This window comes from Meriones unguiculatus, chromosome 3, assembly GCF_030254825.1.
Source record: "Meriones unguiculatus strain TT.TT164.6M chromosome 3, Bangor_MerUng_6.1, whole genome shotgun sequence".
In the NCBI taxonomy this organism is placed as follows: Eukaryota; Metazoa; Chordata; class Mammalia; order Rodentia; family Muridae; genus Meriones; species Meriones unguiculatus.
In genome coordinates, this window is record NC_083351.1 from 66,470,549 (window position 1) to 66,536,182 (window position 65,634).

At 41.4% G+C, this 65,634-nt stretch overlaps 1 protein-coding gene across 3 annotated transcripts; it reads left to right on the forward strand.

The window, feature by feature from the left end:
• Positions 1–11,879: 11,879 nt before the first annotated feature.
• Tcaf1 (TRPM8 channel associated factor 1) lies at positions 11,880–55,930 on the forward strand. 3 transcript variants are annotated; one of them, XM_060380104.1, is made up of 9 exons: positions 11,880–12,042; positions 32,369–33,002; positions 39,521–40,515; positions 40,757–40,854; positions 41,365–41,578; positions 41,870–42,109; positions 43,107–43,444; positions 45,772–46,048; positions 55,139–55,930. In XM_060380104.1, the coding sequence occupies exons 2-8, from the start codon at positions 32,383–32,385 to the stop codon at positions 46,024–46,026; spliced, it is 2,760 nt and encodes a 919-aa protein (XP_060236087.1). In that variant the 5' UTR covers positions 11,880–12,042; positions 32,369–32,382; the 3' UTR covers positions 46,027–46,048; positions 55,139–55,930. The 3 variants fall into 3 exon arrangements, with proteins under 3 accessions (XP_060236087.1, XP_021508966.1, XP_021508967.1); XM_021653291.2 differs by lacking the exon at positions 55,139–55,930 and having other exon boundaries at positions 45,772–51,386; XM_021653292.2 differs by lacking the exons at positions 11,880–12,042; positions 55,139–55,930 and adding an exon at positions 26,698–26,884 and having other exon boundaries at positions 45,772–51,386.
• Positions 55,931–65,634: the final 9,704 nt, after the last annotated feature.

The window sequence follows — 65,634 nt, forward strand, 5'->3', positions numbered from 1 at the left end:
CCCACACACAACACAGTAGCTGTGTGAAGACTTACAGTTACTGTTCACAAGTTTATCTAGGCAGTTAATTTACAAGAGGTTATTTTTTCAATGTCTTGACTCCATCTCTGCTAAGAGGTTTCCTTAATAAAGTTTCTTCACCTCTCTATGCCTTAGGCATTTCTGTAACACTGGGTTTAGTAGAAATGCCTTTCCCATGGGGTAATGATGAATACCAGAGTTAACACGTGAGTAGTGTTTCCGGCCATGCCTTGTCAAACCATAGCTTGACGAGTTTTGTTCAAAAACTAAGAAATTATCTAATCCATAGTAAGTTCACAAATCTTACCAAAGAATGTGTTCCCCTGGTGGAATGATCTGTTGCATAATTAGTGTGATACCCACAGAAAACAAAGTTTCTGAGTTGCTTCCTTGTGCAAGCACTGACTGTCAGGTGGAGGTGATTTTGACTCCAAGGCAACATTTGGCAGGAGCTGAAGACATTCCCAGTGTCTGATGGGTAGAGACCAACACTAAACACCTTGCATGGCAGCTCCCACAGCAAAGTATTGGCTCCAAAGGCTAATAGAGCTCAAAATGAGAAAAAACATTCTGTGGCCACAAGAACAGTTACATCCATGTTCTACAAGAAAAATTTGGGGATAGAATTTTTCAGCTATACGTATTATCAACCCATTTTAACATAAGTAGTCTACCAACATCCTTCATTTACCTTGATGTGTGAGAGAAAACTGAGTCATTCAGGATAGTTTTCTGAGGCTTTAAAATTGTACATATTGGGTATTGCTAACCACGGTGATGAAATGTCACAAAGACTTATGCAAATTAAAATAAAAATTCCAGAGCCCTTAAAAGGATTTTAATATGCACAACCTTCAAGGATGCCGTTATGGTTATTAGTTGTTTAATTAGGTTTTTATTCTTGATTTCTGTCAGTGCCCAACTTTGGAAAACACTTTTAGAATTTCAGCATATGTTGCCTTTCTCAAGGCAGTTTTGCTCTTACGGGCCCATACTATTTTTCACAGGCAGTTACTCATGGTCACCTACTGTAGTCTCACGGTAGCACACAAGAATTTGGTTTAGTGGAACTAGCAAAGAAAATGTTGTCCTCGGTGGTGGTGGTGGTGGGGCAAATGATAAAGCAAATGAAGTACATGATTTCAGCTTCTATGAACTCAGTTCAGTGCCCACTCTGATATTTCTACTTCCTTGGAATGACGATTTGGTTAATTTAAATGAAGAATCCAACTGCACTGAGGAGCTAGGTCCTAGAGAAGGGGCATGGGATGACATAAGAATGAGGCTCACATGACCAGGACAATTAGAATGAAGAGTGAAGATATATTTGTTCTTCCTTGGTGAGTCATATGTACATTTGCACTTTTATTAATTTTTTCTTTTGCTTCTTGCCCTTACTAGTTTGTTTGGCTCTGTCTGTCCATCATGGTGCATTTTTAGGATTAGTCCACAAGTTATTGAACATTCATAAGGAGTATGATATCTACTTAAGAGATCCAGTCTCAGAGAAGTGATGGGTGAGTCTTCGATACCTATGCAAGGACAGCGACTGCTTCCCAGTGGTGCTTTGTTTTAGGTGAGAGCTGCTTCCCAGTGGTGCTTTGCTTTAGGTGAGAGCTGCTTCCCAGTGGTGCTTTGCTTTAGGTGAGAGCTGCTTCCCAGTGGTGCTTTGCTTTAGGTGAGAGCTGCTTCCCAGTGGTGCTTTGCTTTAGGTGAGAGCTGCTTCTCCGTGGTGCTTTGCTTTAGGTGAGAGCTGCTTCCCAGTGGTGCTTTGCTTTAGGTGAGAGCTGCTTCCCAGTGGTGCTTTGCTTTAGGTGAGAGCTGCTTCCCAGTGGTGCTTTGCTTTAGGTGAGAGCTGCTTCCCAGTGGTGCTTTGCTTTAGGTGAGAGCTGCTTCCCAGTGGTGCTTTGCTTTAGGTGAGAGCTGCTTCCCAGTGGTGCTTTGCTTTAGGTGAGAGCTGCTTCCCAGTGGTGCTTTGCTTTAGGTGAGAGCTGCTTCTCAGTAGTGCTTTGCTTTGGTAAAAGTAAGAAGTTGGAGTGAACATACTAGACATGCCTTTAATCCTAGCTCTTCAGACACAGAGAGAAAGGACCTGAGTTCAAGGCCAGCCTGTTCTACATAGTGAGTACCAGGCTAACGAGGGCTATGTACTGACACTTTGTCTCGAAAAAGAAAGATAGATTAATTTGAGGGATATAGGGATGGTTCATCAATATCTGCTCTTTCAGAGAACGTGTATTCTGTTCTAAGCACCCATGTGGTGGTTCACCTGTAACTCCAGTTCCAGATCTGATGTCCTCTTCCAGCCTTTGTATGCATGCATGCATGAGCATGTGCACACACATACCAATAAATAAATAAATAAATGGATAGATAAATAAATAAATAAATATATGTTAACAAGGAGGAAGTAAATATATTGTTTGATCCATGCTGTGGTGGTGCACGCCTTTAAGCCCAGCACTCTGGAGGCAGAAGCAGGTGAATCTTTGAGTTCAAGGCTATAATGTTCTCCAGAGTAAGTTCCAGGACAGTCGGGGCTACATGGAGAAACCCTGTCTCAAAAAACAAACAAAAATAAAAAAATGAAGCTGTTTGATAGGGTCAACAATGTGCACTGTGGAGGTGTCCATCATGACCCCGTTTTCTTCCCAGCATCTCCCTGTCCCTTTACATTTGGAGGTTAATTCTTCGGAAAAGCTGAAATGTTTTCAGCATCCCTGGTAGAGGTGCACAGGTCCATCAAGTCTCTATCACTCAAGTACTTTTATATCAGAATTTGGCACAATGCCTCGGAGACACTCCGGAGTAAATGCTCAAACTGATATTTCTGAGGTTGGTTCCAGAGGCAGCATACAGCTACATTTCCAGATTTGGTAAGGATGCTAGGTTTGGGAGTAGCCAGGCTAGCAACCCATTACATTGTGATGTTCAGACCCCGAGTACCACAGTGATGTCTCCACAGAATCTGTGCTACCAAATCAGTTTTGTACATTTTCCCAGCATTGATCAACTCAGAAATTCTCAGAAACTATATAGAATTTTAGTACCTCTTAGGAATGTATTTTCTGCTCAGATTAGCCTGTGTTTGCTTCTGTGGCTTGTCACCAGAAAAAGTGGAGGACAATGATGAGTGATGGAAATGTGGAGTGTGAACAAGTGAGAAATTTCCTATTAAATATTTTAAACTAAACTATCATAACAGAAGTTTAAAACCAGAACTTTTATTCTGTTTGTTTTTCATCTGTTCATCTGAATTTTACTTGAAAATGTGGCATAAGATATAACCACAAGGAGAAGACCTTCAAACGACAATTGCAAAACTGAGCCCTTGAACTTTTTCCCAACTGAGCTGTTTTCCACTGCAGCTGCTGGTTCCCATCAGCCTTGCCCTAGAGATGATGACTCAGCCCAGATAAGCTGCACAAGGCCTCCCACGCTGTCAGCAACAGCCTCTCTGGACAGTGTTCCAAGTCAGTCTTCTATCCCTTATCTAAGCACTTAGCACCAACTTACAGAGATACATTCAGATTTCTTTTATGGCTGTCTGTATTCTCTGGAAAATCTTCAGTCCTACCCTCTTTTTCTCAGTTTTCTCAATCTTTTCCTTCTGCTTCCATAAGAAAGTTTCTTAATTTTGTAAAATTATATAATTCCTTAGAAAACATACCCAGTTCTTTACCAACCCAAAATGTCTGTGTGTGTTTTCTTCCCATTTTTTTCTTTGTTTGTAATCACAAATGCATAGGCCTTGACAAAAGAGGATGGAAGAGGGATTTTTAGAAGACCATCTAAGACTGGTTGGAGCTGAAATAGCCACTGGAGAAACTAGAGCTAACTCTGTTGGCTGTTTTAGAAACAATACTTTCTTGATTATTATAACTTACATATGCGTAAAGTAAAATTTTTCAAATTTGTCGTTCGTTTTCAAGTGAGTTTTAGGTATCGTAAGCCATTGCAAAGCATAAGAATGTAATACAGCCCTGTGAGAGACTGCTTTCTTAGCAGTCTCATGATCCGGGATTCAATCTCTTGCGCCTATGAAAAGCAAAAACAAAATAAACAAAAACAACAACAAACCACACTCAAACGAAAATTAATCTTTGTTATCTGTCAACTTTAGCTATCTACTGGGAACCAGCTTCCAGACTAGATCAGTCCACATGAACAGGACAGCACAGCATTCACATGTAATTCATGTGTGTCCTCTGTGTCACTTCCACAGTCCTTACAAGGTGCAGTGCCAATGGCAAGTCACTGCTACACGACCTTGGCTCGGGGAGCAACAGCAAGGAAGAAAGCCTCCAAATGTTGGATGGGTACACTTTTCCCCCAGTATTTTCAAGACTCCTGGGTTGAGATCTCTGGTTGTAGAAGCTTGCAAATGCAGAAAGGTGGCTTCACAGCAAAGAGCCAGAAGACAACTCTTGAGCCACTGTACAGAGTGGCTCATTTTTCTTGGGTAGTATTGAATATTCAGGCTAATAACAAAGCAGAATAAATCCTGTGGTGGCCCCACCTAATAAACCTAAATTGAAAGATCTAAAAGGATGAAAGTAATTCTTAGAAACTTAACTGCAACCCAGAGCAAAGCTCACAGCAATGTAATGGATGTCAAAAAATACTCAGCTCTAAAAGAAATGAAAACCAAAGGGACCCAGTCACTGTATATACAAAGGGGCAGGATGATGTGATCAATTTTATGGGGGGAGAATAAAAGAGACTAATAAATGTCTTAGAACTTACAAAATAGCACTACAATCTCTGCCATAAACCTGCAAGACGGGAATTGCTTTTTAAAGCATTACCTTGCTTAGCTTGTGTTCTGGAGAGTCACTACAAATTACGGTACAGAAATTAAAAGTAATATTTAAAAAGGGCTGGTAATAGAATGGACATAGAATATTTTTGCTGTAATGTTTACAAAATTCAAACTGACACACACACATATAGCCTTTATAGCCTCGACCTTTATAGCCCTTAACCATTTAGTCACTACAAACATTTAGTCATAGCCGGGCACGGTGACACACACCTGTAATCCCAGCACTTGGGGAGGCAGAGGCTGGCGGATCTCTGTGAGTTCCAGGCCATCCTGGTCTACAAAGAGAGTCCAGACCAGCCAAGGCTGCCCAGAGAAACCCTCTCTTGAAAAACAAAATGAAATGAAAAACCACCTTTATCCATGTAAAATGTTGACACTAGTATCTGCCTCATCTGACTGTACAAGAAAAAGCAACAGCTGAACTCATGCTCAATTCTTCACAATCATTGTAAAAACTTATTTCTTCACCTAGTGCTCACACTTTAACATATACTAGTCACATTTTAGATTATTTATTTTCTATCTACTGAGATAGGGGATGTCATCACTGATATAGTCCTGGTGCCCAGAACAGTGTCTAGCCTACAATGTACAAAAATTATATCTTTAGGGATGTGTTTGACTATAAAGAAGTATACAAGGGAGTCTTGTGATGGACCAGATCTAGGTTTTGGTGGATGTTTACACAAACCTACTCACACAAATAAATGACATAAAATGACACAGTTATATGTACAAAGGACCACATTTAGTCAGCTCTGCAAAACATACTAGGTCTGATTCCTGCTTGTAATAAGTGAAGTTACATTTATCATTGTTCTTTCTGCAACTTCCTCGGAATTGTTATTTCAAAATTAAAATTTTGCAATGTTTCTATATTACATTTTATTTATGGTGTGTGTGTGTGTGCGCACATGTGCCACAGTGTCCATTCGGAGGTCAGAGGTCAACCTGTGATTGAGTCCTCTCCTTCTACCATGTCCATCCCTGGGATCGTATCAGATTGTCAGATTGGAGGCAAATGGCTTCACCCAATGGGCCATCTGCCAGCTCTAAAAATCTTGAAAAGTTTAAATTAACCAATAAGACACAGCTTAGAGCTATTTTTCTTTTAATTAGAAATTTTTTAAAGCATAGATAAATATTTAACAATGTTGAATAGTTTTCTTTTACAATGAAGGAGATTTATCTTTCTGGTTAAACTCTTAATGGAAAAACTGTAAGAGACTCTGACTTCTATTTGTTCTTTGGTTTTCCTTTAACTATTCAACCTATCCTCTTCATAGAAAGAACACTGAGCTAATCCTTGACATTTAAAAGCATCTGCTCTCTCCAGCTCCAGCTTCTAAGGCCAACCTCTTTAGTTGCACTGCAGTCAGAGAGAGGCTGTGTAGCATACCTCATTGGTTATTAGGGAAGCAGCTTTGGAGTTTTCTGATGTAAATATCCTATCTAGAAAACACCGCTCATCTTCCTTCTGCCGTTGCCATAATCTATCTGTCCAACATGTAAAGCTCACTGGACAATTAGATTTGATTATTTTTGGCTACTTTGCTAAAAGGAAATATTTCTCCTTGCCTCACCCATCTGAAGCTGAAGAAAATGATCTGTATCACTGGATCCTAATGTCCTTGCAAGATCAAGGCTCAGCATTCAGGGAAAGCAGCTCAGCTTTTATCATTGTGTTTAGTTAGTTTAGTGTACAACCGCCTGCCTTTCTTTTTGTGTATGCTTCTTTTTCAAATAGCCACTTGCTGATCATTTTCAACAGCCTGTCTAAAGTAGAAACTTCTAAGGATGTGTTAAAAACAGCTTCATAGAGGAGTCTTTGTCAGATTCAATACCTCAGACAGAACTTAATATCTTGAAAAAGTATAATTTAAGAAAGCCAATAGAATTCTAAGTACTTTCATTTCAAATAACAAAACAGTCAATCAAACACCAGCTCAGCTGTGTTTCCTACACAGAGAGCTGCTGTACACCTTCACCCCATGATGCCAGTCCCTCCCACCTCCCATCATGACTCTGAAAATGCATCTCATATAACTCCTGTTCTGACAATGAAAAGGAAGCCTTACTTTTAGGCTAAAAAGTAATAATCCTTCACTGAGGATATGTAGAATCTTCGAAAGTGCCAACGCTACCAGAGCCAACGAAGACTGAAGAGATAAGAGAGTCAAATGCCACATGCAGCTCTACACCTTGCCATCATAAATGCCATTTTGGGGACAACTGACCAACCTCAAATTGGACCCAAAAATTAGATGTTAGTAATGGAATGATTATGAGCATTTTGTTGGTGATTTTTTTGTGTTTCTTAGGAAAAGAAGGACTCCCTTGATACTCACAGGGGAGTGGAACTTGGTCTTAACAAATTGATCTCAAACGTTTGGGTATAAGTATTCTCTGTTCTTTAAGCTTTGCTACAAATTTGGTGATTTTTTAACAGCAGTGATGGCTTCTACCTGGGTGGTTTCACATATTCCTTTTTCCTCCATCTCTAATAAAATGGTAGTTGATTTTCTCCACATTCAAAAGCATCTGTTACTGCACTATACCTCATAATCAGTGTGTAAAGAAGCAACTTCAGGCCATTGATTCTGTGTCTCCCTGAAACACTGTCCTCTAGGAACAGCACAGTGTATTATCATAGAAGGGTCACTGTTCCCGCCCTTAATGTGAATTTAGGGGGAAAGGCTGGCCTTTATTGTCTGTCTTTCTAAGTGAATTTTTCACAAAGACAATAATATGGATAGTTTATTTTGAATCCAATTTTGAAGCTTAATTGTCCCTAAAATTCCTAGAGATGTTATTCTTAAAGCTGATTTTAAATAACAGTTTCAGTTGAAATATTTATGCAATTTCAAAATTAATACAAATTGAAAAAAACGTGATAACTATGATTCCCAAAAAAAAAAAAAAAAAAAAAGCCTAGGGTAAGGAAGGAGGCGTTGTCTTTCAGATTCTCAGAGAAAAATAGAAATAGTCTCAGGTGTACTCATGTGGTGTGTATTTGTGTGTGCACTCACAAATAGATAGAAATAGTCATGAAGACACTGATTATATGAAATCTGCTCTTACAATTATGGAGGCTAGAAAATCTCAAGGTCATCACAGTTTGTTGAGCCAATGGCTTGGTTCAGTTACTGTCCACGGGCCTGGGAATCGGGGGAGCGGAAGGCCGACAGGTCCCACTCAGGAAAGCTTTTGTTTCTAGCCCCACCCAAAGTCAAGATAAAACTAATGTCTCAGGCTGAGGATGGTAGTGCACAGGGAGGCAGAGGCAACTACCTCTCTGTGAGTCTGAAGCCAACCCAGTCTACATAGTGAGAGTCTGTCTTAAAACAGAGAAAAAAAGAAAGAAAGAAAGAAACTAAAAGCCAATGTTCCAGTTAGAAAGCAGTCGGGTAGGAAGAATCTCTTAGTTGTGGAGGTTCAGCCTTTTTCTTTCATTCAGGCCATCTCTAGGAAGGATATTCTGCTTTCATTACCTCATAGAAATATGCAGAATGGTGCCCATCCAAACATCCAGGTAGTACATGCCCCAGCCAAATTCATCTGTAACCTCATCCATCATAGGGATGAAACTGCAGAAAGGATCAAGCTATTAATAGCACATAGCACAACGGCTGTACATCAATCGCCACCAAGCTTCATTGCCACAAATAGCTCTAAATGCAAAATGCTTGTGCCTTGGGACACATCTAACTCACACCTGCTCCCTGGTCCTGGGGTGAAGTATTTGTCTAGTGACGGTCACTTGATCCCCACTGGGACTGGGATCCAAATGAACAACTGTGTCTCTTACTCTAAGAATTGCGGACTGTGGCATGGCCCCTGCTACCTACTACTTCTAGTGTGAATAGCACAAAGAGTCGTCACAAGACTCCTCATCCTTAGCTTTTCTTTTGGAGACGTTCCAAGTGTTGTGCAATTCTGCTTCCCTTTCTCAACTCAAGTTGCCACATTGCTGGGATTGCCCTTTACCCACTGAAGGGGACATCATGCAGAGAACCATTAGAGATATGATTACCAACTCAAATGCATTCAAAGGTCAGACACTGGTTTTTATGGTCACCATGATGAGAGCTGCAGGGGTCTGGTGTGTCTGTGGAGCAGAATTGAGTGTATGAAGGGAGTTGTGGAGATAGGTGGAGTTTGGCGATTACCAACTGTTTCCAGCAGAGCAGGGCTCCTTGCAGCGGAACTGGTGCTCCGCCAAGACAGCTGCATTATTCTCTTGCCATAAGCCTCCTCTCAAAGCAAACAGCCAGCAGGATGCATGCCTGCAGACCTCTCCTCACATACACCAGGAATAAGAAACCAGTTGTAGCTTGTGTTGTTCCTCTCTAAAGAAAGGAACTCCAAAATACTGGCAGCAGAAAGGATTTGTACAGATAGAAAGAGTATGACAATCGAACGTAGGTGCTAGTGTGCATGTTGTGTGTGTGCATGCGTGCCTGTGTGTGTAGATGTGTGGGTACAGGGGGAGGCCAGAGGGAACCCTTGGGTATACTTTTTCAGGAGCCATCCATCTTAGCTTTGGGGTTTTATTGTTGCTGCTGTTGTTTGTTTAGGTTTTGCTTCATCTTCTTTTGAGACAGTGCCTCTCATTGGCCCAAAGGTTACCAAGAAGACTGAGCTGGCTGTCCATTAACCCACAGGGATTCACCTGTGCCTGCCTCCTCAGCAATGGGCTTATAAATTGTAATTGTAAATTATAAATACCCAGCTTTTTACTTGGTTTTGGGGTTCAAACTCAGTCCTCCACACTTTTGTGGCAAGCAGATTGAACATGTCCTCCTCTCTCCAGCCTACAGATCACTGGGCAGGCACCACTCCCTCCCTCCATTTCTTTCTCCACCTGTTCTCAGCATGCTGGGAAGGGTGCACAAGCCATTGCTAGTGCATGGACACCCCCCCCCACACACACACACATACTCAATAAGGAGGAAAATAGAGAAAAAAATAGGCTTGTCCTCTAGCCCTAAGGCCCTTGCTATGGCCCATCCTCTCCCAGCTCTAGGGCTTCTGCTGTTCCTCTGAGTGTTACATGTTCTTTTGTTAAAAAGTGCTGGACCCTGGAAGAAAAGAGGGAAGAGGGGGCCAGCACTAGGCTCTGTTCTGACAGCCACTGGCAATTTTGGAAGACTTTTCTCACACAATATCACAGTGAGTTCCAATTCTGAAAAGTAGCAGAATTTTAAGTGATAAAGTAGTGCTAAGAGAACAGGGCGAGTGTTGTGTTGATAGGATCTACCCACTACACTTTCTGCCTATAGAACCGAACTATCTCGGGGAGGAAGCGGAACAATCCAGGGGAGAAAAGAGGAGTGAATGGCATGAGAGGCATGACCTCAAAAAGAAGGTTTAGGAAGGGAGGCCAGCTAGAATTGGGGTGGAACAGGACCAGGCTACAATCACTCAGGTTACAATTTTAGCACACTGTGACAATGTGGGAAAAGTCTCCTCCAAATCACAGTGGCTGTCAGAAATATCCTGGGAGCCTGGTGCTGGCTCTGCTCTTACTGCTTGTTCTCCAGGGCCCGTACTACTAGGCAAAGAACATGAAATTAACATTCAGTCAGAGGAAGAATGGACACACCAGGGGCTGGGTGCAGATGGATTTGCTGTTGAGTCAGGTGCCCGCAAGCTGAGGGTCACTGTTGAAGGAACCCATATTGCATGGGGGATATCCTACTTACAGTAGAGTAAGGTCAATGTGACAGTAGGATGCAATCACCCATGATAGAATTACCAATCCCCTTTAAGGTTAGAGCAGACATGTGGATGCTCTTTGTCACATGTACTAATAAAGTCCTGTTTTAACCCTGATAGAGACAAGTAACACACAACAGGACAAAAAGAAGCAAACATACCTTTTGTGAAACACATATGACCTCATAGAAACCAAGTATCATTCTAGAGCCTGTGAAGGATGTAATGTTACAGGACCAAGAAGTAATGGTGCAGATGGAATTAGGCCTGCTAGTTATCTGACCTGGAGTGAGAGGTCATTTGGATAGAAACAGTGAATGGATACCAAGGTCCTCTAAGGACCTGAGGGCAGCAGGAAGCTGGGGAGATGCAATAGCAGAAGTAAAGGATGGAGTGATGAGCCCACTGTCTCTGTAGATAGGTAAGAGTCCCAAGCAGGGAAATTCAGATAATTTCAGGCATTCTCTGGAAACTGGAGAAGGGATAAAAATGAAGTCTCCTTTTGATTTTTTTTTTCCAGAAAGAATGTCAACTTTGCCCAGTGGGACCTGGTCCAGGCTTTGGAAGTATAGAACTATAAGATGTGAAAACTGTGTTGTTTAATTCACCTTCTCGTGGGGCAATTTGTTGTAGCAGCCATTATAACCCATACACTTTCTAGTTTATGAAACCGAAGATGAAACAGTTTCAAAGTCCAGATATTTGGGACAGTGAGACAGCTCAGCGGTAGAGGCTCTTTCTCCATGTCTGACAACCAGCGTGTGATCTCCAGGAAAGAACTGATTGGTGCAGGCTGTCCTTTGGCCTCCATACACGTGCTGTGGCAAGGTGCACTCCCACCTTAAGCACACGCTCACGTGAAACCCAGCCTTTTCATTGGTTGATCTAACTTGTAACACCACACAGGTACTGTTTTATGGTAATTCAGTGGCTGTGAACGAATGAATGAGGAATGTCTTCACACTTAGACTTCCTCTTATGTGAGACATAACAGAGCTTGACTTTTTAATGAAATTTAATGTAGGACCCAGAGATTTAGCTCTTCTTTTAATACAGCTATGTATTATTTCCGATAAAGATCTATTGTTTTATCAATGTCCTAGTTGTTCATAGTGTTAAGGATTATTTATTTATTTTACAAATTGCCCAGATGCATGTCCAAGGAGTTGGAACTTCATCTCCATCCCAAATACAGGGTCGCATCTTTGAGCAGAAATTGACACAAAGGAGGGCCTCTGAGATCTGGGGGCAGGGAGCCGAGCACCGCCCACATCCCCGTGTGGCCAATCAGTTCCCGCGGCCGGCCCACCGCATGCTCCCCTTCTCTGCCAGTGACTTTCCGCGTCCCCCAGCCTCTGGTCCGCCGCCCATTCTCTTCTAGGCCCGAAGCTTCTTCCCGTTGAGGAGCACTGGTGCCCCCTTCGTAGCTGCTTCCTCGTGCCTCCTAACCTGCACTGCTGGGAACAGCGAGGCAAAGAGTGAGTCGGGGTCAGCGACCGGGTCCACTCCAGGAGAGGCCTGCGTTCACCAAGGCCACTGCCAGAAGGGTGGGGTGCCCCGCAGAAAGGGGGCAGGAGGTGGCGAGTGATCCGGGACTGCGTGGGGGGCTGGTGTGGGCACCGTGGGCGTGCCGAGGTGGCTGATGTATTCCACAGTGAGACCTTCCCCTGCCCGTTTCTGAGCTTTCCACAGCTGGGTACCTCCTTCAGTCTCCCTGCGCTGTTATCCCACGGTCTGCCAGGAACCCCCTCCCCCCCCCCCCGGCCCCATTTCCTTGTTGTTCAGTTCGTGTTCAGCAGGGAGCCATTGGGATTTGATCAAAGGAACCTCTGAGGTTCCGGAGGGAGGCTCCACGCAGCATTCTTTTAGGGCCAAGGTCTGCTTGGCCTCCTGTCCCCGCCCCCAGGTAAAAGTCCTCTCTCTTTCTAAGTATCCGGGAGACTGGAGTGAGTTTGCACTGAAAAGTGGGTGGGAGGGTGCGGGCAGGGTGCTGCTGAAATGGGTGTGGGGATTCCGGAGAAAGGCAGTCTGGGTTGCCTTTGGCCTGCAACCGTAGGGGGTGGATTATTCAGTTGGCACAGGAACGCCCCTCAGCTGGCCTCCCAGGTTGGCCTAACCTGGGTTGAAGGCAGCTCCAAAATTCAAAAGGAAGAGGGAAAAAAACGGATCTTGTCAATCAGACAACCATGGAAACTTAGAGAAGAATCCTTAAATAGATGGAAAGAACAGTAGACTACGGGCTGACCTGCCAATCAATTGTCCATTCTCCACACAGTTTGCCTTTCAGCTCTTAACTTTCTGTTTTTCCTTGCTTTAAAATTTTAAGAATAAAAAGAATATATAAAATCCCAAAGACTAAAAGATAATGAAAGAAATGCCTGACCATCTTGGGAATGAAAAATAAGGCACTGTGGAACCTTGAATACCATATTGGAGGGGCTCATCCCTTAGACATGGTATCCCTTCGCGATTTCCCGCTTAGTTGTCTCCCTTGCTGTTTTGCATAGTTTTACGTTTGTGTAGCTTTTATGTTTTTGTCTTACTTCCATATCATGAATATTATCCTGCATGGTCTTACGTTTCTGAGATCCACCCTTGTATATGCTTCTTCCATTTTTATTTCTTATGGTCTAATACCCTGTATTTATTCTACTGTTGGGCATTTGGGTTTCCATCTTGGGAAATGTATTTATTGTTTATGTGACAACTATCCCAACCCATAACAGTATAAAGTCAACGATAAACAACAGCAAAACCACTTCTAATGATTCCTTGCCAGTTCCCAGTTTCTGTGGATGTAGAATCCACCAGTGGCTGAGCCGGGGTCTCTGTAGGTCCTCGAATGCTGTAGAAAAGGGGTGTTGTCTCAGGTTGACGTCCTTTCAACGCTCATAGGAGCTGACTCAGGATTGTTGTCGACTTGGAACCATCTCGACCTAGGCTGGGCATGTCTTTCTTTGCAGTATGGACCTCTTTATAGAGGTTTGTTAAAACATAACATCTTGTCCACTACTCCCAATCCAGACTGAGGATTGGAAAGAAGGGCAAGAACCAGATTATTATTATTTTTCTTTCCTAATCTCAAAAACTACATGTTTTTATTTTTGTTATTTTTGTGTTCCCCCTGTGTGCTCAAGGGGTGGATTTCACAGGGGCGTGGATACCTGCAGGTGAAAGTTCTAGAGACTACCTACTATGGCAAGCAGATACTGTCTTCCAATATCCACTACTTTGTACACAAGTGTTTCTTTAGAGCATGCATCTAGGAGTATAAAAAGTAGATCATAAGATTTGTATAGATTCAACTTTATTAGGTCATTTCCAAGCTCTTCCCCAGGTGCCAAGCTAGATGGCAACTCCCTCCAGCCAAGGGACAGAGATCTTGGTGCTCCACATTCCTGTCAGAGCAAATTACGCTTTTAGTCTGGCAAGCATGGAGTGCTAGTATTCTGCTAGGATTTTACTTAGCATTTCCACGCAGCTAACAAGGCAGGCTGCTTTTTCTTTGATATGCCAATCAAGGAGTCGGCGTTCTGTCTGCATTTCTGATACCTAGTTTGTACATATTCTCGTAAGTTGTTTGTCTGTACCTAGTTGACTCACTGGAGTCTTTTCTTTATATAATCCATCTCTCATTGTATGTGCTGCAAATATGTGCTTCCAGACTGCTTCTGAGATTTTCTCTCTATCTCTCCATGTCTCTCAGTGAGAAATTTAAGTTTAAGTTCCTAGTACTTTCTTTTATAGTTTGTCTTGTTTAAGAATTGTATCTTCAAAAATATGTATCTTCAAGGCCTGGAGAGATGGCTCAGTGGATAAAGACCCTTACTCTACAACTATAGGAATCAAAGCTGGGTTACCAAACTTCCATGTAAAATTTGGGCTGGTGTGGCATCCCACCTGTAATCCCAGTATAGAGAGAACAGGGGATTCCCCTCCACCCCAAAAGGCAAGGTTACTAGCTAGAATATCAAATTCTCAATTTTGGGTCCAGGGAGAGGCCCTGCCTCAGTAAATGAAGTGGAAACAATTTCATCAATTGTTTCTCTGGCAAAGTAATGTGTAATTCATGGGGCTGAGAGGTGCCTCATCTGTGGGGTGTGGACTCCCCTTGCTGAGATTGGCATTCAACTCCCTGCACTCACAAGTAGTTGACAACCCCTGTAACCAACCACATAACATCAATCTCTGGCTTCCACAGTGGGAGCACACATGTACATGTAAACCCATCTATAAGTGCAGATATACACACACACACACAGAGGCGGGTACAGAGGACACAATTGTGTCCTCGAGGTTATAAATTAACTTACTGTATTGTCTTCAAGTGGTTTCTAATTGTCGCTGCCAATGGTTTTGAAAACTGATTGCTTTGTTGTTTATTCCAGGCAAATGATCACCTGTCCCCACACCATTGGTCTGCATGAACCAAGCTTTCCATATGTGTATAAATTTATTTTAAGCTCCCTACTCTCATTAATATACTCATCTTTATATATCAATTGCCTGTCAATCAAATTTAATAGAATCAGTCATTTATTTATTTATTTATTTTACCAGTACCTGCTTTGAAAAATAATGTCATCTAAAACTCATGACAATTTTGTTTTTCTCCCTATCTGGGTACCTTTACTCTTCAATTTTTTTTGTGTGCTTTCCTGCTTTGTTGAGCACCTTCAGTACACCACCTAGAAAGGTGTTACTATGTAGACTTTAAACATAGCTTTTACCATAGCTATCTGGTAAATTCTTCACTTGGTGAATATGTTCATCAGAAGTGAATGTTTCATCAGTTGTTTCTGTAGCTATTGGAGGCATCTGTAATTCATGGTGCTGAGGCATGGCTCAGCCTTTAGGATGTCTACTCCCCTTGCTGAGGATTAGAGGTAGCTCACCAGCCCCTGTAACTCCAGCACTGGGAGAGTTAGCCTTTCACCTCTATGGAATCCTGTATTCACATGCATATACCTCCACACAGATACATAATATAAAATAAAACAGGCCTTTTTAAAAAGAGAAGGTACATTGTAACTCTTTCTTTAAATACATTTAGATGACAAGGCATAGCATTTAATAGTAAGTTTGCTGATATCTCTAGAATAAACCCTACTAGTGTATATGTCCTGGCATTTGTAAATAGTATACAAAGATAATCATTATTTAAGTTTGTTAAGTTAACATTGTTCTGTAGGAGTGACTATGCTGTACTGTCCTGATCTGCTGTTGGTATCAAATCAAAATAGCGTGGGTAGTCTTCCTTCTTTAGATGTCTTATAAAAAGTCCGCACAATGTTGCATTTATTTAGTCCTTTTTATAGTAAAACCTTCTGGATTTAGAGATGAGGGGATTTTAGGGTTCTTGGTTCAATTAATTTAATAACCATACTCAATGCCTTTATTAAGCAAGCTGTATGTTTTTATTTGAAACTTAAATAAACTAAAGTGATTTCATTATTTAAAACTACAATGATAGACTGTTAAGGTTTCTTATGGAGTCAGTTTTGATAAACTGTACATATGTATTCCATATTAATAAAATAAAGTCATTATTGATTTAAATCTTTCTAGCTTCTATTGCTCTGACCTTTTCTTTTTTAGCAATAAGTATAGACTTTATTTTTATTCTCACTTTGTTTTGATTATCTTGCCAGAATTTGGTGTATTTAATTCTCTCTCACTTTCTCTTGCCCTTACACACACAAATGTTTTTATCTCATTAGATTTTACTTATTTTAAAGCCCTAAATATATGTACTTAGCTCACTAATTCTGAACTATTCTTCCTAAGCTTTAAAAATTTTTGGTGTCTGTTGCCACGTTTTAGCTGTATCCCAAAGCCACTGATATGAGCATTTTCATTACGCAGCTTTAAGGACTTATAATTAGTATCATAGTCTTGTTTTAGTCACATTTCTTTAGAAATGTGTCTCATGTGTGTGCCTGCAAATTGTGCACGTTTGTGTGAAAGAGGCTACACATGTGTACATGCAGAAATCAGAGGTCAACATTCAGGCATCATTTTTCATGATCTGTCCATATTGCTTTTTGAGACAAGGACACTCATTGGGACTTGAAACTCTCCATTGGAGCTGTCTGCTTGGTCAGTGAGTCCCAGATACAAACCTGTCTTTGTTTCCCAGGCACTGGGGCTACCGACACTTTCCACCACGCTCAGCTTTTTACCTTGTTGATGGGATTCGAGATCAGGTCTTTATGCTTTCCTGGAAGACATTTATATCAACTGAAACATTTCCTTAGCCCAGAATAGTATTTTTCAATCTCCAATTGGTCATAAAAAGCTTCTTTTATCATTGTGCAGTAAATGCAGCCTAATTCACACCATAATCAAAGAATAGGATACCTTCTAACTCCCCTTTCTTCCATAAGATTGCCTGCGCTCTGCCCAAAGTTTGGGTGAGTCTCAGCATCTGCTTTCACACCTTGATGGGTAGAGTCTTTCAGAGGCCCCCTGTGCAAGGCTCCTTCCTGTTCCCTGTCTTCTCCTACTTCCGATGTCCATCCTGTTTGCCCTTCTAAATGAGGACTAAGCCTTTTCTCTAGGGTCCTCCTCCTCCTTGTTGTTTAGCTTCTTTAAGACTATAGATTTTATAGATTTTATTATATTTATCCTGTATTGTATGTCTTCTATCTACTTATAAGTGTGTATATACCAAGTGTGTCTTTCTGCTTCTGGGAAACCTCACATGATCTTTTCGAGTTCCATTCATTTGCCTACAAATTTCATGATTTCCTTGTTTTTAATTGCTGAGTAGTATTCCATTCTGTAAAACTATCACAATTTCTGTTTCCATTCCTCTGTTGATGAGTTGTTCACAGATTCTGGCTATTATGAATAAACTGCTATGAACATAGTTAAGCAGATGTCCTTGTGTGGTGGAGCATCTTTCGGATATAAGCCCAAGAGTGGTATAGCTGGATCTTGAGGTAGCACTATTCCTAATTTTCTGAAAGCCAGATTGATTTCCAAAGTGGTTATACAAATTTTCATTCCCACCAGCAATGAAGGAGGGTTCCCATTTCTCCACATCCTCTCCAGCATGTGCTGTTACTTGATTTTTTCATCTTATCTGTTTTGATGGGTGTAAGGTGAAAAGGAGACCAACAGAGCCCAAATATCTGGGCCAGGGAGGCCTGAAGAAACTGCTATATCAACCAAGAACCATGCATGGAGAGGACCTAGACCCCCTGCTCAGATGTAGCCCATGGGCAGCTCAGTCTCCACGTTAGGGGAGCAGAGACTGCCTCAGACATGGACTCTGTGGCTGGTTTTTTGATCACCTCCCCCTGGGGGGTGCAGCCTTGCCAGGCCACAGAGGAAAAGAATGCAGCCAGTCCTGATGAGACCTGATAGGCTAAGGTCAGATAGTAGGGAAGAAAGATCTCCCCTATTAGTGGACTAGGAGAGAGGCATAGGGGAGAAGAGAGAGGAAGGGTGGGATCAGGAGGAGATGAGGGAAGGGACTACAGCAGAGATAAAAGTGACTAAATTGTAATAAATAATAACAAAATAGCAATAAATTAAAAACTAGGATTGAAATGGAATTTCCCTGAGATTGGAAAAAGTTTGTAATAATTATGTAATATTACGTGTATACCTTTAAAATTATTATACATTCCAATCCTATGTGTCCTCACTAAAATTTTGTCTGTATGGATTATCAAATATAGATTGTTATGCTAAAAATTCTCACTATAAGGCATGGTTGCCATTTCCTACTGTAGAGCTACAAAAATTTGCTTTGTACATTTTAAGATATTTTGTGAGTTAATTTTGGTAAATTGGTTGGGATCCTGGAGTACTAGCAATCTTACTTTAAAAGGCTATATTTGGGCTGGGTGTGGCTGCACAGGAGGCAAAGGCAGGCCTTTCCTTTGTGAATCCGGTGCTGGAGTCCTCTACATAGAGAGCTTTGGGACACTAAGTGCTACAGAATTACATACATGTACACTATGAACTGTGATAATAACCAGCCCATTTCTTCTCCTCCGTCTCTTCCTTGATTCTCTTTATGCTGTCCTCCCAACTTCATGTGTATTTTTATACATACATGTATACAAACATCACACACACATATACATACACGCATATATTGATAGACTTTTTCTTTTGTTTCTTTCCTGTATACCTCAAAGGAAGCAGTTTTGAATATATCTTTTTAATAGACATAAACCCTCATTTATATTAAACATACATTTAATTAATCTGAATAGATAATGGCAAACAGGTTTTGTAAAAATGGCCATAGCAGTCTAGTGTCATAAGAAATGTGTTTAAGTCTCACCAATGGCAGACCTTTCTTAACAGTAGATACTGTACTGCAATCATGGTTAGCCATCTAGGATGGTTATAGGTACCTAACGCAGATTTAACATGCATCATTCTGATGACTTGTTACATTGGACATTTTTTCCTGGCTATTTACTTTTCCTCTTTCATAAAGTTTTTAGGTGTTTTGTTCATTTTGGGGTAAGACATAGATTTTCACTGTGTTCTGGATATACATATGCATTTTTCATTGTATTAGTGAATTTCAAATATCCTCTTCCTTTTGGTTTTCTTTTTCACTTTGATAACAAGAGCTTCTAATAAAAATAAATGCTTCACTTTACTTAATTTTATTTACATTATTTTTAAAATAACATATTTTGGGATAAAGTCTTTCTTTGTAACCTGGGCTGGCCCTGAATTCACAGCAATAGCAACATTGCTTCTTCAGTCTTTCAAATGCTGGCCTTATAAATGTGAGTCACATCTAATACCCTTTAACTTTTGTGGTTAAAGCAAAACACTAATAGTTACTACTTGAGTCCTGTTAAAGAAAACTGTCTGCCTAGATCACCAAATATGCCACATGCTTAGTTATTTCCTTTACTCATGTTAAAGCTGTAGTTTTCACAAATTATTTTTTGTGCAATGCCTGAAATGTGAGCTAGTGTTTATTTTCTCCACACATAATCAGTCAAAAATTAGTTATTGAAAACATATCTAGACATCAGTGGACTGAATTTATTTGTTGTAAATCAAGTAACTGTACATATACATATTTCCAGACTTTAAAAAAGAAATGTTGTACTGAGTTTGAGTTGACATTACTTTGTTTAGAATTTTATAATTTTTTAAAAAATTTTGATTTCTGTCTATATGTCATTTACCTTCCAGTTTCGGAGGTGTCAGTTTGTAACTGATTGAACCTGTTACTGTTGGGCCTGAGATAAGGCAGTTGATCACATCAGGGAACATATGGTAGGGCAAAGCCCTTCACCTCGCTGTTAAGACCAGATATTTTATAGTATTTTCCCTTTATATTATTTGTGTGGACATGAATGTGTGTGTTATGTGGGTACAGCACACACGAGTTAGGGGAGCTTACTTACATATACACAGAGACCAAAGAAGAAAAGTATGCGTCCTGCCTTATCACTTTCCACCTTATTCCCTGTAGCAAGAGTGACTCCCTGAGCGCAGGACTTGCTATTTCTGCTCCACTGCCTGGCCAAGAAAGTCAGGGGATCCTCCTGACTCCGCCTCACAGCGCTGGGATTAGAGGCATGTATTCTGACAATCCCATAACCCAGACATTTAAGTGAGTGCTAGGGATTGAATTCAGTTCCTCATCATTGGAGAGAAGTACTCTTACCCACTGAGCCATCTCCCCATCCCCTGTATTATTTTAGAATAATATAATTGTATCAGTTTTAACAGTAATTACATACATTATGACTTACCTTATAGTCTTTGTAACCACAAATTATTGCTATTACCCATTTTAAAGCAAAATCTTAGTCCAGTTACTCTCCATAAATCCAGCCATTCAGATGTTTTAGTTATAGATTTGATTTTGCAAGGTCTGATATTTATTTTAAAAAATTAATACTCATGTACATTTGTACATGGTTTACTCTTTATAGTACATGCTGCTTCTTCCTACAGTATGGTTTGTTTCTCTGAGATAGTTCTGCTTGATCCTGAACAGCTCCTTTGAGTAGCTCTTTTACTCTATTCTGCTGTTCCCAAATTTAACCAGACTGTGGTTATCTAAAATTGTCTTTCTTTTACCTTTAATTTTGAGGAATATTTTTTGCTATGCATGGAAGTACAGGTTAGCAAAGTTTACCGTTTCTTTCTTTCACTTCTGTTCTATTCTGTTCTTGTTTCCATCATTTCTTTTGAAAGACAGCTGTAGTTTTGCTTTTTTTGTGAAAAAAGTGCCCTTGCCTCTGGTTGTTCTTCAGCTCTTCTCTGTATATCTGGTTTTCAGCAGCTGACTGAGGAATATTGAGCTCTTGGTTTCTGTTTTAATAGTTTTCATTTGTCTTAGGTAATTCCCAGACATTTTGAACTTTATTCTTAAGGCTGGATTCTTTTTTTTTTTTTTTTTTAAGACAGAGTTTCTTTGTGTTGCCTTGGCTAACCTGAACTTGATTTGTAGACCAGGCTGGTTAGAACACACGGAGATTCACCTGCCTCTGCTTCCCTGAGTGTTGGGACAGGTGTGCACCATCACACCCAGCTTTGCTTTCCTTTTCTAAATGTATGTATGTGTTAGACTTGTCTGTGTGACAAATACCAGACAGAAACAATTGAAAAGAGGAATGGCTTGTTCAGGCTGATTGGTTTAGTGGTTACAGTCCATGGTAGACTCACTCCATTGCTGTGGGCTAAGACAAAGATGAAAAACCACAGTGGTAAAGCAGCCTTGCACAAAACTGCTCACATCATCTTAATCAGGAAGCAAAAATGAGTAGAAAGGAAAGATATGCCTCAAGCCATAAGCCATGAAAGTGTTCATCCAGTGACCTACTTCTTCTAACTAGATCCTGCTTCTTAATAGCCCATTCAGTTTAGAGTCTCAAGTGAGCACCTTTAGGATCTAAGTTCCTGTCATTTAAGAACTGGAAACCAAGCCTTCAACTTTAGGGGTGGACATATGTAAACCACTGCAGTGTAAATATACTCCTTGTCTTAGTTACAGTTCTATTGCTATGAAGAGACACCATGACCAAGGCAGCTCTTAGAAGAAACAGCATTTCCAGTGACACACTTCTTCCAACAAAGCCACACCTCCTAATCCTTCTAATCCTTCTCAAACAGTTCCACTACCTGATAACCAAGTATTCAAATATATGAGCCTATGGGGCCACTCTCATTCAAACTACCAAACTTATACATGTTTTCTTTTCTTTTCTTTCTTCTTCTCTCATGTTACTGCATTTTAGGTATATTCAGCCATATTGGACCTGTCATTCTTGTTATAGCACAATATTCATTACAAATATACAAGAATTTATCCGAACACACTATTGTTGATAGTACTCAGGCAATATCTGGATGGGTGAGAAGGCAAAGAAGAGTAGCATTGAGTTTTACAGTGGAGTATATTTTACTTAGTATATGGTTTTCAGATAAATATGTTATGTACTTCTCTTGGGTAAATATGTAAGGGTGATTTACAAGTGGTTTTGTGTTTCATTTCAATATGATACCTTTAACATCTTTTCTTAAATATAAAACTTCTTTAAAAAGTTATTGATCCTGAAGTTCTTGAGGTAACTAGTATTTCTTTTTTATGTAATAGCATTTTTCCTTATGAAAGTAGAATTATAAAATATGTGTTGAGAATTTGTGAGTGTAAGAATTGAGCTAACACTTTTAAAGAGTATTTTGTTGTATGGATTGTCAATAGATGGTTTGCTTACTCGCATGTGGCTGGGCACTTAGGCTTAATATCTCAAAAGTTGTTTCGTGCTTTTCTGTGGCACTGTCCCTTACTCTAGACTAAAGACGGAAATCATCTTCAGCAGAACAAGGAAACTCAGAGAGTAGAAATAAAAGTGGTGTAAAACTTAAAATTGATTTAGTAAAAAAGGAACCAGCTCATGTGTTGAAGAAGGCATTGTGAGACCAGAGAGATAGCTCAGTAGTTAAAAGTGCTTGCTGCTCTTCTAGAGGACCTGTGTTGAGTTCTCAGCATCTGTAATGAGCAGATGACAACCTCCTCTCACCCCAGTTCTGGGGGTCCCAATGCCAAGGGTATGCATGCTTGAACATGCACACACACACACACACACATATGTACATATGCACAGCTGTTCAATATTAAAATGAAATAAAAGTAAATATTTTGAGAAGGCATTTGGAGATCTATGGAGAAATCAAAAGACTTGAGGGGAAAATCAAATGAAAATGAAGAAGAAATGTGCATCGTGCAGAAAAGTTGTGATGCGGTAACTTTTCTATACCTGACAACTGTTGGTTTTGTTTAGGAATTATTCCATACACTTCCTTCCTCACGCCATAGCCATTTATGCTTTCCATGTATCCAGTGGACACCATGTGCATTAGTTACTTTTCTCTTGACATTATAAAATACGGCAAATGTAACTTAAGAACAGGTTTGTTTCGGTACACAGTTTGAAGTTCCTTATGATGAAGAAGGCACAGTGTCAGGAGCTTGAGGCAGCCCCTTCCATTGCCTCAGCAGTCAGGAAGCAGAACATGGTGAATGTTTGTGCTCAGCTAACTTTCTACTTTTTATACAGTCCAGAATCCTGGCCTAGGGAATGGATCCTTCCATAGTGGGAGAGTCTTCCCACCTCAGTGAATGTAATTCAGATAATTCTCTACAGGCATGCCCAGAGGCCTAGCCACCGGGTGATCCTACATTTCACATAGCTGATAGTTGATATCAACCATCACAATGTGGAACATCCGTATGTGGTCTGGGTAAAGTGGGAAACTGAAAGAAAAATAAAGCACATTTGTTAACCTCCACGTCCTCTAGATCAGGAAGTTGTTAAATGAAGTCTTAAATGATGCAGTGTGACACTTTCGTACCCTTTAGTCATTCAATCTGCTTTTCTATAAAGATCTAAACTTGGGACTGCCTCTTCTACCTGGTGCCAATAGAATAGAGACAGAGAAGTTGGGTGAGAAGATGGAGAATGCATGGGAACAGCAGAAGCCTCCTTCAGCCTTTGTTGCCCCTCCCCCCATGAAAAGGCATAAGTGGCTTTCCCCAGGGTTCATCTGTTGAGATCAGACGCTGCATAGACAGATACGGTTCAAGCAGGACATGGCACAGAGCCAAGTTGCGGTTATAAGGTTGAGTGTTAGATCCCACCCTCAATTATAAAAAGGCAGGGCTAGAAAGAAAATTTAAAACAAAACAAAACAAAAAAAACAGGTACAGGCTTCACAAAGAAGTCACTACCAGCAGTTTGACCAGAAAATTTAAATCTAGTTTTTAATTGATTAGGTTTATTTGTTTTTTTATCACAAATAACATAGATTATTATTATTATTATTGAAATGTTAACAAGGTGCATGAATAACAAACATTTATGAGTGATAATTATACAGTTACACCAGAAATAGTGATACATGACTGTAATCCTAGTACTTCGGAGGCTGAGGTGGTAGGCTGAAGAATTGGAAGGTAGGCATGGCTACGTTAGCAAGACTAATGGTATGTGTTGGGGGTGGAAGCAAAACTAGTAAGTAATCCACTTTATTGTCTGAAATAACTAATTCTAATAACTTTGACACATAGTTTCTCTATAATTTTCATGTTTCTAGTATAATATTAAAACCATTTTACTATGTTAGATGCCTTTTAAAATAATATATAACAGTGTTGTGATGGGTATGCGTATAATATGATGTTGAAAGATAGAGAACAGAAGGAATAAAAGAAAGAAGAAAGGGAGAAGAAGTGAAGCGAGATAGGAACAGGGTGGGGAGAGAAAGGAGGGTACTCCAGAAGACTCTTAACTACTGGTCATCTTACAGAGATACAACTCATCCTTGGAAACAATTGTGTATTATTCAACATAAAGAAGTAGTGCAGCTGGGTAGGGTGGCATAGTCTAATCCTAGTACTAGAAGGGCAGCAATGAGTTGAAGCTAGCCTAGGCTACATGGTGAGAGTTAGTCTTAAGCATCAGTATTTGCTTATCCGGCATTTTTAATGTATTTAATATACTTATTTATACTTTCATATTATATTTTTATTTATGTATTTATTCCCCACCGCACTGCTAGGACAAGCTCCTGGGCTGTGTCCCGCGTTGGGGGTTTTAGCTGGAGTCAGGAACAGACACAAAGCAGGTCCTGGGCAAACCCGGGCCGCCGGTGGAGCTCCGCCCTCATCCCCGAAGCGACCAATTGGCTCTCGGGGCCAGCCCCTTCCTGGCTCCTCCGCAGCCCACCTCCCGCCGCCCACCAAATCCCAGGGCTGAGTGTGGAATTTACGTGTCACTCCTGCAGGAAGGACACCCTTACTACCAGAGTGGCGCCAGCGTAGGAATTGCTGGACCCAGAGTGAATTTTCCAACGATGGTTTGTGGAACCAGAGCATGCCCGGGCTCTGGGGCCTGGTTAAGGGTCTCTGGGTTCTGCCACAGACCTAAGTTTCTAGGTCCCTGGGAGCCCGCCGAGAATGCTAAGGAAGCCCGGAGCTCTGTCCTCAAGGCTGCAGGAAGTGGGTCTGTCAGAAGAGAGGTCTTGTGCTTTCCCACAAATAGTCTGCGGTCTATTTATCAACTTCTCCGGCTCCAGTTCACTGTGCTGATTTCTTCCTCACTCAAACTCAGTCAACAAAAGTCTGATAATTCGTGCCCTTAAACATATTTCATTACGAAGTCTTTCAAAGTGATATACGGAAAATGTACAATTTTTCAGATGCTGACATTTTATCACTTTCGTGTTCTCTGACCCCCTACCACTCCCGTCCCTTTTCAGAAATCTAGCCTCACAGCCCCATACTTAGAGGCAAATTAGCTTGTACCCTTTCCGTATAATTTTTATTTACATTACTTTTACATGTGTTTTTACATAAGCAGCATGCACTTTAATTCTGACATCTTCCCCCCCCCAAAAAAAAAACAAACAAAAACAAAAAAAAAAAAAAAAAACTTCTTAAGACGTTTTATTCTGATGTACTGTCAATCCTGACATTTCGGATCAGGATCGGACTCAGTGAGCATGTCAACAGCCTCTTCCTTTAGCTGGGAAGCTTGGGACCTGGACAAGTGAGGGGTTCTACTTCCTGTCCGTTAGGTGGTCTTTACCTGGTAGGAGCTGAATTCTGGATATTTGCTTTTGTTCAAGCTGGCCCCTCCACTAAACCTTGCGGCCAGCTCGCCTGCCCAAGGGTCCTTTGGTTGACATTACTAAGGTTTATTTGAGAGAAAAGCTATTGGAAGGACAGGAGGAAAGAAACTGTGGTTTGAGTGTGTATCACAACCCTAATTGGAATTGAAGGTATATCTAATTCTTGAAATGCGAAACACAGAATCTTGGGATGTCTGAATTCTTAATTTGTCAGATAACCACACAGTTTTATGTTATTTATGTCTGGTATTCACTTAAGAACTGTGATATAGGTGTTCATGTATCGTCCCCATCTTGCAGAAAATAAAAGAGGCACAGATTGAGCATCTTAAAGCCACACAGCTGGTCCAGTGGGACCCTGAGATTCGAATCAATCCCACTGCCGACAGTCATTCTCCTCCGCCTTTTACTTGCTAGACCGGCAGCGCAACAGCTGGAGTCACCACACAGATAGGACCAGGCAATTCATAAAGGGTGGTCAGGTGGTTGTCAGGAAGGAAAGACTTCCCGGAACAATGCAGTTCAGCTGCCTATTGTTCTTTCGAGATGTTATTTTAAATTTACCGAAGTCATACACGCAGCGGTACGATCACTGCGGTTATACAGAGGACCCTCTCCCCTACTCCTCAGATTACACAGTATTGACTATGAGATTCACTTCTCATCCCCGCCCTCTCCAAAAAACGAAAACATATTCAACAATCCCTGCAGTTTGTGTGTTTACCTGGGCAATACATCAAGGTCCATCCTTCCTAAACAGGGATTTGCGTTCTGCGCAAGCATTCGGTAAGTCACAGGTTGTACCTGCCGAGGTTTTTTTCACCTTTTACCTTCCTAGTAAGTAGAAATAAGCTAGAGAAGTTTGAGCAGAACGGCCATCCAGCTGCTGGGCTGAGACCTCCTCCGGGTGCCTCTAACACACCCTCAATGCCTTGTCACTTGAGCCAGCGACACAAAGGAGCGCTGTCTCCTGCCAAGCGCCGCCCCCGGGCTCCTGCTCCAGCCTGGAGGAAGTGGGGAGGAGACTGGCTGGGAACCCCTCCTCTCCTCCCGCTCGGGTCTCCTCCCCGCTCGGCTTCGGCTTTCCGCCGCTGCTCCAAGGCGCCTCGGTGCTCAGCAGAGAAGCCCCTGGCCCGCCCGCCCGTGCGGCCCTCGCAGCCAAGACAGCTTCCTTGGTGGAATCGCAGGGTGAGTGGCCCGCGGGAACGGCCGATGGGCAAAGGAGCCTGTAACGGGTCTGGGTCCCGGGTGGGAGGCGGGCGGTGCGGGAGGCCAGGGTTCCTAAGGGGACTCTGGCGACCGTCGAAAGGGACAAGGGACGTGGGTGCTGCGGGCCTGGGTGTGTCCAGACCTCGGCAGAGGCTCCCTAGTGCTTTCTGCCTGCCTTCTGTGCCTGGTGTTGCTTTGAGCCGTGGCTGAGCATCCCACCCCCACCCGCGACCCAGCGATCTTGCTGGTGCTGGCCTGGACTGACTGTGACATTTGTGTGCAGCCGCTTTGTGTGGTCGAATTCCAGACAGGCCCCACCAGCTGTGGCCACAGCTAATTAGAGGCTTCAGAGGAGGGGGTTGGGCGAACTGACACAGGTAACTGGTGATAGAGTACCATTTGGTCCTAAGGCTTCTTGGGCCTGGCAAACAGGGTCACTAGGGCCAGATCGCTAGCCCACTCCGCATTGTTCACGGGGGCCTGGAGTGTGGATGTGTTTAGAGAAGAGGGCAGTCCCTGGTCCAGAGGCCTGGAGAATCCACAGCCTGAGATTTTCCACTTGGCTGCCCTCCTCTGCAAGCCAAACCTCTCTCCTCCTGCGCCCCCACCCCTCCTCTGACGTCACCCACATACTCTGCAGACTGGCCATTAGAGGGAAAGGAAACAAGGAGACAGGGCCTTAGCCAGGCTTCTGCTTAGATGTGCCTGGCCCCGGTGATTTGGAAAGATCTTTATCACAGGTTGCATTTTGTTAAAACCCCTCTGGGGCAAGCAGGCCCAGAGATAGGAGGAGGCAGCGCCTAGGCTTCTAATGGCAAAGCACAGGTCTCTTCACTCCCGGGTCAGGATCCTCAATTACCTTTTTTTTTTTTTTTTAGTTACCCAGTGGGGGGGGGGGGGGGAGATGAACAAATGTGGGAGTGAGCAAAAAAGGTGAAAAAGTGAAGAAGCTTGAGGGAGACAGCCCCAAGGGAGCCCTGGCATGCAGTAAGCAGTGTGCTGAGACAGGAGTACGGACAGTAAAAGCCAAGGTTTTGATCTTACTCCTATGGAGGACAGGGAGGGCTTGAGAAATACTTCTTTGGGATGCTGACATTGTTAATCTTATCAAGTACGTGGAATGTCTAACTTTTTAACTGTTGTATTATCATTTTATTGTCTCTCCTTCCAAATGCATTACACATTCCTGCAGATATGTGAATGAAACAATTCCTTAAGTTAAAATTAATAAGGGTATGGTGGAAACTGTCCAGGATGGAGTGCAAAAGAAAGAACTGAGTCAGTTTCAGTTCTGGTTTAGCAGAATGTGACGGACATTGGGGAAAAAAAGATCCGATGTATAAGGAAGAAAAAGTTTCTTAGAAGAAAAGGACATGGAAAAGAGAAGACACAAGAATTGTGCTTGTGATACTAATGCCAGGTCAGGCTAGCTGCCTGCTGAGAAGTGTCCCCTGGTGTGCCCTTACCCTTACACTCAGTCTTCACACCCAACAGTAGAAAATAAGATATCCATAGAATACATCTAGGGAATGCATTTTATGCTTTGCATATCTCATATATGTAAGTCTGTGTCTCAAGATATGAAATCAAACTGAGATGCAAGCTGTGAGTGATCCTCCCCCCCCCAAAAAAAAAATGCCCTTTCATACATCCCTCACAGGGAAAGCCATGTTTGAGTCTACGAGACTGCTTTGGGGTAGGAATAGAATGTCTTCATTCTCCCTTTTTTACAGACTATGCCTAGAATAACTTCTTCGATGAAAGAGACTGTGACAAATTCAAAGGAGGCCACAGTTAGCATGGGGGAAGAGGGTAGGAACTGTGGACAACAAGTTAAAGGATGAAAATTTGAATGAAGACAAACTATTTACCTCTTCCCTTCCTACTGTGATGAGGCTACTATGTTTAACTGTGGTTTCCATGAACTTATGAATATAAAGAAAAGCTGGAAATTAGCAAATACTGACATATTTTTGCTGCTTAAGACCTATACTCTTGGGTAAAGAAATAGCTCAGTGGTTAAGAGTATTTTGGTTTGGTTCCCAGAACACAACCACTTGTGATTATGTCGAGTTGACATAAAACTGGGCAGCATGTATGTATATGCACATAAAATAAATATACATTTTAAAAGAACTGTACCTCAGCTCTGTATTCTCTGTATTGAAAGCTTAGATTCCCCACTTACCTACAAGTGACAAAAACCCTGTCCACTCAAAAGATTTGAGGTTTTCCTCCCCAGAAACTATACAGTCAGGATAGTGATCATATATACCAGGATTTAATAAATTATGTGCTACAGTATGAGAAACTTGGTAAGGAATGCATTGCTGTGAGTGTCATTACTATAGGTGCCTACTCTACCGCTATCATTGTATTAGCCACAGAAGATAGGTTCAAAGCTTACACAGGAGCTTGAAATTACCACTGAAAGTGTTATCCAGATCATCCTGCGTAGATGACAATAGATTTATCTCATGCACACACAAACTAAAGAACAGCTAATGAGACGGAAGTGTGAATGTGAACACTCTTCTCTGAGGGCATGAGTGTCACATTGTGGAACGTATTGGCGAAGACAGGTGGGTCTGATGGGCAGCTCTTGGAATGTGTATCAGTGTGAAGGGGGTAGGTAAAAGGATGTCATTTGGTACATAGTGAAGTATCTAGGGAGATATGAGAAGAATAAGTATGTCACTGAGTTTCAGATTCTGAACCCTCATAAATAAAAATGATCCTCGGAAACAACCTTGTCTTTTTGATCTGTGTCCACTCTTGGGTTTCACTTACTGGTGTCCATTTGTACTTTTGTAGGGCATTCTCAGATGTACATCTTTAATTCTGCCTCTCTTATTACAGTGGCGTATGGGTGTGTCAATCAATTCATGTTCTTCTTCAACATCTCCATCTTCTCTACCCTGTCTCCTCCTCTTTCTTTTCGTTCATCCTGTGATAATCTTAATTATGTTCCATATTTCCTGACTCATGGCACTGATTACTTTTTCATAGAAAATGTCTTGAATTTTCTCCTTGGTGTACACCTTAACCTAGAAAAGTAGAGTTTCCACAGACAGAAAGGTTCCAGTGGGGGTGCGAGAGAGGAAGACAGGAACGGAATTGGAACTGGAAGCAGAGCTTGTCCTGGGTCCTAGTGTGAGGAAGAAAGGAAGAGGTAGAATCTGCCCTGTTCTGAAAGCTGGAGGGAAGAGAAGGGAATCTGCTCTAAGCTTGTAGGAGCTGCCACTCTACCATACAGAAGTTCAGACAGGGAGAAGGGACGCAGATTTTTCTCCAGGGGGCACCAGTGAAGCTCTGTGGATTTCTCTTCGAGGACAAAATATTATTAGAGTACTTTCAGAAGAATAAATGTAGGAACAGCCTGGAGAGACTTGGAAACCAAATTCCTTCAGTCCAGACATGAATTACTAAAGAACCAAACTGGGTTAATCACAGTGTGCTGGCAAATTGTCAGTAAGGGCAACGACAGGACTCTTGGCCAGATGGAAATGGGGAGAAGAGAAAGAGCAGACATTACTATGACTGTACAGTGTGCTGTCCTGGTTATTTGTGGACACTAGGAAGAGCGAGGAAGGATCTCACTAACCAGCTATTGGCTGACTGTATCCTTGAGATATTCTCTGAGATGGGTACAAGTTAGTGCTGTTATTTAGCACCTAAACGCATCTGATTCGTGATAATTTTTTTTGCTTGTGGCAGCATCTCATGTAGCCAAGACTGACCCTGAATTCCTGTCAGATGCCACCACTCTTATCAGTTCCCAGAGGCAGCCATATGACATGACAACACATAGGGTGGCTTAAGATAATAGGATTTTCTTTCCTCATAGTTCACCTTTACTGCCTAAGTGCTAAGACTTCAGAAGTGTGACACCATACAGAGCTCTAAATTTAAGACCTCTGTACTTCTACAGGAAGTCACTGCACGTTTTCAGCGGGAACTTGAGTTGATTAGCTGCCGAGACAGAGGTTGTTCCATCCATGGCTGTGGAAGTTATAGCATGCAAGCCAATGACTTTTTCAGGGGTCCAAAGAGATGTGTAAAAATAAATGCCACGGCCATTATTGCTGGTTTTAGTGTTAGCCTTAATATCAACTGTGAAACCACAGTCCATGAATTTCCATACCTACAAGGGGTTAGACTTCTTTGCCTACTTTGTGAGTATCCCATATTATTCACAAACATGAAGTAAATGATTCACTCCTAACCAAGCAAGTGCGAATGTATAGTATGTGCACATGACTGAACACTGGTGGAAGATTGCAGAGCAGCATGGAGAAAGCACTTCCAGTCAAGAAATCAAAGGCACTCGGGAGATGACAGGCACAAGTACACCTTCCTCTTGGTGCGTGGAAGGATCCACCATAATTTCATAGCTTGCTACTTTCTGTTTCTCTTGTTGTATGGGATATGGTATTCAGCCTCAGAAAGCTTTCATGTTCTTACATGAAAGTGACTGAGCCAAGCTACAGACCCCTGAATGTCCAACCTGAGGTTCTAAGTGCTCCAAACTGAGATTAATAAGACCAGCGAGGAAGCTAAAAATGGTTGGGAGTGGTGTGAGAGGAAAGCAGTGTGCACAACTGTACCAGTTTTCAGAGGCTTCCATACCAAATGGTCACAATTAGAATGGCTAAAAAATGATACTGTTTTATTCCCTCCACGGCCTAAAACAGTGGTTCTCAACATTTAGGTCTCCACTCCTGTGGAGGTTAGAACAATCTTGTTCACAAGGGTCACATAATAGATATCTTGCATGTTAGATATTTTCATTATGATGCATAACAGTCACAAAATTGTATTTATGGAATAGAAATGAAATAATTTTATAGTTAGGAGTCGCCACAGCATGAAGAACTATTAAAGGATCACAGTGTCGGGAAGCTTGAGAACCACTGTTCTATAGGGTTAGAATTTCAGTGCACAGGCTTGAGCAATGCTAATTTCTTTTGGAATTTTAGAAATAGAGTTTTTTTCATGTCTTTCCTATAGCTTCTGGGTTTTGCCAGCAATCCTTGGTGTTCCTCAGTCTGCAGACACACAACCCCAGTCTCTGTCTCCATCTTCTGATAATAGTCTACCCTATGCTTCAATCTCTCAATTTCCAAATCTAGTATGACTTCCTGTTAACCTGGTAACATCTTCAGAAACCCTATTTCCAAAATAAGTCATATTCATAGATAATATAAGGTTAGGAATTCAAACTACATGATTGGAAGACACAGTTCTACCATCATTCCTCCTTTTTAGTGTTGTCTCCTTCGGTAGTGGAATAGAATCCTCTATTTTCCGCGTTTGACCACTGGGATGGACTAAATGTGTGGATACTGAGTCTTATCACACAGTGAGATCGTTGCCGTACCAGGCAGAAGAAATACCTTGCTTGGTTTTGGTTTAGCCTTTGTTTGCTAACCAGTGTCTTTGCTTTTTTTTCTCTCTCTGCAGAAACCAACAGAACCATGGCGACTCCCTCGGCTGCCTTTGAGGCCCTTATGACTGGAGTGACAAGTTGGGATATCCCGGAGGATGCTATCCCATGTGAACTGCTTCTTATCGGAGAGTCATCATTTCCTGTGATGGTGAACGACATGGGCCAGGTCCTCATTGCCGCCTCCTCCTACGGCAGAGGTCGAGTGGTGGTGGTCTCTCATGAGGACTTCTTGGTGGAAAGCCAGCTCTTTGTCTTTCTTGTCAATGCTGTGGGGTGGCTTCGCTCCTCCTCTGAGTCTGCCATTGGTGTGCACTCATCTTTAGCACCATTGGTGAAAATCCTGGAGAGCTGTGGAATAGATTCAAAGATTGAGCCAGAGGTGAATGACTCCCTGGGAGTTTACTGTATTGATGCCTACAATGAAACCATGGCTGATAAGCTAGTCCAGTTTGTGAAACGAGGAGGAGGTTTGCTCATAGGAGGCCAAGCCTGGGATTGGGCTAACCAGGGTGAAGATGAAAGAGTTCTGTTCACATTTCCTGGGAATCTGGTGACCAGTGTGGCTGGTATATACTTCACTGAAAACAAAGCAGACACAAGTTTCTGTAAAGTGTCTAAGAAGATGCCTAAGATCCCCGTCTTAGTGAGGTGAGTATCTTACCAAAGTTGAAAGTTGGCTTCACTAAAAAGCCAACATGATTCCATCTTCAGTTTGCTTCCAGGTTAACAGAAAAGAATTTGAAACTCCAACACATTTTTGTCACTGTCAATTAGGTATGTTTAATACTCTGAGGCTTGAGAGAGGGACATTGACTGCCAGACCAATTTGTTTAGCCTGTGAGAAGAGTTCCTATTAACTATGATATTCCTCAGCACTTAGCTTAATACAAGTACTGTTAACCTCAACAACTGGCCTGATTTGTGTAAGAAGGTTCATAGGAAATTTCCTTCTGGTGAAAAGGAAACTATTAGGGAAAGAAAACATAGAAAAACCCTATGTGCCAAGGTCTGGAGAGCTGTGGGAAGCATTTTGAAATCTTTATGTGCAGTTAAGATGGAAACAGGAAGCTGTGGATTTGGAAGTGGAGCTAGAAAAAAAGGTGATTTTTATAGACTAATGCTGGGCTTCAGAGAGGACAATTATCTCTGGAGTCAAATGATCATCTGAGAATGGTGAAAACAGATGCTGGGTACAGGGGCAAGCTTCACTGGAGGTCCGTGGAGTGTGCTCCCCAGTCTGTTTTGTACACGCACAGTGTAGTACATCCAACAGGTAATAAGCACTCACCAAACATTTTTTAGGTGTGTAGTTAGACTGGTGGATGAGGGGTACTCGAAGCTGCCATCCTCCCAAGCACAGAAAATGCATACTAGGCCACTACCTATTATACATAAAAATTCTTGACTTTCTTGGAACAAACAACACCGTTATTTCTGACTGCTAGAAACAAAATGAGTCTGATTGAGTGAGGAAGATATAACGAGGCCTTTAGAGGGATGATAAATAAGATAAATTAATAAATGTTCATGACAAATTAACCTGACAATCTGTGTACTCTGTAGTTTTTGTAAGAAGGCAGCTTGTCTCATTTTAATCCAAAATTGGGGCTTTTTTATTAAATATTTATTTTTTATATTAATTACAGTTTATTTACTTTGTATCCCAGCTGTAGCCCCCTTCCTCATTCCCTTCCAATCCCACCCTCCCTCCCTCATCTCCTCCCTGTCCCTCTCTAAGTCCACTAAAAAAAAAAAAGAAAATTGGGGCTTCTACAAGGAGTTCAAAGTCTCTTTTTATTTATCCATTAGTTATTCCAGAGCTTATTAAATATATTCTGTTTCAGATATTATTTCTTAAGATAAATTAAAAAGTTATATCTTAAAGGTGGGTTACAAAAATCTGAGCATGAAGAGCACAGAAATAATTCTGGTGACAACAACTGGGAGACATTAGAAAAAGCCAAGTAACTATATAGGAGAGTGTCATGCATGACAGTGAAAGGACCTGGAAGCTGGGATCTGAGGCCAGTAACTGGACAGTGCGTCCTTAGCATGTCCTTCCAACGCTTTCCATCTGGAAGGGGGGTGTTGGAGTAGCATCTCTGGTTTCCCTTTTAGTATCATTTCCTTCAGGCTACGGGTCTTCTGGTCAGTGAGATCCATGTGTGTTCCCAAAGTCATCGGGCATATGTGGAAATGGATACTGGATAAATGACCATGGTCTAAACACCCAAGTGCTGTAAATACATTTGGCTAAATACCACGTTGAAACCTGAATTTCACATTGATCTTATGCCTCTCTTTTCCAGCCTGAATTTTAGTGAAATGATTTTGGCCACAGAAAAATCTTTTGACTTTCAGATTACTAAAGAGACTTCAGAATTTTGAAAGTTGAAGATAAACATTAGTTTGTCTCCCCAGGTACCTTGGACATCAGAGCAGGTGTAAATAATTATTTGTAATAAGAATTTGCAAATCCTTAGATGCTTTTGCTAGCTATGTATTGAATATATGTAGAATAGACTAAATCAGTAGGACCAATAATTGCTTAATTGAAAAGAATCAATAAAGTGATAAACTGATCATGACAACAAGAGTGAATTAAGAACTTCAAGACTGGAAGGAGAGTCATTAATAAGTGTTTATAGACATTAAAGGCAAATAAAGGAATTGATACAATCCATGCAAATGAATTTGTCAACTTACAGGAAATGGGCAGACTTCTTGATAGACACAAATTAAGAGACTAAACATAAGAGACAATGTAGACTGTAATAAATTGAATTCTAGTTAAAGCACCCCAATAGTATGTGCAAGGTGGTTTCCTGGATTGGATTCTAGAAGACATTAACAGAAAAGGAAGTAAAATTTATGGAGAGCTTTTTAGGCATGGTGGCATATGCTTTTAATCCCATCATTCAGGAGGCGGTTGTAGGCATATCTCTATGTAGAGAATTTCAGGCCAGCCTGGTCTGCATAGTGAGTTCCAGGCCATCCTGATCTATAGTGAGTTACAGGCCAGCCAAAGCTATATAGTGAGACTTTGTTTCAAATTTAATAATAATAATAATTATTATTATTATTACTATTACTACTATTATTATAATGATAACAACGATAACAAAAAGTTGGAGTTTTTGTTCATTAGTTCAATATGAAGTCCAGGCTAGCCTTAAACTATCTTAGCATCCCGAGTGGAGTGATAGGAATTTGCCACCTGTCTAGATAAAGACTGAGGTTTAGTAACTGGTAGTGCTTCCCTGTGTTGAGGTCTTAGTTCTGTCAACTACACCATGGCTGTTTAACATGTTATCAGTAGTTATGTTAAAGATATTAACAAACTTTCTGTACTCTATAAATTCTCCGTCTTTCAAATTATAAAATAAAAATTTTATTTAAAATCAACAAGAGCACGAACAGCTCTCCAATCTCCAACGGACTTACTGGTGAATTTTATCAAACTTTTGAGGAACAAATAATGCCAACTTGACACAGAAATTCTTCCAGGATACAGGAGTAAAGCATCCCCAACTTTATTGTTTCCTCGGCATTTCTGACGTCTAAAACTAGAAAAAGGGCTGGAGAGATTGTTTTTGTAGGTAAAATGCTTGCTGTGTAAGCATGACGGGGACCTGAGTTGGGTTCCCCAGTACACATGGCAGGACTTAGGGGAACCAGCCAGGGTAGTATAGACGTAATCTCAGCGTTGAGGAGACAGAGCAGGAGGATGACTCAGGCTGGCCGGCAGTCCAGCTCAGTCGGTGAGCTTGGATCCACCAGGAGACGCTGCCTTAGAAAATAAGGCAGAAAGTGATTGACTGAGGAAAGCACCTAACATAATATCAACCTCTGGTACTTGGGCGTGTACGCACACACAAATGAAATAATAAAACGAAAGACAATTTCAGAAAAAAAAAAAAACCCTATAGAGCAATATCCCTCATTAGCATAGATGCAAAGTTCTTGATTAAATATTAACAAATAAAACAGTTTGATACATATATAATAATACATCATAGCAAAATTCAGTTATTCTGGGTGTGAATGACTGGTTTAGCAAGAAGCCAAGTTAATTTAGCGTGATAACTGGAAAAAATGAGAACACCATATAATTCAATAGATGCACACAAAATGTTTAACAAGATTTCATAGTCAATCATGATAAAATGCCACCAGACTTAATATAAAAAGTTATTTCTTCAATCAGAGAAAAGGCATTTAGCTAGAAACATTCTCAGTTTGTTTTGTTTATTTATTATTTATTTATTTATTTATTTATTTATTTTTGGAGAAAGAGTCTCATATCTCACAGGCTGGTCTTGAAAGTATTGTTCAGCCAAATCTGGCCTTGAACTCCATAAATCCTGCTGCCTCCAGCTCCCAAATTCTGGGATTACAAGTGTGTGTGTGTGTGTGTGTGTGTGTGTGTGTGTGTGTGTCTTTGGGTATATCAATATATATAATATATATATATTACCTTAGAAATGAGAACAGGCAAGACTAATACTTACTGTCATCCTTTCTCTTCGGCATTGTAGTGAAAGCACTCACCAGTGCTGCAAGTCACGAAAAAGAGGCACAGAGATTAAAAATTGTAAACTAGACTTTTCTATGTATACCTCAGCATATTTAAAGTTAAATTTATAAATTAAGTACATTATAAGTATAATAATAGCTATTAATAAAGCTTTAAGAATTGTATAATATACTGGATTATGAGTGTGCTCTATCACAAACTATCTTTTTAAAGTTTATTAATAATATTTATTATGAGAGAGATGTGGGATGGAGAGGCATGTGCACAGCACATGTATGAAGGTCAGAAGACAAGTGAATCAGTTCCATTTTTTATCCTTCACATGGATTTGAGGAATTGAACTAAGGTCTCTAGGATTGTGCAGCAAATACCTTCATCCATTGAGCTATCTCACGTGCCTCTCACAGACTACCTCACTGCACTATACTCACCCTGCTGATGAATGTATGATACAGTGGCTGTAATGAGGTGAAATAAACAATGTGATCAAAACACTGTAATATTGCCATAAAAGGTAGACAAATCAGTCACTGAAACAGACTGCATAACTCAGAAAGATTCACTCAATGAGGAAAAAGCAGTGTTTTCAACATGCTGTTCTGGAACATCCTGATACCCTTATGGGAAAGGTGAACTTTGACCCTTCACCTATTTCATACAAAGTACTCAAAAATGGGTCTAGACCTAAGTACTACAGTAAAATGGGAAAACTTCTAAATTATAGCACAGAAAAAGAAAGAAAAAGAGAGAAAGAAAGGAAGAAAGAAAGAAAGAAGGAGGGAGGGAGGGAGGGAGGGAAGGAAGGAAGGAAGGAAGGAAGGAAGGAAGGAAGGAAGGAAGAAAGGAAGGAAGGAAGGAAGAAAAGAAGGAAAGGAAGAAAGAAAAGAAGGAAAGAGCGCCTGCAACTGTGCATTAAGCATAGATTGCCTGTAGAGGACAATGTACGGGACCACAAAGTGGAAAGACTGGTAGCATCTCAGCTGTCTCCTTCCTCAGTATGACCCAAGAGAAATTAAGTCATGTCCTCACCAAGCTTCACGTGAGAAGCTATCCTCTCCCCACCGCATACACTGCGGTTTTCTTTCTTATTGTGAAAATGCTTCAAGGAGCAGGGGAGTCTCTGAAAGCGACTGGTCTTATTTCCTTTGGCCACACATGCAGTAGAGGTTTGCCTGGGTCATGTGGTAGTTCTATTTCAGTTTTTCAAGGACCCTCCAAGCCGTTTTCTGTAATGGTGCTACGAGGGTACCTTCCTACCAACGCTGTGCGAGAATTCCCTACTCTTCTCACCTCCTTCAGACTTGGTGGCTGACATTTTGATAACACTCATCCTAATAGATGGGGAAAGACACCTCACTGCGGATGTGTTTTCCATGTCCTTGGTGAGGAATGGAGGCCAGCACCTTTCCATAGTCCTTTTTATTACCTGAATCTTATGTAGTACATTGTCCATTGTAAAGTGCACTGGAATTCTGGGCTGATCTTACCTGGTTCCTGTGATGTATTTTCACAAACAAATGATAATCCTGGCCCTTTTGTTTCTCTATTTTCTCATACTTGCATGCATTCCAGACTCTTTTGTTCTGATTCAGCTGTTTAAATCACACGGTGTCCTATGTAATTACCCCCTCTCCTTGTTTGCTGATTATGTCCTGTGATACTTCAAGTTCATCTTTATTTTAGTAACTTCCATCTCAGAGGAGTGTGTGAAAGAGAAGTAAAATAGAGCCATAAGAGCTGGTTAAATAATTTTTATGGTGCTGCTTCAAGGAAGGAGAGGACCAGTCTGCTGCAAGGCCCTAGCTCTGGACAGCACTGGAACTGAAAATCCATTGTCTACCTGACAGACATTTTGTATTTCCTTTATGCTGGCTCTTGACGCACGATTGTCATAGATTGACACCTCACAGAAGCTACAAATTCAATTCAGGAATTGCAGACGTGTGGAGGTCATCCTAAGCACCAGAACTCAGTCTCCCTTTGGTGTTTACAGATGGCTTGCAGTGCTCATCATCAAGGGAGCGGGTGGACTGTGCATAGGAAATTGGCTGGTGCTGAGCAGAATCCCACAGCACGCAGCACTCCTGTTGGGCAAGCAATGGTCAGGTGAAGGCAGTGGTCCTCCTCATTAAGGAGCCACAGGTCTCATGAGAGTTGAAGCTAATGACTGTCTCCTCCTTCTTCTAAGATACTGACTATTCACTGACACCGCTACTGCTTTCCACAGATTTTTCCACTACCACGTTCATGGTGTGAAGTGTATAAGTAAGACTCATTATAAGAGTATAAACATAATTCCTCACCTAATTCTTTGCAGACTAGAGTACATGGATGGAATAAATATGAACTTAAGTCTAGAATGTTCTGTCAAGTGTAGTATCAGATAAACACAGCAAGATTTTCCATGCAATTTCCTTTGAAGAATTGGTGATTGAAGATTGAGCACAACAGAATTAATGTGGTGAGACCTTGTGTCTCCTTCCCAACAAATTTTCACCCACTGTTCTCCAAGAGCTTCTACAAAGACTGAAAAACAGTAGTATTAGTTAAAATAGTAGTGCCCTTGTGTAGGAGGCGCTGACCGTATGTAGAGTATCCCTCTACTCAGGAGTGTGTGTGTCTTTTGCAGCTGTGAAGATGACCTCTCGGAAGACAGAGACGAGCTTCTACGTGGCATCTCGGAACTGGACATCACCAATTCGGACTGTTTCCCATCCCAGCTACTAGTGCATGGGGCTCTGGCTTTTCCTCTAGGCCTAGATACCTATCACGGCTGTGTGATAGCGGCTGCCCGCTATGGCCGGGGTCGGGTGGTTGTAACTGGTCATAAGGTGCTCTTCACTGTGGGTAAACTCGGCCCCTTTCTCCTCAATGCTGTCCGCTGGCTGGACGGGGGCCGCAAGGGCAAGATTGTCGTGCAGACAGAGCTGAGAACACTGAGTGGTCTGCTCGCAGTAGGGGGCATAGATACCAGCATTGAGCCCCAACTGACCAGTGATGCAAGTGTCTATTGCTTCGAACCCACGAGTGATGTGGGGGTTAAGGAACTGCAGGAGTTTGTAGCAGAGGGCGGTGGGCTGTTTGTTGGAGCCCAAGCCTGGTGGTGGGCCTTTAAGAACCCAGGAGTGTCCCCTCTGGCTCGCTTCCCAGGAAACCTGCTCCTCAACCCCTTTGGCATCAGCATCACAAGCCAAAGCCTCAACCCAGGCCCCTTCCGTACCCCTAAGGCAGGAATAAGGACCTATCACTTCCGTTCAACCCTGGCAGAGTTCCAGGTGATAATGGGCAGGAAGAGAGGGAACGTGGAGAAGGGCTGGCTAGCCAAGCTAGGACCAGACGGGGCAGCTTTTCTGCAGATCCCTGCTGAGGAGATCCCTGCTTACATGTCTGTGCACCGACTCCTGCGGAAGCTGCTGAGCCGCTATAGGCTCCCGGTGGCAACCAGAGAGAACCCTGTCATCAATGACTGTTGCAGAGGGGCCATGCTTTCCCTGGCCACAGGTCTGGCTCACTCGGGAAGTGACCTCTCACTTCTAGTCCCAGAAATTGAAGACGTGTACAGCAGCCTTTACCTCCGCCCCTCAGAGTCTCCCATCACTGTGGACGTCAACTGCACCAATCCAGGTATGGCGGGAGCGTGGGAGCTTGTTCGTATGGGCATCTGCAAAACTTCATGAGGTTGCTGTAGTGTTGGCAGGTTTGGCCACCTACAGAGGGTCTTTATTGTCTTCCTCTTCGAGAAGACAGGGGTTGGGCACTGGGCAGTGTTTGGAAGGCTCAGAGCTTTGTGGCTGAGCAAGGAGTGGCTGAAGTCATGAGAGGTCCATACAGCACTGTGTGGACTGCCCTTCCTGTGTTTTGGCAGGCACACGATACTGCTGGATGAGCACTGGACTCTACATACCTGGAAGGCAGATTATAGAAGTGACCTTGCCTGAAAATGCTGCCTCTGCTGATCTGAAGGTAAGGCCACTCCCCATCTTACCACATGATGGAGAATCCAAATGTGTTTGCCATCCCACTTGGCATCGTATGTGGTCTGCATAAAACCCTACTGGCAATTTAGGGAAGTTTTTGAACACTTCTCCCTTCTTAATGATGACAAAACTGTGTTTTGATATATAACAAAATATACCAAAAATGATACATTTTGGAGCTCACAGGCCTCTATGCCATCTTGCCTCAGAATAGCAATCTCTACTCTTAAAATTTGTTCTTTTAGCTTACATCATACAGTGAGGACTAAGAAAATCCTTCAACGGAAGGTTCCCTGATATTGTGTAGGTATTCAGTCTGTGAATATTAGTTTAATTTCCATCCCATAACTTAGTACATATAAACTCAAGAAATGCTATGATTTTATTATTATCATGAGTTCACAGCCTAATGACCCTTCCTGAATGTACCTCCCATGCTCTCTTCTGCCACCCACACATACTCCATCTGACTGTGAGGGTTATTTCTCTGCTCCAGATACAAATCGGCTGTCATACTGATGACCTGACCAGGGCCAGCAAGCTGTTCCGAGGCCCCCTGGTGATTAACCGGTGTTGCTTGGACAAAACCGTGAAATCAATCACCTGCCTCTGGGGTGGTCTCCTCTATATCATCGTCCCTCAGAATAGCAAACTGGGTTCTGTGCCCATCACCGTGAAGGGGGCTGTCCGTGCTCCATACTATAAGCTAGGTAAGTATGCGACACTGAGAGACGGGAGAAGCTGAAAATCTTTCTGGGGTGTCTCAGTACGGGAGACAGGGATAGACCAGTGGAGGGAGGTGGCTGGTTTCCTTACATTCTACTTTGGTGCAGAGAAAAAAAAATTGAATCACACTCAAAAAGGATTCCATGAAGGGTGTAGAAAAGGGATGTGGCTGTTTCTCATCTTGGGGTTCTCATCTGGAGTCCAAGTTGTATGTATGTTTTAACGTAAAGGATTTGGACAAAGGACATTTCGAGGCCTATTGTCTCTCCTCTTAGGAGAAACATCCCGGGAAGAGTGGAAGAGGCGTCTCCTGGAACATCCTGGTCCCTGGGGAGAACTGGCCACTAACAACCTCATCCTGACTGTGCCAACTGCAAATCTCCGAACTCTAGAGAATCCTGAGCCACTGCTCCGCCTCTGGGATGAGGTGATGCAGGCCGTGGCGAGGCTGGGAGGCGAGCCCTTCCCTTTGCGTCTGCCACAGAGGATAGTGGCTGATGTGCAGATATCAGTCGGTGGGTGTCCAGAGTGGAGCTCTGTGTGTGATTCCTCATGTACCTTTCTTTTTCCTATGGCCATGTAGCTGGGAGGCAATGAGAGTAGAAATATTTTCCGAACAAGAGATGTAGATATATTTTTTGCTGTTTAAGTAGGAAAAGGAGATTACACATGAAATGCATAGTAGCTTAAGTTAGAATGTCAAGAAATGTTATCACCGACATCGATATGTCACCTGAGCTTTGCTAGGAGCCTCTCAGGAAATTTTAAGAAGCGGGAAAATATAGGTTCTTGACCTAGTTACAAGTTCTGGAAGACTCTGAACAAAGAGCTATTTGAAAATGAGCCAAGAAGCCTAAAGGAAAGGATAGGCACAAATAGAGGCACCATGAAAATTGCTTAGATCCTCATTTTAAAAAAAAGATTTATTTATTTTATATGTATAATTATTCTGCTTGCAGTATGCCTGCACACCAGCAGAGGGCACCAAATCTCATTATAGATGGTTGTGAGTCACCATGTGGTTGCTGGAAATTGAACTCAGAACCTTTGAAAGACCAGCCAGTGCTCTTAACCTCTGAGCCATGTCTCCAGCCCTTAGATCCTCATTTTTATGTTGCATGAATAAATCCTGCAATGTAATCAACATAGGTAATTCCACATCTAAGAGTGGGATGAAAGCACCTTCAGAAAACTTGAGGAAAGGATATACATTAACCAGCCTTACATGGATACCACCACCCTGTCCCCAAAAAGCAAGACAAAAAGCAGCATGAATGGCCCTTAGTAACATGTTGTTCCCAAGACTGAAGTCAGAAGAAAGGTAAAAATGTCACTGCAGAATGAGCAGAAGGAAAGCCTGATAACCTCTTGGAACAATAGGGGTGTTAGAAGGAGGCTTACGGGCAGGGGCAGGGGGCCTCTTGGGTGTTTTGGAAAAGAAAGAGTTCAGAGACAACTATACTGATGAGATGGGAGGACTCTGACCGTGCCCTCTTTCTTCTGCATCCCCAGGCTGGATGCATGCAGGGTACCCCATCATGTGCCACCTGGAGTCAGTGCAGGAGCTCATCAATGAGAAGCTCATCAGGGCCAAGGGGCTGTGGGGCCCTATACATGAGCTGGGCCGCAACCAGCAGAGGCAGGAGTGGGAGTTCCCACCACACACCACGGAAGCCACCTGCAACCTATGGTGTGTTTATGTGCATGAAACAGTCCTAGGCATACCTCGAAGCCGTGCCAATATTGCCCTGTGGCCCCCTGTTCGGGAGAAGAGAGTCCGAATCTACCTGAGCAAGGGGCCCAACGTGAAAAACTGGAATGCCTGGACTGCGTTGGAAACATACTTACAGGTACGAGGAGGGTGATGGGACAAGTGTGACCACCAAAGCCACATGGCTAAATGATAAGCTAGTGACCCTGGAGATCACCCACTGCATCTGCCTCCCACATTCAGCTCCACAAAGACGCCAAGACAGACCAGGTATACCAGCGGGTGATGATGTCTCTTGGTACACTATTTTGTATGACCCTGCAAAGTGCACAGTCCTGCACTGGCTCAACAAGTAACAAGACAGGAGCCTACCACAGAGGCCTCTGAAAGACTCTACCCAGCAGTGTATCAAAGCAGATGCTGAGACTCGTAACCAAACCTTATGCAGAGTGCAGGGAATCATAAGAAAGAAGGGGGAGTTAATATGACCAGGAGAGGACAGGAACCCCACAAGGACCAAATATACCAGGGCACAGGGGTCTTCTATGAGACTGTTTCTCCAACCAAGGACCATATATGGATATAACCTAGAACCCCTGCTCAGATTAGCCCATTGTAGCTCAGTATCCAAGTGGGTACCCTAATAAGGGCAACAGGGACTATTTCTGACATGAACTCAATGGTGGGCTCTTTGACCCCCGCCCCCCCCCCCACACACACCAAGGGAGGAGCAGTGTTGCTAGGCCACAGAAGAGTCCTGAAGATACCTGATAAGCTAGGGTCAGATGGAAGGGGAGGAGGACCTCCCCTATCAGTGGACTTGGAAAGGGGCAGGGAGAAAATGAGGGAGGGACGGTGGGATTGGAAGGGAATGAGGGAGAGGGCTACGGCTGGGATACAAAGTGAATAAACTATAATTAATATTAAAAAATTAAAAAATATTTAAAAAATAAATAAATAAAATAATGTCAACCATACCCTCATTGAAAGGCACAAGAGAGCATAACACTGAAAAATCTTAAATCTGATTGAGGCACATAGGGTGGAATTACCTGCACTGACACTACATATAAATACACTTTGCTTTCTGTGGCTTTACTGCCAGGCACACCAATGATGGAAGCCAACCTCTTCTACTTAATAGCTATGAGGCCACCATCCTCACACATTCTATAATGGGCAATGATCCAAGTTTGTCTTAGATGAGTCTACTATCTCCTTGCTATGGCTTGGCTTTGCCACAGATTCCACCATAGGTAGGCAATCTAGGATTCCTTGGGTCTGGAGGTTCGCCTTGCCTCTGAACTGTCATTCAATGCATCATTTTTCAGCCCCAGTGCCTGGATAAACCCCTAGATCTTCACTCTGGGGAGTTACATCATGTTGGATTCCAGCCAGGCATGATTCACTCTGATTCTTTCACCTGTTCAAATCCATCTCTGTCCATGATCACTGCTACTTTTTCCTTAAGTGAGCTCCTTTGCTCATCCATGAAGTAAAGACGTGTTGGTTCTGGTAACTACCACATGACCCCTTAACTTCAAAGCCCCGTGACCCTGGCTAGCGTGGGCTCTTTTCTTTTTCTTTCTTTTATTTTCTTTTTTTTCTTTTCTTTTTCTTTTTCTCTTTTCTTTTTTTTTTTTTTTTTGGTTACCAATTTTTTTTTAATTTTTATTTTTTTAATATTAGTTACAGTTTGTTAACTTTGTATCCCTGCTGTATCCCACTCCCTCTTTCCCTCCCAATCCCACCCTCCTACCTTCATCTCCTCCCTGCCCCTTTCCAAGTCCACTGATAGGGAAGAACCTCCTCTCCTTTCATCTGATACTGGTTTATCAGGTGTCTTCAAGACTGGCTGCAAAGTCCTCCTCTGTGGCCTAGCAGGGCTGTTCCCCCTCAGGGTGGGGGTGGGGGGTCAAAGAGGCATGGGCTCTTTTCAATGGCCCCAGAAGGTGGTACCTTCTAATACAAGAGCTTATTCTTTTTTCTAACTAACTAGACTGTCTATAGACTATTACCTGATTCACTTTCTTCATCAAAGGCCATGTTTCAAAGCCTTGTGCATTAGTGTGAGGATACGTAAGGGTTGTGGGGACTGGAATTTAACCTTGCAACAGTGAAAGATAATGAGGATTGTTCCACCCCAGCCAGTTTTAAATCCCTATGTTTTTACCATATCACTCTTTTCATGATCTCATGAGTAGATGAAATGTGACAGTGATGGGACATGTTGATCTTTGAAGCTGCTTTTCTGTCATTCAGTGGGGTCTGCCAAGCACTGAGCTAGCCTCAACATTTTCTTATTAGTAGTAAATGGGAGTAGGACAGAAGGTCAGCACACGAAATGGTCACTGACGGACGCAAAGCTAAAGTTTAGCAGGTTGAACTCATTAGGTTCACTTGTGTGTGTTTACCCTTCTTTTTGTAGCCTGGGTGTCTCACCTACTTGCAACTTTCCCTTTTCAGCTCCAAGAGGCCTTTGGTTGGGAGCCATTTATCCGTCTCTTTACCGAGTACAGAAACCAGACCAACTTGCCCACAGACAATGTCGACAAAATGAATCTCTGGGTCAAGATGTTCTCCCAGCAAGTTCAGAAGAATCTGGTTCCATTCTTTGAGGCCTGGGCCTGGCCCATTCAGAAGGAAGTAGCTACCAGCCTAGCCTATCTGCCTGAATGGAAAGAAAATATAATGAAATTATACATCCTGACACAGATGTAAGGAGTGCCCATCGAAGTGGCAGGTAGAGAGGTTTGGGGAGGTAGGCAGAGGTGGAGGTTTATTCCTCTACCTCTGTCTTCTAAAGTTCTGGCTTTGGCCTCTTAATCTGTTGCTCCTGTGTCCTATTACCACCTTCTGTGTCTAGGAAGTGGGTTAAGAACTCAACCTAAAATGAAGGCAGACATTTTTAGGAACATGGCCTGCATCTATGAGCCAGACCCCTCTGCTTCTCAGTTGTTTGGCAGCCTCCTGACCCTGTATTGACCCAGTGCTGGGAGAGTGGACATCTCTTTCTATCTGGTCATTGGTCCATTTTGATGAGCCATAGAGGGCAGTCCTTCTCCTGGCCTCCTTGTCTTGGGGATAGGTATAAACATCTCCGCCTCTTGGGTGGTCACGGAGAGTATGACTGATGATTTTAAAGAAACTTGTGAACTATATGGTACATGTCAACTGAGTGGTTGTCCACTTCATGCCAGCCCACTCTCTCCCACAGCTCAGAAGTTAACATCAGCCTTTTTCTTAGTAGACTCCTTGTGCCCAGATTCTAGGTCTTTTATCTGGCAAGATCCTTGACTTCTCTGTGGCTCTATGACCTTGTTCTGTAAACTAAGATCTATTTCATATGATTATTGGGAGAACTGAGTTTTACAATTGTCTCTAAAAGTGATTACAACAGTTAGTGGGTATTGTGAAAATGTCATTTGCCATTGTTTTTTTTATCTAGTTAACCCAACAACATTCTGAAGCTAGACTTTACTTTTAGGTGCTATTAACAGATGCAGTCATAAACTTTTAATTTTTAAAACTGGTACATGAAAATATAAAACCTGCATATATTAATGAGATACCATGCAATGTCTGATGTATGAATACATTTTTTAATGCCTGAATTAGGCAAAGCACATCTGTTTCCTCCAGCAGCTATCATTTCTTCAGACCAAACACATTCACAATGATTTATATATTTTTGACATAGAAACTGAGTAACTATTATCAAGGGCCAGACAGAGGGATCAGTGGGTAAAGCTGCCAAGACACAAGATCTGAGTTCAATCCTTAGAACTTTCACACGGTGAAAAAAGATACCCAATTCTTGGATGTTGTCCTCCGACCTCCACATGTGTTCTGGGATATACACACAAGCACACTAAACAAGGTTAAAAGAAATAATTGTTATCTGCCTTACCCTATCCTCTTCTACACATACCAACAGCTAAAATGATTCTGGTACATTGTTTTATGAATCTAAAGGAAAGATTCTAAGCTCACAATGGAGTTTTCTGGTGGTTGTTTGAGACAGGGCCTTTCTATATAGGCAGGGCTAGCTGACTTCAAACACAATGATCTTTCGTCCTCAGCCTCCAAGTGCCTGGTTACAGGTGTGCAAGCCATGCCCATTTTCACAATGTAGTCCTTTTTCTTCCGTCATTTACAGCTACTTATATTTGGTCTCTTTAGCCAGTTCTTTCAGCTCAAATTCCTTCCTTGATAAAATCTAGAGCAGAGATAATTGACAAAAGCCAAAACAATCCTAAAATAGTGTTTAGTTTTAGCAAATGACACCCAACTTTGTGATGGTATTTATATTTCCACAGTGACAGATTCAAGACACAATTGCTGACAAGGGTTACTGATTACAGAAGACTTCACTTTGGAACAAGATAATTCCGTACAGCTAACCCAACTTTCATGTAATTACTACACATTCAAAAACCATTTTATGGTTTCTTTCGTGGTTTTAATGATCATTATCTCTAGGATTGATGTTATGCACAAACAGTTCTTTGACTTCTTTTTATTTATTTACTTTAGTCTAATCTGTTTTATTTACATATTTACATAGTAAGTGGGTGAATGCACAAACTATAAGATTTGTGTGTGTGTGTCTTTATCATGCAATTTCTTAATCGTAGAGTTATTTCATGAATATCTATCATGTACACATTGTGAACACAAACATTCAATCTTTAAAATAATTTTTATCAGTTATGAGGTATTGAGCATGCGCCAGGCATTGTACTGGTCCCCACATATAGGTTATGCCATTTAATCCTCCCAATAACCTTATAAGTATAAATTATCACTCTTATTTTAGGAATAAGAGAACTGAACTTTATGTAGATTAAATTGTGTAAGATTCCACTGCTAATAAGTGATAGCTTTGTGATTTTGAATCCAGGCATTATGATTGCAGAGTAGTTATTTATAATTATGGTGCTCTGAATAACCAAATAAAGAAACAAATAAGCAACACAGAAAGTTTATAATCCCACTTGCCAGGGCCTGGGCTCTTTATACTTAGCCCTTATCTAATCTTAGCAAGACAAAAAGACTCTGTTTCCCCTGAAATGAGTGGAGAGGAAGAATTTAAATCAGGCTCCTAAAGTGCTTCCCAGTAGAAATGAGAGTGAAAGATTAGCCTCAGGAAACTCTTTCAGGTTCTGATTGTTCAAATTGTTTGTCATTCTCCCCTGGGTACCATGAAAGCATTTTTGGTTTATTGGATTTTGAATAATGAACTATTTCATTGAAGTACCCGACTTCCCAAAGTCCCAGATATTTCATGTTCTCAGAGAGAAAATTACATCCTCAATCTTTTAGAATAAGTTTTTTTCCACTCCTACTCTCATCCCTTTAATCTACTTTCAGCAGTAAAGGCTGGGAGCTTTTCAATAAAGTTATCTATGTTATTCTAGTGTCAAAAGCCTCCAGCAGTACTCTGGATTTGAGATGATGGACCTTTCCTAAGCCTCACTGAGACTGAAGTCAATACAGGGAACACAAAAGAAGTCTGAGACCTCTCAGCAAAGGAAACTAAAAACATTTGGGTGGAGAAGAGAGAAAGTAAATAAAGCTTAATAATGAATGGGAAATGTGGAGGTACATTTCAGACAGAATACTCTCATCTGAACATTGTAACCCTAAAGAGACTTGAGCACTAAAAATGTCTAGCTTCTAGATAATTGTACCAGTTGTAAATTGACCCCCATCCTACTCAGCCCCAACCCGTGTACACAGAACACAAAAAACCTACCACTGGTACTAGTGAAACTGTCATTGTTATTGTTTGAATAAAGAATTCAAATGAACCACCTGAGGAGAAGTAAGAATTAGGGCTCCAAATGATATTCTTTTCATGGAAGTAAGTGGCCCTTTTGCCCATTGGTTAATTTTCTTCTTAGAGTTGAGACCTGGAGCTTCTAGTCATAGCAGAGATTTTCAGGAGAAGCAGGAATCTATAAAAGAGACAATAATTAATACAGGTTCTTAATGTGGATTTTCTGATAGTAATTTCTGTGCATGGAAGGGACCAAGAGAGAAACATAAGAAAAATAAGATGTTAGATGTAAAAAGATTGAAAAAATTAAAAACTAAAGAAAACACATTTATACAGAAAAAAATCCTTAAAATTCTGACCATCTCTTCAGAGAGATTTGAGGTACATTTATAAGATAACCTTCTAAGAAACATTCTGAACATTTTTAAAACAAAATAAGAGTGCCAAATATATTCAATAGATAGGCTGGAAGTCAAAATAGAATGAATCTCCCTAGACATGCAACAAAACGAAATAACAAACTGTAGGAAAAAAAGGAAAAATAAATAGACAATCACGGTTTAACCATTATGAGTTCCCAGAAGAAAGGACAGAGATAGCATGGACAATAAAAGAACAAGAAAGACTTAAGAACACCATACTGAGGTGAGCCAATAACAATGACATATAGGCACAGTCCTAAAAAAAGGGGGAGGGAGGGAACATTCAAAGTGCCCAGCAAAGGGAAAACAGCTGAACCATGCCTGGATGAGAACAGTCTGGCATCTTCAGCAGCAACACTAAATGCTAGATGTCAAGGGACCAATGGGTTTACTTTTGAAAATTTTTGTTCCCAGAACTCCATATCGAGAGTAATGTAAAAATATTGTCGAGAGTAATGTAAAAATAAAGACATCCTTTGGCAGGTGAGTTTTTATAAACTTTACCCCCCCCACACCCTTGTACCCTTATTAAGGAAGTTTTCCATTTATATATATATACACATATGCATATATATACATATTCATATATACATATGTATATATTTTTGTGTATATAGACATATGTATGTGTGTGTGTACACACATATATATGGATGTATACACACACACATATATGGATGAAATTCTAAAAAAAAAGAAGGAAAGAGGATCTGGAGACCAGTAGACCTCCCCCAAGATGGCTCTGTCTACAGTTGTAGTTATGTAATAGACCCATTTCACAAGAGAGTACTACCTTGGGCTCTAAGAAGAATGTGCCAGATTATCACTGAGTAATGGAACATTTGGAGATCTGGAAACCTGGAAGACATACAATCTGTCTTCCAGATAAACATTATATCAAGAAACTTAGGCTCAACCATGAAGGAAAATAAAATGGGATAGGATTCTGAAGACTTGTGAAGTAGAAGAAGAGCTTTATTGGCTGTTGACGGTAGGTATGTTTCCTTTCCATTGGTACAAATATCATGACATTGGCAGTGTAGGAAAAAATACACGTCTTCCACTTGGCTTGATCAAAAGTATTTTAATAGCCAAAATAATGTAGATGCCACTTATAGATCATTTGTGTTCTGATCAGCCTATCAACAAAGCCAGAAAGGCCTGATGTTTCACCCAGAATGAATGTAGAAAGGGATATTGACCAGCTGATGCACAAGAAAGTGTAGGCTGAATTTGTTGGGCGAAGAGAAGTAGAAGGAAGAGTGGGAATATGTGAATATTCAAAGTGGGGTTGAAAAGATGCTGTCTTCAGTTAATGGAACACAGCTATATTGTTAGTGCTGTCTTCAGTTAATGGAACACAGCTATATTGTTAGTGCTGTCTTCAGTTAATGGAACACAGCTATATTGTTAGTGCTGTCTTCAGTTAATGGAACACAGCTATATTGTTAGTGCTGTCTTCAGTTAATGGAACACAGCTATAGTATTAGGTCAATGCTATATGTTAAACCCTCCAAAGAGTTAAAAAATGACACATCTATCAAACATTTGGAGAAGGGCAGGCAAGGGAAAGGTGGAGATGGTGTACATTAAATCCTTATCTTTTGTAATGTTGAATTATTAAATATTGTCTAAAGTTAATAAGTCAAGAGATTATTGTTCAAATATCTTATTTAAAGGTAGGAAGTTAGCCACCAAAAGATGCAAGAATAGATATCATTAAAAGTATCTAGGAAATGGGAGTAGAGAAGGAGGATGGGGTGGGAAAACATCTTTTAATTTCAAGTTCCTCTGTACTATTTAATTTTTTACCTTGTGCATGTATTATTTGGAAAAGTTTGTAATAAACTCAAATAAAACATCCTTCAGAGGCTTCACATTGAGTAAGATGAGGTTTAACCAAAACCATTGACCAGCTGCCAAGGCAAGCAAGTACTGGGGTTCATCTGATGTTCCAGGCTAAGCAATCCTAAGTCCTCGAAGACTCTACAGTTACTGCCACTCTGTCTGCCAAGATTCATGCACACTTCACCTTCTCTTATTTCTAAGGATATTCTACAAAAATAAGAACAAATACCACCCCCAAATAACAAAAACCAAACAAAGCCTGCTGCTGTTCCTGCAATGTTTTGTGATTAAGCTTCCTGTCTATCAGGCTTGCAATATTTTTGCAATCAAAAGGGCCCTGGTATTAGGTTGTTAACTACTGTTTGTCCCCATGGCTCTAGTGTATGAAACACTTCATGAAGAATCAAACAGAATTTTAAGATGTTCAGTTCTAATCAGTTAATAACTTGAACGCGTTCGCTCTTACCTGGGGCCAGCTGCTGTGAGAAGAGTTCTACCCATTTCTCAGTCCCACTGGAGGAGACTCTCCAATAGCAATCTTCACACTACTACATATTTCTATTCTCTGATTTAATGATGTGAAAGCAAGTTTAAGGGGTTTGAGGTTAATATTCACAGCATAGACGTTATTTCATGGTCTCGGGGGCGGTAAGACAGGATCCAGCTTGTGCTCTAAGGCAATGGCTTCAGCTCATCCACTCTTTACTCTAAGGTGAGTCAAGAGTGGATGAGACACATCTGGGTTGTTTCCAGATGTGGGCTATTACAAATAAAGCAGCTATAAACATGAAAAAAAATTCTCTTAGTAGCTGTTTCTTCTCTATCCTCATTAACATCACTGGCCAAAGACAAATGTTTGTATTAAAGCTTTTTCTTACCCAAGTTCACCTCTTTCCATTTGGCATAGGCTGGTTGGATGTTCAGAACTGAGACAAGAAGACACATTGAATGAGGGAGAATGGAGAAAGCACTGGGGTACTGTAGGTGCCATCATAAAAGCCCTCTAAGCAGATAGTACAGTAACAGTCTAGACTGGCACATGTTGGATTTATTTGTTGTAGCGCAGGAAAATATACACAGTGGGAACTACGAGCATTTCTGCCAAAGATTACCAGAAGGAAGCTACAATGTGACTTTGGCTTTAGTTTGAATACTTTAGGAGTGGAAAAAAACAAGACTTTCCTGTGGACTGAATGCTGTTGAGAAGCACTGGCGGTTCTTCAGCCAAAATCCCAATTAAGTCCATTGGCAAGGAGGCAAACTAAGGTGGACGTAAAGCTGTTTCTGTTTTTGAAAAAGTTGCAGCTGCTCACGTTAACAAAGACAGAAGGCTCTCAGTATTTTGTGGTCTGCTCAGACAAATTGTTCTTTGATTTCATGGTGGTCCCAGAATGACTTAGTTTGATGGTGTGTTAGGAACCTGATTGTCTACAACAGGAAAGTATGGCCTGGCTGGATGTGCAAGAGAAGTTTCTGAGCACCCAAGGTTTTTACAAAGGAAGAAAACTTTGCTCCTCAAACAGTGCTTCCTGTCTGCATTTCTCTTAACTAGGACAAGAACAATTTTGTTTTTAAATGAGTATAAGGTATATAAGCTGTGCCCTGGGCAAGGACTGTCTGCTTGGTAGAAATGTTTGGTAAACCAAAATGAGACTGGAATCATGTCAGCTCTTCTGAGGTGCTTGCTGGATGGTTGGAAGCATTCTCATGTCCTAGGCACAAAATTTCTGAGCCTTATCTGGGAAGAACAGGAAATGCATTGGGGTAAAAGTTTGCTTTTTCTTAGGAGAGATAACTAAGTCATTACGGTCAATGAACCCTCCAGCCAGAGACCCTTTCACAAATATTCATAAAATTCCCTTGCAAACTGTTATAATTAGACCACGCTGAAGGAACTGGAAGTCAAAATTAACCTAAATATTTGTTTTCATTAGAATATATATATTTATGTGTGTATATATATATTCTAATGAAAACAAATACACACACACACACACACACACACATGCAGAAAGCATTTTCTTCAGTACTCAAGTTAACCCACTGAATTTACAAGCTGTGTGACAGATAAAAGTTTTGGCTTCATTTAACTTTCAACTTCTTCGAAAAACTAAATGAAAGCACAAGGATAATTGTCTCCCCATGTTAAATTGAAACTACTTTATGAGGCATCTAGAGGGATGTCTCAGAAGTAAGGAGTACTTGCTACTCTTCTAGGGTACCAAAACACCCATACACATTAAATTTTTTAAAAAAAAATATCCATAAACATTCATGGAATCATCACAAATATGGGGGTTTTGTACAATAGCTATTCCAACGTTTGAGTTGTCCTGCTTTAATTTAGCTAGTAAAGTTATTCCTAAGTATTTATGTACATTTGCCACAATTTTTTTTAGGGTCTAGAAATATAAGTTAATAAAACAAGTCCTTTGCTATTCAAGTTTCCTTTTGTGGCAGTTATAAAATACTCTGTTGGAAAGCAACATGGGTAGGAAAGGGTTTATTTGGCGTATTCTTCTAGGTCATACTCCATCATTGAGGAAAGTCAGTACAAAAACTCAAGCAAGAACCTGAAGCAAAAACCACTGAGGTTTCTGATTGCTGCCCCTCACCCTGGCACATGCTTAGCTTACCTTATACACACCTGGATCATCTACCTGCCCAGGAAGTAAATGGTACTACTCACGGTGGGCTGGGCCCTTTGCATCAAATAATAATAGTCTAGTCTGATGTGGGCAATCCCTCAGTTAAGACTCCCATCTAGGGTGACTCTAAGCTGTCCATAGTTTAGGTAAAATGAGCTAGGACACTGGCCTTCGTGGTGCTGTGTTCTAATTTGAACACTGCAAAAAAAGAGAAAGAAAGAAAGAAAGAAAGAAAGAAAGAAAGAAAGAAAGAAAGAAAGGAAGGAAGGAAGGAAGGAAGGAAGGAAGGAGAAAGAAAGGAAAGAAAGAAAGAAAGAAAGAAAGAAAGAAAGAAAGAAAGAAAGAAAGAAAGAAAGAAAGAAAGAAAGAAAGAAGCATATTGGATACAATGCATGAGTATTATGAAGGAAAATACTGTAAACAGAGTTGGAAAGTGAATTTCTGGGTGGAGCCTGTAAATGAGCACACTTGCTGTTTTATGTAATGTGGTCTAAGAAAGCCTCTGAAGATAATATTTAAGCAGATTCTCTGAAAGAATGATGCAGCCAGCTATGCAATTAACTCAAAACAAAGGAAAGTAAAATTATATGAAACACACTGAAGAAACACCAAAACAGACACTTTGGAATGACAGTCCTAAGTTGCTACATTGCCAGATGTAAACCTTTTTTCCCTGCTATTTTATTTTATTTTTAAGCTATGTGCATTTGTATTTATCTGTGAATGCAAACAGTGTGTGTGTGCTGATGTGTACGGAGGTGCCCAAGAATGCCAGAAAGGGACATCAGATCCCCTGGAGCTAGTTACTTGTGAGTCATTCCACATGATTGCCGGGAACTGATTTCTAGTTCCTCCTTGAGAGCAGCAAGCCTTCTTGCCCTGAGCCACAACCTCCAGCCCCCACCAGATAAAAATCTTGATCACAGATATCTGGTGTAACCATTAGTAGGATTCACTGACTGTATGGTTTAAAGTATAAATGTCCCTCCCTTCTCCCTCCCCACAAAAAGTAAATTTTAAAAAACATTCCTGTGTTAAAGTATTGGACTTGAGCTACGGAGAGGTGGTTGAATCTTTAAGAGGAAGGCCATTAGATATTAGAAGTCTGACACCGCCCTCTCCCTCTTTCACAGATGCCATGAGAAGAACAAGTGAGCTACACTAGACATTGCCTGTCATGATGTTCTACCTCATCCAAAAGCAACAGGAGACAGACAGGAAGGTCTGAAACTTTAAGTCCAAAGAGATCCTTCCTTTTTTCAAGTTTATACTCTCGGACATCTTGCCACAGCAATGCGTAACTGACCACCACACCGACCTCACAAAAACTCACAAGTTTTGAGTTCCAACTGTGAAACTTCAAAATGAAATCATACTACGCTGTAAAAATTTTGGCCTCTCCATTATGAAATTACTGTTTGATCAGGGAGCAAAATAGGCTCATTTTAGTGGTTGCTGTGTCTTCTATGTCTTCTGCCAAGAGTAATGAAGGGAAATACAACTTTATACCTTAATATGCTAATCTCTGAGTCCTTATCAATGGTCTGATGCGTTCAGGTTGGTATGAAGTCTGTATGAAGAAGACTGATTTTAGAAAACTAACTCAGTTTGCTATGCAATGAAAGTCTTAGTCTTACTGGTTGAAGGTCATCTGGACAAAAGATTAGAGCGCTAGATAACTCAAGCTCCGTTTTCTGGGCTTCTCGTTCCACGGTCACCTTTCATCCTACTGGCCAGAATGGTATCTATTTGGCTTCAGTTGAACTTAAAGACACACATAATCAGAAATTTCAGTATAATGGGAGACATTGAGAAGGATTGGCTTTATTATAAGAAATTTGGGGAGAACAATCAGTAATTGTTATGTTTTTAGAAAAAATAAGAAATAAAGGTTCTGGCTTTGTATGTACAGGGATGTTAACTTACTCATTCTCTGCATTAGGACTTTTTTTTTCCAGAAAATCTTTGTTTTGTGGTGCTGGGATAGAATCAAAAGGCTTGAACATGGTTAGGTAAGCAGTCTGTCCCTAAGCTACTTTAGCAGTCTGTCCCTAAGCTACTTTCTCCATCCTTCTTCTGGGGACATTGACTCTCACTGAGTTCCAATTCCCACACTGTAACTCCTCTGGATTTTCAGTATCTTCAGCCTTATAACATCATGTATGAAAATGTATATGAAGTTACAGATACCACATCGGTCTTGTAATGAAGATAGTTTATCTACTGTGCAGCTGCCTAGCGGATCTGATATTTCAGAGTCTGAGAAACATGCAATGTTAGTTTAAGGCTAAGTTATTTCACTGACTCCCAGACAGTTCTTATCTTCAGTACAAAACCAAGCTTTGTGGACGACCTAGAGGTAGCCGAGTTCACTGATAGAAGATCACCCTTGTCTCTTACTAGAGAAGGAAATACAAGCACCACTGCCTCTGTGGCTATGATGTGCTCTAAAATACTTTCTGTCACTAGAATACTAGGGGCTCACACCACAAATGCTCCACACACCTTGAATACAAGCCGAGAAAACAATGCAGATCCCAGTTAAATTCGCAAATCTACCAAAGGAGGCTATGAAGGCTTTTCTAACTATAACTTAGAACCGGCCACCTGTCAATAGAAGCCAAGAAGTCCAGGCTCATTACTTTGAACGAAGCAGATCAGTGCTTGCTCTTGGAAACAGACTGTGAGATGATTTGAATAAAAGTTGACATAAGTCTACCAGAGAATGAAATATGAGACACTGAGTCCGTCTTGAATGTGCTCAAGTTGATAACTTCCCCTTGCTCCTAGTGGAAGATGACTTTAATGAACACACTTGAGGGCTACACGGCGTGGAGCTCTCCTGTCGCCTCGAAGAAGAAGAAGCCAAGACAGAGGCCAATGTGTTAGGCATTTCTGAGGGCGAGGTGGCTGTTAGACGTGTGAAGAGGGAACTAGGGGAGGCTGGGAGTGGCTCTAGACTGCAGTGTAGAAGAAAGAAGAAATCAAAGGCTGACCTTGTATGCAGGTCTCAGGCAGTTTCTTCCAGGCCACTGTAGAGTTCTTGAGCCAAAATTACCATCACCAGCATCCCCTGTCTTTTAGGAGTGCCCAGGCCTGCTTTACAATCCTTTTACATTCAGTCACTGGCTTGGAGAAGTCCTTGGGCAGAATCGCCTTGGCGCCAAGTGTTCCAGGAAACACCAGCTGAGACCAACTGGCATTTGCTTGTCCTGCAGTTGGAAATCTGAGAGAAGCGTTTTCATGGCCAGCACATTATTTATTCTGTAGACACCTGCTTTGGAACATCTCTGTGGCTTAGTGAGCCATTCCAGTGACTCAGACCAATAAATGCACATAGGTGGTTTCATCCATCTCTTTTCCTAAATTAGATCAGTGCTAACATTTTCCACATTCCTAAGAGCATTTGGGGAAATAATATGCAAGACCACATTAAGTTAAACTCGTGACTAAAAATAACTGAAGTAGGCTAGGGACTATTAATGGTAGTCCACAATTAGAAAGCATGTATATGAAGCTCCTCCTTCATTTTGTCTTAGTAAGAAACTGGAGTAACTCCAGACTATTATACTCTAGTTGACACACCTGGACCAATATACCATAAGTAACAATAAGTCTTTCAATTTTCTTTCGTAAGTTGGCTGCAGTGACCCATGCCTGCAATCCCAGTACTCAAGAAGGCAGAGGCAAGCAGATCTCTGTTAGTTTAAGCCAGCCCGGTCTACAAAGCGAGTCCAGAATAGCTGAAGCTACACAGAGAAACCCTGTCTTGAAAAAAAAAAAAGAAAAACGACAAAACAAATTTTCTCTTGTATGTTGCACAACTAAATCTATTTAATATATGTATCTTTACTGAGGTTTCTACTGTTATAAAACAACCATGACCAAATACAACTTGAGGAGAAAAGGATTTATTTCATCTTACAGCTTACAGTTTATCACTGAAGAAAACCATGGCAGAAACTTAAGCCATGAACCTGGAGACAGGAACTGAAGTAGGGGCCACGGAGGAGTGGTACTTAAAGGCTTACTCTGTGGCTTATTCAACATACTTTCTTATACACTCCAGAAACAAATGACCAGGAGTAGCAGAACCCCACCATGGGCTAGGTCCATGTACATCAATCATTAATCAAGAAAATTTATTACAGAGTTCCCTATGATCAATCAGATAAAGTCCTCTTAACTGAAGTTCGTCTAACCAGATAACTCTGTCTTTTGTTAAGCTGACACAAACTCTAACCAGCACAATTAACCTCATGTCATCTTGACACACCCATACATTGCTACTAAATCATAAATGCTTCTTTCTTATTTATCCCCAGGATCTCACATTTATATCAATATCACACCACAAGAGATGGACACATTAAGAAACTTCCACAGTCTTTAAAATGCCAAACACTTTAAAAGTTCAAATTTTTTTAAATATCCATCACCTTAAAATTCAAAGCTTCTCTCCACTACCCAAGTCTCTTTTAAAAGTCTCTTAATTGTGTTCTCCTATAAAATCAAAACACAAGTTAAATGCTTTCTTATTCCAACAGAGAATAACCAGGCCACATTTATATTCAAATCAAAATAAAACCAAAGCCCAACAATATAGAAATCCCAGGGTCAAGCATCTGGGATCCTTACTACCTTCTGGGCTCTAAAGGGTCCTTTCTCTAGCCCTGCCCTCTGAAGTCCACATGGCTTGTCAGCTACTACTGTCCTCAGTGGAATGTAGACTACAATTTCAACTCCTTAACTGAGCAGAGAAAGTCCCTCAAAATCCAGCTAAATAGTCTCTGTGGGGCTTCACTTATACAAGGCCTATTGACAAGTTTATGTGATGGTAGTCGTGTTATCTTTCTCAAACGAAGCTTTTCATATCCATCTTTGCTTTTGTATATTGCACATTTTCACACAGTCAGAGCATCTTCCACTAGATGATAGGTTTCTGTCTCCCCAAGTTCTTCTCTGATTCCTTTATCAGCAATAACTGCGTGCCTTCTTTCTTCTCATGCATTTAGTTTGTAGCCAAGTATTGGCCTTTAGATAAAATTTTAGCTCTGGTATTATAGTTGTTTTACTGTCAATTGTCCTCTACTTATTGACTTAAATTTTTTCCTATAGAATTACCAATCCTAGTATCATTTCTATCTGACAAAGAAGGAACAGGTCAACTTTCGCTGAGTAGTTTCTGTTTAAGGTACAGGAAAAATCTGGGGTTTGTATCTTTGCATGAGCAACACCCCTTGATCTAGCTTCCCACTAATTTTTAATGATCTTTGTGATATTTCTGTACTATTCTGTTTTCAGTCCTCAGGCAGGATGTCGTGCAGGTATATTGACATGCCAGGCCTGCTTCTGCACTCTAACCCTCAGAAAGTCTTTTTTTTTTCAAGCTAGAAAGATAGCTAACAAGTTAAAGGCTAAAGCTTATAACTTGTAGTGTTTTGAATAAGAACGGCACCCATAGGCTCATATATGTGTACGCTTAGTCAACAGGGAGTAATACCACTTGAGAAGGATTAAGAGGTGTGGTTTTGTTGGAGTAGGTGTGGTCTTGTTGAAGAAAGTTTCAAAGGCCTAAGCCAAGGGCCCAGGGGCTCTCTCTTTCTGTTACCTGTGGATCCAGATGTAGAACTCTCAGCTACTTCTCCAGCAGTATGCTCCCTGCCATGAAAATGAACTAAGCCTCTGAAGCTGTTAGCAAGCCCCAATTAAATGATTTCTTTTTTTTTTCTAAGTTTTTAAATATTAGTTACAGTTTAACTTTGTATCCCTGCTGTAACCCACTCCCTCTTTCCCTCCCAATCCTACCCTCCTTCCCAAATCTCCTCCCTGCCCCTTTCCAAGTCCACTGATAGGGGTTTATCAATCTGATACTGGTTTATCAGGTATCTTCAGGACTGGCTGCAAAGCCCTCCTATGTGGCCTAGCAGGGCTGCTCCTCCCTCGGGGAGGTGGGGGAGGAGGTCAAAGAGCCCACCATTGAGTTCATGTCAGAAACAGTCCTTGTTCCCCTTATTAGGGTACCCACTTGGAAACTGAGCTACCATGGGCTACATCTGAGCAGGGGTTCTGGGTTATATCCATACATGCTCCTTGTTTGGAGAAACAGTCTCAGAAAAGACCCCTGTGCCCAGATATATTTGGTTCTTGTGGAGCTCCTGGACTCTCCAGGTCATATTAACTCCCCCTTTTTCTTATGATTCCTTGCACTCTGCAGAAGGTTTGGGGTGGGAATGCAAACTTGTATAGCCACTTTGGAAATCAAACTGGCGCTTTCTCAGACAGTTAAGAATAGTGATTCCTCAAGATCCAGCTATACCACTCCTAGGCATATATCCAAAAGATGCTCAAATACAAAACAAGGACATTTGCTCAACCATGTTTGTAACAGCTTTATTCGTAATAGCCAGAACCTGGAAACAACCCAGATGTCCCTCAGTTGAGGAATGGGTACAGAAATTGTGGTACTTTTACACAATGGAATACTACTCAGCAATTAAAAACGAGGAAATCATGAAATTTGCAAGCAAATGGTGGGACGTAGAAATGATCATCCATGAGTGAGGTATCCCAGAAATGGAAAGATACACATGGTATATACTCACTTATATAGACCAATAAGATAGGATAAACATACTGAAATCTATACACCTAAAGAAGATAAACAAGAAAGAGGTAAGATGATCAATCCTCACTTAGAAAGACAAATGGGATGGACATTGGATGTAGGAGCAAACAAATAACAGGACAGGAGCCTACCAAAGAGGGCCTCTGAAATACTCTACCTAGCAGTGTATCAAATCAGATATTAAATGCTTTCTTTTATAAAAGTTGCTGTGGTCATGGTGACTCTTACAGCAATAGGCTAGTAACTAAGACAAAACTAAAATATCAAAAAAAGTCATTTTTACGTAAAAGATGTTAATCATCACTAACACACTTCCTTTATAAAATGCACAGGTACTATTCCTGTCAAAGAGACTTCCCCCCCCCCCGGAAAACTGACTCTTTTTCTCACCTCCTCTTGATCAGTGCTTTTCTGGACTTTTCTAACCACTAGCTTACTCCAACTTCCCCTTCCTTAATAAAAACAAAGTGAGGTGGGCATGGTGAGAGGGCACTTATTGGGGCTGCTGCAGAAGGGTTATTTTTCAGGCCAGCCACAGCTATAGCCCAGTCCCTGTTTCAAAACAGCAAGAAGGAAAATAAAGAACAGATGTAGTATTGTGCCATCAAGTCACATTGACAAAGGGAGGATCTGATTAAAGCCTATGAGCACCAGTGTATACAAGAGGTGCTGGGCTGGGCTTCTTATATAGCAGTTATGGGCCCATGTCCTGAGGTCTCCCTTACTAACTCTCACCTCTGTTCTCAAAAATCAGTCTCTTTGCATGAAATAGAAGAATTAAAACTTTTCACATCACAATGCATTTTTAGCATGAGATGTTTTGAGATTATAATAGGTCTTCTCATCTGAGTTTAGTCTTAATATTATTTCTAAAATCTGAATGTGTGCTTTTTTTTAGCAATCAGATGTACAACAGTCCTCCAAAAACAAGTTATGTATCCTCTCTTCAATAGATATTTGCCAGACACTAGCTATTTATCAACATTTGTTTATGTAATTGTTAGTGCCAGAGCCCACTGGTGGAGTCGAACAGTTCCTGAGTGGGGGGTGAGGATTGAAAATAAATAAATAAATAAATAAATAAATAAATAAATAGCACGTGACATGCAGGATCAGCTCCAGAGGGCTGTCAGTAAAAACAGCAGCAGCCTGGTTTATTCCACAGCTCCTTTCTTTAGTCAGAGCAAAGCACCTCAAAACAATGAATGGGTTCATCAAGAAGTCAAACTTATTTACTTTGACTACTTGTGTGATCTCCAAGATCACACAAACAAATTAAAGAAAAATTAAAGCAAAAAATAAAAGCAAAATATTCTGCTTATCTCTGTCTCAAGATGAAGGCCAGGGTGACAACATGTTTTTCGCTGAAAACTCAATAGCAAAGCAGCCTGACAAATAAGCAGCTCTCCACATGTTAGAATATCAGCTAATATCAGACTGGAGAGATGACTTAAAAATTAAAAGGCACTTGTTATTCTTGCAAAGGACTAGAACTTGGCTCCTGCCTCCCACATCAGCTCACAACTTCCTAAACTTCCAGTTCTGGAAAGTCCAATGCCCTCTTCTAGGGTCTGCAGGTACCTGAACACGCATGGTGCACATACATGTAATCAAGCATACACATGCATTTATAATAATAAACAAAAAATTATTTTTGAAAAAAAGATAATGTCTACTACATAACTGAAAAAAAAAGAGTGGACAGTGGGTAGTAAAATGCATCAGACTGAAAGACTCTACCTAGCAGTGTATCAAAGCAGATACTAAGACTCATAACCAAACCTTCCGCAGAGTGCAGGGAATCATATGAAAGAAGGGGAGTTAGTATGACGTGGAAAGAATAGGAGCTCCACAAGGACCAAATATATCTGGGCACAGGGGTCTTTTTTGAGATTGACACTCCACCAAGGACCATGTATGGATATAACCTAGAACCTCTGCTCGGATGAACCCCTTGGTAACTCAGTAACCAATTTGGTTTCCCATAGTAAGGGAAACAGGGACTATTTCTGACAGGAAATCAATGGCAGGCTCTTTGACCTCCTCATACCCCAAGGGAGGAGCAGTCCTGCTAGGCCACAGAGGAGGATTTTGCAGCCAGTCCTGAAGATACCTGATAAAACAGGGTCAGATGAAAAGGGAGGAGGTCCTTCTCAATCAGTGGACTTGGAAAGGGGCAGGGAGGAGATGAGGGAGGGAGGGTTTGAGAGGGAATGAGGGAGCAGGATACAGCTGGAATATAGAGTTAATAAAATATAACTAGATAAAATAAATAAATAAAAAATAATAAATAAATAAACAGTAAAAAAATTTTAAAAAATGCATCAGACTATGTTCCTGGCCATGATGACTCAGAGAAGATAGGAAAAATAAATTGATTTCTTAGAGGGAATTTTATCTTTGACAGTGGGGCCATTGTACATTCTGCAAATTTATTTTTTAATTCATTTGTTTTTTTTATAAATTACAGTTTATTCACTTTGTATCCCATCTGTAGCCTCCTCCCTCATCCCCTCCCAATCCCACTCTCCTTCCCTCATCTCTTCCCATGCCCCTTCCCAAGTCCACTGATTGGGGAGGTTCTCCTCCCCCTTTCCTCTGACCCTAGCCTATCAGGTCTTATCAGGACTGGCTGCATTGTATTCTTCTGTATCCTGATAAGGCTGTTCTTCCCTCAGGGGGAAGTGATCAAAGAGCCAGTCACTGAGGTCATGTCAGAGATAGTCCCTGATCCCATTACTAGGGAACCCCTTGGACATTGAACTGCCATGGACTACATCTGAGCAGGGGTTCTAGGTTATCTCCATGAATAGTCCTTGGCTGGAGTATCAGTCTCAGAAAAGACCCCCGGGCACAGATTTTTTAGTTCTGTTGCTCTCCTTGTGGTGCTCCTGTCCACTCAAGGTCTTTCTATTTCCCCCTTCTTTCATAAGATTCCCTGCACTCTGCCCAAAGTTTGCTATGAGTCTCAGCATCTCCTTTAATACCTTGCTGGGAAGAGTCTTTCAATGGCCCTCTGTGGTAGGCTCCTGTCCTGTTCTCTGTCTTCTTCCTCTTCCAATGACCATCCCATTTGCCTGAATAGTGCTTCCTCAAGATCCAGCTATAGATCCAAAATATGCTCAAGTACACAACAAGGACATTTGCTCAACCATGTTCACAGCTTTATTTGTAATAGCCAGAACCTGGAAACAACCCAGATGTCCCTCAACTGAGGAATGGATACAGAATTGTGGCACATTTACACAATGGAATATTACTCAGCAATTAAAAACAAAGAAATCATGACATTTACAGGCAAATGGTGGGAACTGGAAAAGATCATCCTGAGTGAGATATCCCAGAAGCAGAAAGACACACATGGTATGTACTCACCTATAAGTGGGTACTAGACCTATAAGATAGGATAAACATACTAAAATCCGTACACCTAAAGAAGCCAAGCAAGAAGGAGGACCCTGGGTAAGATGATCAATCTGCATTCTGCAAATTTAAAGGGAACTAATTGGGCCAGAATTGAAGGGGAAAATAGGAACTACATCGTCAGTGAAGAGTGAGGCCCAATCAGAAATCTCCCATGTGGAAGATGTGTGTCTCGGTCAGCATTCCAAGGCTATAGAGAGACAGCGTGTGGCAGCTAGCGTGATCAGCGCTGAACTTTGAGTGGATGGTGCTATGACACGGAGACATCTCACGGTGAGAGTGCGTGTTACGCAAGCCTGCCAATCTGCTGCAGTCTGCATCTTCCAGTAGGTCATTCTGCACTATCAGTTCATTTGAAATAATTTGACCATGAACATCTTCCGCTAAATCGCCATTTGTACATTTACATGCGTCAATTTCTAAAGCTGAGACTGCTTGGCTATTCAGAAGGTGTGTGTGTGTGTGTGTGTGTGTGTGTGTGTGTGTCACACACAGTTTAATAAACATCCTCACATTTTCTTATTCTTATCGCTAATATTGCTTGTTCTTTTAAATTTTATTTATTGGTTCTTATTGACAGTACATGAAAGGAGGAAATGATTTGGTTGCAATAGTGAACCTTGCAAATGTATTTTCCACCCTAAAACCAAATCAGTAGCAGAGCACAATTTTATGCATGTGTATGTATGTGCATGTACACATGTGGGGATCACATATGTGAGTGTGCATATGGAAGCCAAAGGACAATCAGTACCTTCCTCGGAGATGCTGTCTACCTCCTTTTGAGAAAGGTTCTCTCATTAACCTGGGGCTTGCCAGTTAGGCTAGACTGACTACCCAGAGAGTCCAAGAGATCCTTGTCTTGCTGTCTCTGTAGTGCTGTGCTTACAAGGATGAAGCACATTTTATTTACCAATTAAGGTTAATAAGTGTTTTTATTAGTTCCTTGAGAATTTTGTAAAGTATGTTTTCATAACCTCATCCTCAACTCCTCCCAGATCCACCCACCCAGCTTTGTCTCTTTTTTTCCCACTGATCAAGTCCAACTTCACATACAACATTTTAATGCAGGTCCTAGGGATAGAATCTCTGGGGTGCAAACATTTTGGCAACTGCCACCCTCTCTGATTTATTCTGGATCTGTGCAAACCCAGACAGCAGTACAAAAGTACTTACTTGATTTTCCCAAGAAATACATCTTTTCCACTCTGTAACTCGCTTAAAGGAAGGGAAGGGCATGTGTGTTGCTTAACTAGGACAGCCACAACTGTCACAGACAGGGTGACTTGAACGAAAGCACTTCTGGCAGCTCTGGATCTCAGCAGGCTGAGATTGGGGGGATTCGGTCTGCCTTTTGCTGAGGCATTTCTCCTTGGCTTCCAAGTGGGTGGCCACCTTTTCACCAGGTCACCACACAGTATTTCTCCTGCATTCCTGTCTCCTTTTCTTCCCATGATGGTACCAGTTATTTGGCTGGGAGCCCCACTCTAATGGTCTCCTTAAATGCTTTCCCTGCGAATACAGTTATATTATGAGATACTGAACATTGAAACTTCATTTGACAATTTGGTGGTAGGG

Excerpts from the sequence above, each read along its gene's own strand:
- Tcaf1 (XM_060380104.1), top strand. The coding sequence starts at position 32,383 with ATGGCGACTCCCTCGGCTGCCTTTGAGGCCCTTATGACTGGAGTGACA. Across the intron at positions 40,516-40,756 it reads CGTCAACTGCACCAATCCAG|GCACACGATACTGCTGGATG; the intron begins GTATGGCGGGAG and ends GTGTTTTGGCAG. Across the intron at positions 41,579-41,869 it reads TGCTCCATACTATAAGCTAG|GAGAAACATCCCGGGAAGAG; the intron begins GTAAGTATGCGA and ends CTCTCCTCTTAG.